Below are 60948 nucleotides of genomic sequence, written 5' to 3'. Positions count from 1 at the left end.
ATCACATGATGCTGAAAGATCCTGACAGAATGTAAAAGTTCACAGAAGCCCTGAAATTGGCAAAATAGATTTGGTCGCTAGCAGAACTAGCTTCACTGATTTAGAAAAATAGAGGTGCACAATGCTCTGGCCACTCCTTGAACTTGTGTGTCTGCCAATGTTTTGACCATTCCTTGAACCCATGTGTGTGCCCACTGATGAAGCCCATTGCCAGGTCTTTGTGATATTGTTTGCTGGGGAAGAGTCGGAAAATCTCCCCAGCAACCACAGCCTGGCCAATCCTGAGTTGCTACACCTGCACCAGACTCTTTCCTTGTACCCCTCTTATACCCATTTCTTGAGAATAGACATTGTTTAGATCTGGAAATCTCCTAGTCCCCCCACTTCTCCTTTCCCCCCTGTATTAGTCAGGGTTCTCTAGAGTCACAGAACTTATGGACAGTCTCTAGATAGTAAAGGAATGTATTGATGACTTACAGTTGGCAGCCCAATTCCCAACAATGGTTCAGTCGCAGCTGTGAATGGAAGTCCAAGGATCTAGCAGTTACTCAGTCTCACGCAGCAAGCAGGCGAAGGAGCAAGAGCTAGACTCCCTTCTTTCAATGTCCTTATATTGTCTCCAGCAGAAGGTGTAGTCCAGATTAAAGGTGTGTTCCACCACACCCTTAATCCCAGATGAAAGGCGTAGGCCAGATTAAAGGTGTGTTCCTTGAACTCGGAGATTCAATCTTCTGGAATCCATAGCCACTATGGCTCAAGATCTCCATACCAAGATCCAGATAAGGATCTCCAAGCCTCCAGATAAGGGTCACTGGTGAGCCTTCCAATTCTGGATTGTAGTTCATTCCAAATATAGTCAAGTTGACAACCAGGAATAACCACTACACCCCCTGAGGGCCTATAAAAACTGGGACCTCTTTCCCCTCGAGGTTGACTCCTCTAACCCTGTGTGGGATATGAGTCGTCCCCAGAGCTCTGGCTTTCCCCAAATAAAGCCTCATGTGGTTTGCATCAAGCTTGGTCTATAGTGAGTTCTTGGGTGTCCGCTATTGTCCTGAGGCCTGAACAAGGGGCTCCTCTCGGAGTCTTTCAATACCTCTTGGTATGTATGTTATTACAGATGGTTGTAATTGGTATCATGTGTGATATTCACTTGTTTTCCTTTATTTCAGAATATCCTGTCATTTTGGGGTGTGGTCAGTTGACCAAGCCAGCTCAGTCAGTCAACAGGTTCTCCAAAGCAGGAGTGAGAATTAAAGAGAAAAAAGGAAGGGCTGTAGAGAGAACAATATGTACCATCATGGGGCTGGAGAGGTGGCTCAGTGATTAAGAGCACTGATTGCTCTTCCAAAAGATCTTGAGTTCAATTCCCAGCAACCACATAGTGGCTCAAAACCATCTATAATGGGTTTGATGCACTTTTCTGGTGTGTGTGTCTGAAGACAGCTACAGTGTACTCATATAATAAATAAATAAATAAATAAATAAATAAATAAATAAATAAATAAATAAATAAATAAATAATATTTTAAAAAGAAAGAAAAAAGACAATTAGACAACATTGGAGCATGACCTCAGCCAGTTCTGAGGCTGAGGCAGGCTTATTTTTTCCCAATCTGCTTTTTTATACCATTTTAATGACATGCAAGTAATAAGGTCAGTTCCAGGTTAAGGAACAAGCAAGACAACAAACACAAATAGTCAAGGAACAAGTAAGGCAATAAACAAAGTCCTGTGATCACTGTTTCTAAGGGCTTATCAGGATGACCAAGATATCTGAGCCTACTTCCCTGTCCTAGCCCAAAATCAAACTCTTGCCTGAAGCCTACTTCGTTCTAGCCTAAAAATCAGATTCTTGCCTGAACTTACTTTTTTGTTCAAGGCTAAAAAGTTAAGAATAGAAACATAATATTGGAGGATTTTTTTTTAAACTTTGATAGATATGAAGTCTCCTTCCACATTTGGTTTGGTGTGTTTCACTGGCTGTGTGTTTTTGATTAATTTGGGCTTGAATTCTATTTTATTGGATATCACAATAACAACACCAGTTTATATCTTCGGTCCATATGCTTGGAAAAGCTTTTTCCAACCCTTCACTCTGAAGCAACGCTACCTTTGACTTTGAGTTTTGTTTTGTTGTTGTTGTTGTTTTGTTTTGTTTTGTTTTTAAACAAAAAATGGATCTTTTTCTCATCCATTCACTTAGTCTATGTATTTTTATGGGGGAATTGATTTTACTATTAAGTGTTTTTATTATGTAGTGAGGGGACTTCTTTTGTGGTCCAATCTATTTAGCCTCCTATATGGTTTTTATACCATTAAAGGCATCTCTTTTAAGTTAGAAAAGTTTTCTTCTATGATTTTGCTGAAAATATTTTCTGAACCTTTGAAGTGGATTCTTCCCTTGCTCTTTCTATAATTTATATGTTTGGTATTTCATGCAGTCCTAGAATTTCTACATGTGTCATATCCAGAATTTTTTTTAGATGCAACATTTTATTTGATGACTGAAGCTATTACTTCTGTCTTATTTTTAATGCCTGAGTTTTTATCTTTTATTTATTATATCCTTTTAGAGAAGTGTACACCTGTGGTTCTTGTTCACTTATCTGGAATTTTCATTTCCAGAACCCCCTCAATTTGTGCTTTCTTTATGACTTCTATTTCTGTTTTCGGGTCTTAAACAATTTTACTCATGTCCTTCAACTGTTTTCCCCCTTTGGCTTTCTTAGAGGGATTTATTCATTTCATAAAAATGTTTCATTTGTCTTTTCCATGATTTATTCAAATATTCATTTGCTTCCCCTTTAAGAACCTACATCAGGTTTATAAAGTTGGTTTTCATATTTTCTTCTGCTTCAGCTAGCATGCTGTAGTCAGTTAGCTAGTCTCTGGTGGTGACATATGGCCTTGGCTGTTGATGACTGTTCATATTTTTGCATGTAGGCATATAAATTTGGGGTGATTATAGGTCTAGGTGCTGCTGATTTCTGAGTTTGTCTTTGGTGGATGGGTGTGTTGTTTCATGGTTTCTGTTTTCACTCCAGTTTTCTAACAGGTATGCTCTGTGGTTTAGCAGGGGATCTCCAGCCATGTTAGAGCTATACTTCTGGTGGCTGGCATGGACTTCTGTCATGGAGTTTTGGAGGTGACTGGAAATAGGCTGGGGGCATCAAGAGAGTGGGAGAGGTCCATTTGCATGCAGCCTGCCTAGACTTCAGGTGGCAGATATGAACTCATGGTAGCAGACATGAACTCATACTGGCAGGAATTTGAGAGAGCTCATTACATTGAATTAACATTTTCTAGCACTTTTAAACTTTGCTAAATTGGTAAGAACCATCCAAAACCACAGCAGCAAAGTTGGTAGGTGGTGAAAAAAAGGGGCAGCCTCATCAAAAGCATAAAGAGATGATTTATGACTTTGTTCACTTAAAACCCAGGTTGGCTAAAGCCCTATTCCTCATTCCCTGATAGGTGTATCTTCCCTCCTCCAGCAACTGAAAACTCCCTAAATTCAACTTACAATTAACAAGGTGGATTGACAAATTGAGAGTGCATTAGTAAGTATTTGCTGACTTGAAAGAAGCTATGGAAATCTAGGTAGAGGAAACCTTGACTACATATGACCTCTAGCAAATTAGCCTGTTGTCAAATTAGTGAAGTAATTCCTTGACTAATGACTGCTTTGAGAGGCATCAGATCACTGATGGCCTTTCCATCACTGGGAAGGTGATCCCCAGCTGGATAAAGAGAAAACTGAGATAGCCATTGGTAGATGAGTCGAGGGAACAGAGACTGAAAGAACGTTATTGCTGGTTATTGCTTCTGTTATCTCCTTCAGTCATAAAGCCATGGAGACTGAGTAGACAGCTGGCAAGCAGCTGCTGATCCCAGTGCCTAGCCGGATCAAATGTGTTTCTACAATTACACCAAACATCCAGTTTAATACTTGATCTCTTGCTCTGTCTTCTTCTACTGATGGTCTGTCACATATAAACCCCTTAAACCATTTCCTTCCCCATGTTCCTTTTGGTCTGAGTGCTTTATCAGAACAAGAAAGGAGCCAACTAATAAAGAGTCGTGAATCAAAAAGGAACATATCTTTATTTTCTGAAGTAGATAATTTTCAAGGTACTTATTTTCCAAAAGAAATATAAGCCTGATAATAACCAAAAGTTTCTAGTAATTACTGACATTTGTCAACCCACAACCTAAGATGGGAGTTTTAGTTTTAATTTCTAATCTGTATCCTGTTTTGCTGATGTAGAATGATCACGGAATCCCATAAGTATGAAGACCCATGTAATTCTGTTCTTGAGAGTGGACAAGTGATATCTATATTGGATGCATAGATAGACAGACAGACAGACAGACAGACAGACAGACAGACAGACAGACAGACAGACAGACAGATAGATAGATAGATAGATAGATAGATAGATAGATCAGTTAAAAAAAGATAACAATAACCATAGAGGTATGACAAAAGACATGTTCAGAAAGGAAATGAGAACACTTCCCAATATGCACAAATGGATAGTAAAATCATTACTGTTGTGGTGAGAAATGAGGGAAGTATATTTATTATAAAGTCACAGAATGAAGTTCAATGATTAACCTTATATTAAGTCACCATCTGCTATATAACTTCTTGACGCAGCTCAGTATGTCTTCAGAGCAGGTATGGAACTATCCACACAACTCATTAAAAGCCTCCCTGCGAGGCTTTTCATATATGTGGGCAATTTGTACAGGCTCAGTGTGGTGGACAGAGGGGGTCTTGAGAACTGTACTAGCAAGAAATTTATTGAAATGATGCATCTTTTAAAATGGCAACTGGCAAGTGTTTTACCATTTGTTTTATTGTATATATTTAAAGAGCAAGTAAATAATATTATTTCCAAACATCAAAGTATGTTCTAAATGTAAACCTGAGTTTTCATCTTTTTGTTGCTGTTGCTCCAGACACAATTTCTCTATGTAGTGCCGTATTCCTGAAACTCACTCAGGCTGTCCTACATTTCAGAGATCCAACTCCCTCTGGTGCCTCGCTGCTGGTATTAAAGGTATACACCATCTTGGGCATTATAAACACTTTAAGTATATATTTCCATTTTTATTTCACTAGGAGTGTGTGTATGTGTCTGCCTGCCTGTCTGCATCCCTGTTCCCATGTTTTCTAAATGAGACTGATGATGTCAAAAGATGGAGTCTGATCCTCTAGAACTGCTGCTATGTGTGCTCGTGAGCCACCACGTGTATGTTAGGAAAGAAACTCATGCTCTGGAAGAATATTAACTACTCTCAACTATGGAACAATCTCCTTAGCTTACTGTAAGCATAGATTTTAAAGGTATCTGGGCAAACCTCACAGCTAATGCAGAATGTTTCTATGGGAGAAAGTTAAATGATCACTGGGGAACCTTGCTCCAATGATCAGAAATCCGCCTGCCTCTGCCTCCCAAGTGCTGGGATTAAAGGCGTGTGCCACCACGCCCGGCTGATGTATATTATTTCTCATTTCACTCTGCAATTCTCCCTGACTGATGCTGCCCTCTGGGGTTTATTTTACATTGGCATTTGTCTGCAACTTGGATGCCTTCCCTGGTCTTTACACCACAGGTTAAACTGTGTGTGGACTGTTTCTTTACATCTAACCAGAACAGAACTCCAGATCTACAAGTGGATAATGACAGATACATCATCTACCATTTTTCACATGTGTTATTGCCACATTAAGCCAGGAAACTAAACTTGAAGTGGATATTTTTGGATATGTCATGTGATGCAGACTCATGTTGTGTTTTGCTAATGCAAGTCCCATGGGAGAACATGTGATGTTTGGAGAGTAGAAATAGGACTCAATGGACAGTGATGGTGCACTGGCATAGCTACCTTTGCCAAGCTTCTTTGGTCTCGAGTTTTTGTCTTCACTGATCTTCACTTTGTGGAGAGAGGCACACCACAAAACTTCTCCTGGTGTACTGGCTGGTCCTGGTGGCTCCCGTTGACTCCTGCCAATTCAGTGAAGGCCTGCCTAGTGGTTTCTGCTGGATGTCAATTCAGTGAAGGCCTAGTGGTTTCTGCTGGATAGTGCCACCACTGTTGATTTATGTTTGGTATGCTGACACCATTGAACTAGACTGTTGCTATCTTGACAGAAATTGGAATCTCTCCAAAGAACTACCTTTAAACAGATCTATATCCCCTTGTCCGATTTATCATCTTTTCTCCCCTACCTTTGGATGGGCTGTGGGGACTGTGTGTGTGTGGGGGGGGGGAGGGTGTGGAGCATTTGAGAACCCTTATTAAAAGTAGGTTTAAAAAAATCTAAGCCTACATAAACTTCTATAGTGAGATTGTTCCTCTTCTTCAGCAAGGGGTCTAGTATCCTCTCCTGATGTCCTGTCCCACTCCTTTTCTTCAAGTATGTTTGATTTTATTCTAATGTTGCTTTGCATGACCATGAAATGGAAAGAACTGCTTATTATTATACACTCAAGTTGCTACCTTGTTATATTAGATATCATGTTCCTGGGAAATTCTGAATGGAAATTGTGCTGTATAATGACAGTCAGTTTCTGTTTAGAGAAAATATTTGAATATGAGTCAAACATAAACAGAAGAAATTAGAAGAAGCGTTTTCATCATTTTCATCTTTGGGTTGTAAGTATTTCTGTCTATAAGCCCCTCCACAGTTGTTTTCAAATGCAGTGGTATATCATGAGGAGAAATGTTAAGTCAGTTTGTGTAGCAGAGTCTTTCAAATACTTTATTCAATGTTTTCTTTGCATACAACACAAACATAACCCCAGCACTTGGGAGGCAGAGGCAGGTGGATTTCTGAGTTCGAGGCCAGCCTGGTCTACAGAGTGAGTTCCAGGACAGCCAGAGCTACACAGAGAAACCCTGAAAAAAAACCCCACAAATATAACTCACACAGATGAGAGTTTCAGTTCTAGCTATTTGCAGAATGAAATTCACTTAATATTTTATTAGAAGCAAGCTGCAGCTGTCTACTCAATATTTTAAAAAATCACAATTACATATAGGTATCCATCATACAAAGTGAGGCATTTTTTTTCAAGCTAGTGATCATCTAAATTTACATTCCATACTCAAATGAAGACATTACCTGTGGTCTCACCTGTCTTTTTTATTATTCTAATTATATATTTTGGGTCATAGAACTGAAAATTTGTTAAAATGAGAATTCATAATTGCCATGGGTCACTGTTATATGGATTAAAAAAACCTGTACAAGAGACCTTTGTGCTGGCTAGTCCACGATGTTTCTAGTGTGTTTGTATGGCACAAAGTTCTGTATTTGATAGATATTCTAAGGCTGACATGAAGGGTTACCAATGTTTGGGAGATTATCCCAATAATCTAGCCATTTCTTTGCATCTAGCTTTGATTTGTCCTGCAATGGCCTAGCAGTCAAGTTTTTCTGGGTTTTCTCACAAATATCTATAAGGGATGAAATCGGGAGATGCAAGAGTTTTGGTAATTTCTACTCTGTCCATTCAGTGGGCCAAAGTGTCTGAAAAGACCACTCACCTGAACCAGGAGTACTTTTCCCTCTCTTTTCATCCTGAGCAAAAGCCATAGTGACATCCACCAGTACACTATGCCTGATGGCATTTACATTGGTGTTCACATTACTATTGATGGTTTTAATAGATATGAATAGCAGTCATTCATTTATCTTTATTGCCAAAAATGCTGTCATTCAGGGATATGGCCATTGATTTTGCAGTATTAGGAAAGTTGAGAACCACTGAACTATTTGGTTAATTCTGTAGACTGTTTTTCAAGTCTCCAGTTCATGAATTCTAACTTGATTTAATTAACTAATTATTTGATTATTGGTTTGAATTCTCCTTGCTTTTCTCCAACTTTGAAATACATTGTTAGATGGAGGGGGTGGTTCTGATGCTAAAGTGTTGTTCTCCAATTGGTTCTTGATCTGTCTGTAAAGAAAGCCAGGCACTAATTACTGGATGGAACTTGTAGGCGGGACTTCCAGGTTCAAGGAGGAGGTGGGGGTTTTTTGGTCTTTTTTTTTCTTTTTTTGTTTTTGTTTTGTTTTGTTTGTTTGTTTGTTTTGTTTTGTTTTGCTGTGCTGTGGAGGGAGAATAAGCCAGCAGCCATATGAGGTCATAGGAGGAGGAGCTGGGGCCTGTGGCCACTACTACTGCTATGTGGTCATAGATGTTTGGCAGGGGCTAGCTGGGACTAGCCACTGAAGTTTTGGGCAGGTGGGAAGAGTGGAGATAAAAATATTATTAGTGTTTCTTTTAAAATTGGATATTTTCTTTACTTACATTTCAAGTGTTTTCCACTTTCCAGGTCTCCCCTTCAGAAGCCCTCTATACCATCCCCCCTCCCTTTGCCTCTATGAGGGTGCTCCCCCACCCACCCACCCACACGATAAAAATATGATTAAGGGCACACTTTTCCAAGCAGGAGATAGTAACGCCCAGCAATTGTGTTCTAAGGCAAGTTGAAAAGGAACAAACTGTGTATGTGTGTCTTTTGTCTGAACCGGGTGCGGACTGGTAGCATGTTGTTGCCTCCCAGAGCTAAAGGCGGGTAGAGCATAAAAATCAACTAGGGGTCTGGAGAGATGGCTCAGTGGTTAAGAGCACTGACTGCTCTTCCGAAGGTCCTGAGTTCAAATCCCAGCAACCACATGGTGGCTTACAACCATTCGTAATGAGATCTGATGCCCTCTTCTGGTGCATCTGAAGACAGCTACAGTGTACTTAGATATAATAGTAAATAACTCTTAAAAGAAAAAAAAAGTGTCCACACTTTGGTCTTCGTTCTTCTTGAATTTCATGCGTTTAGCAAATTGTATCTTATATCTTGGGTATCCTAAGTTTCTGGGCTAATATCCACTTATCAGTGAGTACATATTGTTCGAGTTCCTTTGTGATTGGGTTACCTCACTCAGGATGATGCCCTCCAGGTCCATCCATTTGCCTAGGAATTTCATAAATTCATTTTTTTAATAGCTGAGTAGTACTCCATTGTGTAAATGTACCACATTTTCTGTATCCATTCCTCTGCTGAGGGCATCTGGGTTCTTTCCAGCTTCTGGCTATTATAAATAAGGCTGCTATGAACATAGTGGAGCATGTGTCCTTCTTACCGGTTGGGACATCTTCTGGATATATGCCCAGGAGAAGTATTGCGGGATCCTCCGGTAGACCAAAGTGTGGACACTTTGCCCCTTCTTAGAAATGGGAACAAAACACCCATGGAAGGAGTTACAGAGACAAAATTTGGAGCTGTGACGAAAGGATGGACCATCTAGTGATTGCCATATGCAGGGATCCATCCCATAATCAGCTTCCAAACGCTGACACCATTGCATACACTAGCAAGATTTTGCTGAAAGGACCCAGATATAGCTCTCTCTTGTGAGACTATGCCGGGGCCTAGCAAACACAGAAGTGGATGATCACAGTCAGCTATTGGATGGATCACAGGGCCCCCAGTGGAGGAGCTAGAGAAATTACCCAAGGAGCTAAAGGGAACTGCAACCCTATAGGTGGAACAACAATATGAACTAACCAGTACCCCAGAGCTCTTGACTCTAGCTGGATATGTATCAAAAGATGGCCTAGTCGGCCATCACTGCAAAGAGAGGCCCATTGGACTTGCAAACTTTATATGCCCCAGTACAGGGGAACCCCAGGGCCAAAAAGGGGGAGTGGGTGGGTAGGGGGTTGGGGGGTGGGTATGGGGGACTTTTGGGATAGCATTGAAAATGTAAACGAGGAAAATATCTAATTAAAAAAAAAGAAAAAAAAAGGAAAGGAAAGAAACCCATTGTCCTCTTCTGTCACACTCACATGGCTCAGACACACTCAAACATGCACGGATAAGAAGTAAAACATGAGCAGGACAGTGGTGGTGCACACCCTTTAATCTCAGCACTTGGGAGGCAGAGGCAGGCGGATTTCTGAGTTTGAGGTCAGCCTGGTCTACAGAATGAGTTCAGAAACTGTCTCGAAAAACAAAAACAAATAAAAAAGTAAAAAAAAAAAAAAATCAACTAGCAACAGTTAGGTTATTTACTGAAGACCTCTCTGATATTTAAATTAAGAACTCAGTATGGGGCTGGAGAGATGGCTCAGCGGTTAAGAGCACTGACTGCTCTTCCAGAGGTCCTGAGTTCAAATCCCAGCAACCACATGGTGGGTCCACAACCATTTGAAATGGGATCTGATGCCCTCTTCTGGTGTGTCTGAAGACAGCTACAGTGTACTTCTCATACACACACACACACATACACACACACACACATATGTTTCTCATGTGTTGGTACAATGTTCATAGATATGGGTAAGTCAGGTCGATATATGGGGTATTTATTTACCTTTGGGGAATCTTTGTTTATTATTGTTTTGGAGGACCAATCTAGATATAAGAATGTGCTACTGAACTACCTTATTGTTTACAATAATATTTTTAATATTATTTTAAATATTTACAATCGTTATATCCACTTTGTCAATATGTAGTCCACAGAAACAGAGACCTATATTGAGAAGGGAGATGAGCCAAATGACCTCATTCAGAAGAATGGATCACATTAACTGCTGTTCTTACTTGAGTATTTGCACATATCCCAAAGGCCACCTCAAAACTGAGTTTATCTGAAAGCAAAAGATATAATATTTAAATGCTCATAGCTAATGATTTTTTCATTGAATCTTTTTGCTTTTTGAATTTGATTTAATTCATACCTCAGTTTTTAAAATAATTTTTCTTTTATGTGTGTGTGTTGCTTAAATGTATGTCTGTGCACAATGTGTGCACATATTCAAGAGAAGGAGATCCTCTGGAACCGAAGTTACAGATGCTTGTGAGACACCAGGTATGTGATGGAAACTGTCCTCTGCAAGAGCAATGAGTACCCTTAACTGTGGAGCCATCTTTCTAGCCCATAATTCATGCCTTTTTGTAAAGAACAGACAAGTACCATCCCTGCCCCTATCAATCATTAGTAGCATTTTCTATCCTGGATGTATGTTTAGAGTTCTTTTCTTCAAATATAATGAATGGTCATGGCAAACAATTATATATTATTATATTTGGTTTCACAAAAGGACCTTTCCAGCATGAATCCTAAGTGACAACAGTATAACTAGATGAAAGTCCACTAAAGACATAGCAGTATTTTTTGAAAGGATATGACATTGGCAGGCATTGAAGATAACTGTAAAGTCCATTAGCAGAGCAAATGATTAGGAGAGGATCTAGGATAAGAAAAAGGGAAGTTTTCCTTATGAACCAATATATAATAAGGCCCTTCACTCAGTACCCACACATTCACTTTTAAACCAGAGTTAAATGGCTTGAAATGCAGTTGGTACAATAAAGGTTACAGGTAGATGGAGTCTCATAACAGCCAACTCCCCATAGTTAGAGCCTTGGATGCAACATACACAATTTTTTTTGTATTATATGCCATGTAATGCACATCTTTCATTTTCCCTCCACATTAAAAAACATTTTGCTTGTTCCCAGTGCTGGCATTTGTCCACGTGGCACTAGAAATAAAGTAAAACATGTGAGATGTGGACCTGTTCAGAACAATTATGAACAGAAGTTCCCTGAAAGAGTAACACCTGCTCCTATATTAAATATTCAAGGCTGATTGGCGTATTGTGCAAGTCACTCTTCAAATTTTGAGAGGTGTCTTAGGCTGTCAATAGCCATTCAATACCTCAATTTTGTATGATATAACATGCATACGACTGCTAGGTACATTGTTTTGCAGTGTAGAAACAGATGCCTAACTCGACCAACACAAATGTCAGGAGTGTTATCCAAGAGGAATGCCAAGAAAACATCTGGTCCTACAGCAGGAGCCGAGTAAGTTGTAACATATCCCCACAGTTTCACCCAACATGTTTTCAAGACGTCTTGACTGACAAGTTTCTTTGTTCTGTAACTATAAATGTTTCATGAAACTGTAACTGTGTTGCTTAAGGTAATAAGATACTTGAGTCCTGGGCCACAGTATCAGATAGCAGTTTCCCCCATTTGGTTGCTTACACACTCTATAAGTAACCCCTTCTCAGGTCTATAAGAAACCTCAATCAATACACTTACAACTTGGACACTGGTACATTTCTATGCTGCCTATCTGGGTTTTCTAGGCATTTGTGTGTGTGTGTGTGTGTGTGTGTGTGTGTGTGTGTGTGTGTGTGTGTGTGTCTCCCTAGTGATACCTCACATAACACATTGTCACTCGTATTTGGCTTCAGAACAAACAATTCCTTATTCCCTTTCTGGTAAGAATGGTGTCTTAGCTAGGGTTTCTATTGCTGTGAAGGAGCGCCATGACCATGGCAACTCTTAGTAAGTGAAACATTGACTTGGGGATGACTTACAGTTTCAGAGGTATAGTTGACTATTGTCGTGACAGGAAGCTTGGCAGCACTCAGGGAGACACGGTGCTGGAGGAGAAATTTTTACATCTGGATCAGCAGGCAGCTGGAAAAGAAAGAGCAACACTTGGCCTGGCTTAAGCATTTGAAACCCCATAGCCCACCCACAGTGCCACACTCTTCCATCAAGGCCATACTTACCCCCACAAGTTGACACCTAATATTGCCACTCCCTATGGGCCCACGGGGGGCATTTTCATTCAATCCACTACAAATTATTTCCTTTCTTCATTCCTACATTATCCTAACTTTCAGATAAACAGACCTGTATTATCATAGGAACACAAGCTACATGAACTCATTTAGCATGTAGGATGAATACTGGAGTGTTAAAAGTTGTCAGGTATGAATCATTGTAACTGGTGTTCCTACTTGCATATCTATACACATCCAAGAAAGTGGTGGTTTAAATATGCTTAGCCCAGAAAGTGGCACTATTAGGAGGTGTGGCCTTGTTGGAGTAGGTGTGGCCTTGTTGGAGTAAGTGTGTCACCATGGGTGTGGGCTTTAAGATCCACATCCTAGCTGCCTGGAAGTTTGTCTTTGGAACAAGATGTTTAACTTTCAGCTCCTCCTTAGCTAGGCCTGCCTGGGAGCTTCCATGCTTCCTGCCTTAATGATAATGGACTGAACCTCTGCAACTGTAAGCCAGCTCCAATTAAATGTTGTTCTTATAAGAGTTGCCTTGGTCATGGTGTCTGTTCATAGCAGTAAAACCCTACTAAGATACCATCTCAAAATAGAGTTTATTTTTCAAACAACCCTGAGATTCCCCCTCACACCAGTCAGAGTGGCTAAGATCAAAAACTCAGATGACAGCAGATGCTGGCAAGGATGTGGAGGAAGAGGAACACTCTTCCACTGCTGGTAGTATTGCAAGCTGGTACAACCACTCTGGAAATCAGTCTGGCATTTCCTCAGAAAATTGAACATAGTACTACCAGAAGATCCAACAATACCTCTCCTGGGCATATACCCAGAAGATGCTCCAACATGTAATAAGGACACATGCTTCACTATGTTCCTGAACAGAACAGCAATGGCTTGTGCTGTAAGATCAAGAATCAATAAATGGGACCTCATAAAATTGCAAAGCTTCTGTAAGGCAAAGGACACTGTCAATAAGACAAAATGGCAACCAACAGATCTGATAGGGGGCTACTATCCATTATAATGTAAAGAATTCAAGAAGTTGGACGCCAGAAAACCAAATAACCCTATTTAAAAGTGGGGTACAGAGCTAAACAAAGAATTCTCAACTGAGGAATATTGAATGGCTGAGAAGCACCTAATAAAATGTTCAACATTCTTAATCATTAGGGAAATGCAAATCAAAACAACCCTGAGATTCCACCTCACACCAGTCAGAATGGCTAAGGGCAAAAACTCAGGTGACAGCAGATGCTGGCGAGGATGTGAAGAAAGAGGAACACTCCTCCATTGCTGGTGGGATTGCAAGCTGGTACAACCACTCTGGAAATCAGTTTGGCTTTTCCTCAGAAAATTGGACACAGTACTACCAGAAGATCCATCAATACCACTCCTGGGCATATACCCAGAAGATGCTTCAACATGTAATAAGGACACATGCTCCACTATGTTCATAGCAGCCATATTTATAGTAGACAGAATCTGGAAAGAACCCAGATGTCCCTCAACGGAGGAAGGGATACAGGAAATGTGGTACATTTACACAATGGAGTACTACTTAGCTATTAAAAACAATGAATTCATGAAATTCTTAGACAAATGGATGTATCTGAAGGCTATCATCCTGAGTGAGGTAACACAATCACAAAAGAACACACATGATATACACTCACTGATAAGTGGATATTAGCCCAGAAGCTCGGAATACCCAAGATACAATTCAAAAAACACATGAAATTCAAGAAGGAAGGCCAAAGTGTGAATACTTCAGTCCTTCTTAGAAAGAGGAACAAAATACCCATGGAAGGAGTTACAGAGACAAAGTGTGAAGCAGAGACTGAAGGAATGACCATCCAGAGACTGCCTCACCTGGAGATCCATCCCATAAACAACCACCAAAACCAGACACTATTGTAGATGCCAACAAGTGCTTGCTGACAGGAGCCTATATAGCTGTCTCCTGAGAGGCTCGGCTAGTGCCTAACAAACACAGAAGTGGATGCTCACAGCCATCCATTGAACTGAGCACAGGGTCCCCAATGAAGGAGCTAGAGAAAGTACCCAAGAAGCTGAACAGGTTTGGAGACCCATAAGAGGAACAACAATATGAACTAACCAGTATCTCCAGAGCTCACTGGGGCTAAACCACCAACCAAAGAAAATACATGGTTGGACTTATGGCTCTATCTGCATATGTAGTAGAGGATGGCCTAGTTGGTCATCAATGGGAGGAGAGGCCCTTGGTTCTGTGAAAGTTCTATGCCCCAGTATAGGGGACTGCCAGGGCCAGGAAGAAAGAGTTGGTGGGTTGGTGAGCAGGGGGAAGGGGAATGGGATAGGGGGTTTTCTGAGGGGAAACCAGGAAAGGGGATAACATTTGAAATGTAAATAAAATATCTAATAAAAATGAGCTTATTTGAAAGCAAAAGAGGTAATAGGGAAATATTCATTGCAACATGACTAAGAACATACCAGTTCTTCAGAATAGAAACAACACTGACAAGCACTGACAATGACTGTGAAGTGTTTAAGTCTAGCAAGTGAATTGGAAGGGGATCTAGGACAGTTTAAAAGGAAGTTCTCCATACTAACAAATCCATTAAAAGGTGCTGTGAGAAATTATTATCTTTCAAGCAATGCCCTCACTCTCGTCTGGTTTGAACCAGAGCTAAATAATTTCAAAAGTTATTGGTTCTAGAAAGTTCACAGGGAGAATGGGTCATAAATGGAATTTCTGGATTAGTTGGTGAACCTGTTTAACTAATTATCAGTGTTCATAAAACATCTGGAATAGATGGTAAGTAGTTTCTTAGCTTTTTAACCCCTTTTTCTCCACTAAATTCATTTCAATATTATGCTGATTTCCTAACTTTAAAAATGATCAGTAACAAGCAAGTAAACTGAGTTTAAAATGTATATAAAATGGAAGAAACATAGATTGGTAAGGCCGCTGTCCATAATTCCTCCCGTGCACTCACAGCAAACCTAAGTTGAAGATACAGAGAGAGTCTGGTCCCGTACCATCTACAGGGAGCCAACTCCTTCCTCTTCTCTGCAGTTCCACAGAAGAAGGTATCCATAGCCATTAGCAGCTCAGCATGCCTGCTTCAGAGAACCTTCTCTCTGCCCCGTTCTGCCTTCACAGTAAGATTGCATCTCTCTGAAAACTTTATAATATCTAGATTCATGGGGGCAATCACTAAACTGGCTAAACTTTGATGAATGAGCATCCGTATTTATATCTCTCCTGTTGTTTTTCCACAGGGGCAGGGGGCACAGAATTTTATTGTGCTCTATCATCCTTCCAGGCATTCCTTGCCATAATGTGCCCTACCTCCAAATTGTGAGATAAAATAAAACTTTTCTGTCCTTGAGGGTCTTGTGAGATACTTTCTGAGAGAAACAGAGAAAGTTATGATAGATAGCTATGATATTGCACAGTCTCAGAGAGGACAAGCAGGGATTGAATGAGTACAAGTTTTTCAGCTATGCAGTTTCAGATTTGCCTAGGCTATATGAAAACCTGTCTCAAATATAAAAATGGTTACAATTCTTGATAATTAAGGTACTGTACTGGCTGGTTTGGTGTGTCAATTTGACACAGGCTGGAGTTATCACAGAAAAAGAAACCTCCCTTGAGGGAATGCCTCCATGAGATCCAGCTGTAAGGCCTTTCTCAATTAGTGATCAAGGGCGGGAGAGCCCATTGTGGGTGATACCATGCCTGGGCTGGTAGTCTTGGGTTCTATAAGAAAGCAAGCTGAGCAAGCCAGGGGAAGCAAGCCAGTTCCATGGCCTCTGCATCAGCTCCTGCTTCCTGACCTGCTTGAGTTCCAGTCCTGACTTTCTTTGATGATGAACAGCAATGTGGAAGTGTAATCTTGGTGGTCATCTCGTGATACCGGCATCTCCAAAACACTGCTGTTTTCTGCTGCAACTAGGCTTCACCAATAGCCTCTCATAGGCTCTCTTTATGGTGCCAACCCTCAACTCCAACTTGCTTCATGGTCATGATGTTTTGAGCAGGAATACATACTCTGACTAAGACATACATCTGTTGAATTTTTAAATATTTTTCTATGGCAAAATTTCCAGTTCAAACTTACATAAAATGTGACTTACATCCTGGGTGGTATGTTTACTAATTCTATGTAAACATGAGAATATTGCAAAGTGAGACTGTCTGCTGCATGTATTCTGGATAAATGATTCTCTCAGAAAGTGGTCATTTGTGTGAAGGAGATGGGTGTTGTTTTTAGAAGTTATGTCCTTCTAAAATGAAAGCAAAAAGGACCAAATACCCTGTACCTGACTGTGTGCTTTCATCACTAAGGCCCAAATATTTGTAAACCCTGAGACTTCTTAATCACACTCTTCTCTCCAAATTGAATTCATATTTGCAGAGACTGTATTATTCATTCTTATCTATAGAAATATTGGCATTTGTGTCACCTAATAGTTATTTTTATTTTTTTCTATATGAGTACACCATAGCTGTCTTCAGACACACCAGAAGAGGGCACTGGATTGGGATCCACAGATAGTTGTAAGCTACCACGTGATTGCTGGAATTGACCTCAGGACCTCTGGAAGATCAGTCAGTGCTCTTAACCGCTGAGCCATCTCTCCAACCACCCTCCCCAACCAGTTATTAAAACTCCTTCTTAAACATTTCAGGGAAGAATAAAAAAGGACACAAGTAAGTTTCTTTCTTTCTTTCTTTCTTTCTTTCTTTCTTTCTTTCTTTTTTTTTTTTTTTTTTTTTTTTTTTTTTTTTTTTTTTTTGGTTTTTCGAGACAGGGTTTCTCTGTATAGCCCTGGCTGTCCTGGAACTCACTGTGTAGACCAGGCTGGCCTCCAACTCAGAAATCTGTCTGCCTTTGCCTCCCAAGTGCTGGGATAAAAGGCATGCGCCACCACTGCCCGGCAGGACACAAGTTTCTTATTAAAAAAAAAAAAAAAAAAAAAAGACTTTCCTTCTCAGCTGAGATTTAGCTTCCTTGTGAACCACTGTCCGTCACGAGTCCAGACTCTTCTTTCTAAAAAGGTTTGTTCTTTGGTCTTTGGCATGACCAGTACAGCACTAGATATTTACGAGGAGATAGGAGGTCCCAATGGTGCCAATCTATCTTTATTCATTCATTCATTATTTCTATGTTCCCAGTTAGATTCTCTGAGTTCTTTACAAGTGAATTCTAGAGAGCTGGGCTTTTAATTTTGTTCTATAATTTTAAATCATATCTGTGCACCTTGACCTGTGCACTACACTGTATGGATTCCAATGTTCACACTAAGACTTTTTTTCCAGCTGTGGCAAACTGGTTATTTTATTTAACTACAGGACGAGATTGTCTATTGTAGTGGTGTATTTATAACTAAAGCCTTCTTCATCCCAGGCAAGCAGGGACTTTACCCCTAAGATGCTCAGTAACCCTTTTTTGTAGTTTGTACCTTTTGCCCAGGTTATCCTTGGATTTGGCATCCTTCTGTCTTAAGCTCCTGAGCATCTGCGAAGACACGGAGTGACAAATAGGCTGATTGTAAAATCATCTTAACAGAAAGTGGTCATTTCCATACAATTTTTTGCTGATTTATTTTAAAGTTAAATTGAGTCAACGTGAATTTTACATATGGAATAAACCTCATAATAAGTAGACTTTGAGTTTTAAATCAGTACAGATTGACCAGAAATAATCAGCAAACATTAGAGTCAAAGGCTCGACTCACATTCAAACATCTCCGGTAGTGAACCCGGGATTTTAAAAGCAGCCCGACTCCCTATGGCTGTCCCAGTGCAAAAAATGCTCGCGTTCCCATCCATCCTCACCTGCAGAGGTGAAGAAACACAGGAAACACACACGTCACCAGCCTGTTTTCCTGGCGCCTCGTCGCACAGACTTGTGGGAAGTGTAGTCTTCCGTTGGATCGCTTCACAAGGAGCCATTGTGGAAACGGCACTTCCGCATTGCGACTGCACTAGTGCATTTTCTCTCAAAGTTGGGCGATTCTCTGGTCCTGCTCCGCGCTCGGCTTGCATCGCTGACATGGAGGTTGGTCCAGGGTGTCGCGTACCGCTGCAGGTCGGAGGGACCGAGGGCGGGTCCGGCCCGGAGGCGGCGGAGGAGGGGTGGCCCGGAGGCGGGAAGAACAGACTTGGTGGAGCCCTGCTGACCTAGGCTGGGCCACAGCGTCTGGAAGCCTGCTGGGGCCGGGGAGAGGGCATGCGGTTGGTGCTGGAAGTGAACGCTCTTGTGAGCTCAGAGTAGCTGCCTGGGTCTCTTATAGAGGCTGTATTGGTAAGAAAGGAATTGGGAATATGAAAATCCAGGATTGCTCGGACAGGCGGGTCTGCTCGTAACCTGTACCTGGAAGTGGTGGTGGTGGACTCATACATCTCAGATTGGCTATGGACCCACGCCTTCCCCGCGCTTGTCAGTTTTCTCAGGACACCTAGACCAAGTGGAGATCTGGCCCCTCCTGTACTTTATAGCCGGCCTAATACTTTTAGTTTGTATTGATAGAAGTTCATAGAGTTACTAGTTTCCAAGGACGGAGAGTTTTGCGAGAGAGATTGATGCATGGGATGTTAATCCCATTTTCATTGGAACAGAGATTTATGGACTGCCGTTTTAAATAGGAATACTTAATGATCACTGCTGTGACCTGAATCCTCAGACTAACACCCCCATGCAGAGCTAGAATGATCCCCTAAAGGAAAAGATTCTAGCTTTGCAAAACAAGAAATTACTGATCCTGCACTGTACTGGAGAAGAATAACTCATCCAATTCCATTGGGAATTATGATGCCATTAGTTTGTGGGAGATGAGTTGGCTAGAGGCTACAAGGGTGTCTAGGGATTGACTGTAAGGGGACAGAGGTGCTTGAGTTTCTCTGGGAAAGAGAAATAGTCCTGCCTACCTGACCGGATGCTTACAGTGCTCTCTGATCGATCCCATGGTTTTCTCCCGTCGTTGTCCACTGCATACTGTGTCTAAAACTGTCACTAGTTGTGGGATCTGTGTTCCACGAGTGCCCTTAAACAGTTCGTCCGGAACCGTTTCTCCCAAGTTTTTATACTGGGTCAAAAGAGTAAGAGATGACTTTAAGAGCTATGGTTCACTCGGGATCCTGTAGTTTTTTCACAGTGGGCTGCTCACATAGTCTTTTGTTTGTACAAGTGAAAATATGAGGGAAGGAATTACTCATTTTAGAAACTCACATATAGTGACGTTGTTGTATTACACATGTCGTCCTTACAAAGACTCTGATAGGAAAGTTTGCAGGATGGCGATGATGATGCTCACCATCCCCTGGTGATCTGTGTGACATCTGTTGGTTAACATGGAGAGAAGATACGGAAGGTATTTGTATAGATTTGGATGGGAGGAATAAAAAATGTGAAGCACGGATTTTTGTCATTTTTCTCCTTTTGGTTTATAAAGATTTCTGTTCTTGAGTCTGTCGGTAGTTGTTTTCAAATGCAAGTGATGTATTTTGAGTTGAAAAGTATGCGTCAGATTGTTTGGCAGACTTTTTCAAAGACACGCAGTTATTATCTTCTTTGAGGTGGCTTCATAAAAACAAATCAGTTGGATGAGAATCTGAGCCTCCACTGTTTACAGGATGGGCTGCGCTTAGTATTTCTTTAGGCACAAGTAGTAACATTGTACTGAATATTTAAGATCACTGTTAGATTTGTACAGATTTGAACAGATTAAAGCATGTGTTACTTACTTGGAATACATATTTAAAAAGCATATTAGTTTGCAAGTAAATAACACCTATGGTCTCCCATACCATGTTCAATGTTCCAAGTTGGCAAGATGTCAAGATGTGTTGGCTAAAACCAAGAATTAATGATGGCTGCATGTAAGGTACATGTGGGTGAAGAGCTGGGCCAGAGACCTATGAGTTGGCTACTTTATCATACTTTTGTTGAGGTTTTAAGGCAGCATGTTCTTTAATCCATAGGTAGTCTGTGTTCAAAATGGTGTCACTAGTAGCTAGAAGCTAATTGGAAATCCAGTCTTCTATTTGCAGCTAGCTTTTACTTCCCATAAGTTCCTGCTAATCAGGACTGTTTGGTTTCAATGAAGGAATATGTTTGAGGGGCACAGGCATGGTGTGCATGAGTTCTTGGACTTCTCCTTTCTCCATGCTGTTAGTCTAGGCTTGTGTCTAGGACCAGCCTCTATTCAAAAGACGGGAAGTTAAGTTTCATCACCTGGCGGTGCCATATCTCATAGGTAAAGAAAGTGGAAGATGTGTTTCTCATCTCTCACCTTGTGCTTTCAAGCTTTCATGCTTTCAGCAGAGTCTACTTTCTTAAGAGGTGACTGGGTCAGGTGACACAAGCCTTTAATCCCAGCACTTGGGTGGAAGAGGGGGGCCAACCTCATCCGCATGATGAGTTCTAAGACATCCAGAGCTACATTTTGAGACTTTGTCTTAAAAAAATGCAAAGGGGTGGGGGCTAGGTGGAGACTGGGTTTAGCCATCTTTCGTCATCCTGCTTGCGACTTAAGAGTCATCTGTTGCCATCCTCCTCATTGAGGTTTCCCTCTGCTGTTTTGATGGGAGGCTCTTTCCAATGCATAAGTTTCTCTCCATTGCAGTTCTCCCACAGGCTCCGGTTTCTGTCCTGTTGACTTCTCTGCTCTCCAGGTCTGTTAGAGGGCAGCTTTGTTTGTGTGTTCTTGCTTGTTCTTTTTCTTCTGTTGTATGTGACGTACATCCCTCAGCTTCCCCAGCTGTTATTTCTGCTGAGGTTAACTACTAAGGATTTTACAGAAGCACCTCCTGGGTTAGGGGTTCTCCTTACCTGCTCCTATCAGAATATTTGCTTACCTGGCTTGCTTAGCCTTCTTGAATTTCTTCAGTGTTGCCTAGACTGGCATTTGTTGGAAGTTTTAATTAGTTTCCATCACTATTTCACATAGTGTAAGTTTAAAAGCCACATTTCTTAAAATGTAATTTTTTCTTTTTTTTAATGTGGGTTTTGTTTTTTTGTTTTTTGTTTTCCTAAATAAGAGAGGTCTTCACATCTCACAGGCTAGCCTTAAACTCCCTGTGCAGATGAGCCTGGCCTTGAGCACCTGGTATTCCTGCCTGTACCATCCAAGAACTAAGATTATAAACACGTAAGGACATTCTGGTGTCCTTCTTTTCTTTTATTCTGTGTAGAGTGTTCCATAAATTCATTACACTCATGGCAGGTTTTTTGTCTCCCCCCCCCCCCAGTCCTTGCTTTTACTTTCTTCTTTATATTCTTTTTTTTTTTTTTTCCTTATTGAATCTGTTTTTGTGAAGGTAGGACCACATACCATGCTATGCCTATGTAGGAGCAGAATTTTGATGAAACACTGTGCCTTGGTGCCAGGGATCCACTTCATGTCATTACAGTGGGCTCCAAGTACCTTTACCTACTGAGTCTCCCCACAGGCCTTCAGTTGTGTGTGTGTGTGTGGTGTTTTGTTTTGTTTTGTTTTTTTGTTTTTTCAAGACAGGGTTTCTCTATATAGCCCTGGCTGTCCTGAAACTCACTTTGTAGACCAGGCTGGCCTTGAACTCAGAAATCTGCCTGCCTCTGCCTCCCAAGTGCTGGGTTTAAAGGCATGCACCACCACGCCCAGCTGCCTTAAGTGTTCTTACTGTCACTTTTTCATGCTCTTATAACCTCTGGCAGCTTTCTGTTTGAGGAGGCCTCCTTCCTTCTGCTGACTCTTTCTAGTGTTCACACCTTTGTTATTTCCATTCAGTAGGGCATTTTCAGCTCTGTCATTGTGCTTCTCATATTTTATTGCATGACTGATTTCTGATGTTCTTGTTTACATATGGCGTTATTATCTTAGCTCCTTATTTAGTTGTTTGAATCCTCCTTTAGATTTTTAACACAGGTTGGGTGTTCAGGGCATCTTTGAGATGTTTTGGTTTTCCTTTGTCTGATCCATGTTTCCTATTTGTATTCCTTACAGTGTTTATTGATATTTGGCCTTTGGGAATAACAGTGACCACCCATCATGAGCCTAGAATTTATAGAACCTTCAAATGTGTTGTAAGATATTAGATGCCTTTCTGTAGCGGGGAATTGTCAATCCACCCCCAGGGGATGATCACACTTTTTGTCACCTGCCCTACTCTCTGGATTTGAGAATAAAAGACACACATATACAGAGTTGTTTTTTTTTTTTTTTTTTTTTAATATGCCTTATTAGCTCAATGACTGGGCACTTCCAAATCTTTCCATGGCTAGCACACACTCCCCTCCGGTATTCCTTACTTAACATTTTTTAAAAATCTATATTTCATCTCTACTACCACAGACCTGATCTGGGGAGTGGCCTCTGGAGCCACTTTCCTGGATTCTTATATATCGGCGAACTCTTAATTTTAATCTCTCTGCTTCCTGGTCCTGGCATGGTACGTCCTACCTCCTCTCATAGCAGAATCCCTCTTCTCTCCTGCATTCTTGCCCAGGAATCCTAAAAGTCCTACCTCTTTCATCCTGCCCTGCCATTGGCCGTTGGCAACTTTATCCCCCAATCAGAGCCAACTGGGGCTTCCTTTAGCTTGCGTGTAGGGTGTTTTAAACAGGTTTTCTGGGTAGCATAATTAACATGCGTGTCTTTCTCTGGGGTGGCTGGAAGTGCCATCACCCACAGGGATTAACACCCTGGGAAAGGAGCTAGGAAATTGGAGGCTATCCTCCAAACTCTGACTTGCTGGCCCACCTATGAAAAGCAGAGTAACATGACTTTTCCTAAACCACTACGTGTAATTTGGCTTCATACATAGAATTCGTACAGGGAATTTATAAAGGAGAATTATTAAGAGACTGTTGACAAGTTAATAAAGATTGTAAAACAAATCTCAAAAGAAAGGTCAATGACTGGAAATGATACAGGAACCAACAACTATCTCATTCTTATTCTTAAACACATGTCTAAGTGGTGTCATTTCATTAAATGAATGTCATTAAAAAAGAGTGAAAGTGCCATTCTCATTGTGGTGCAGGCTCTGCACAGCTGCACATTTTCCTGTTGTCAGAGCCAGACACACTTTTTGATGCTTTTCTGTGGTTCCTTTCTACTTTCACTATTGCTGAGGCAAGGGTAAATATTATGTGACTGGAATCGCTTTTCTGACCCTTGAAGTTCCCTCTACTCATTTCAGTTACAAAAACTAAGAATTCCTGGGTCATGAGTGTTTAAATTTTACCGTATATTTCTTTTTCTATAATTTTGAGGTCATCCAGATGTGGCTGAAATCTAAGTTATAATTTACTTGATTTTTGACAATGACATTGTGGTGCACATGTTTATAATGAACTGTTCAGTCACACAAAACAATGGAATTCTGTAATTTGCGTCAATATAGAAGAGACTGAAAAATATTATTTCTGATACAGAAAGACAAGTAATCACATGACCTCAAACACAGGTTGAGTCTTAAGAATATTAACTTACAGAAGTTGGAGAAATAATGATTTTGCCCATCAGGAAAGGGAGGCATTGAAAAATATTGATCAGTCAGTGCTCTCATACAGATAAATAGAAGGAAGAAGCTTAATAGTCAGTGTTGTCCAGGATAGTGACTGTAAGTCATAGAAGATCAGAAAACATAATTTGTTTTGTTTTGTTTGAGACAGTGATATAGTGCTGGCTACCCTAGAACTTGCTGTGTAAATCAGGTTGGTCTGGAACTCATAGCGATTACCTGCCTCTGCCTCCCAAGTTCTGAAATTAAAGACATGCATTATAACACCTGGCCTAAGAACTTTGGAATTTTTAAACTTAGTAACATTAACTGTTAAAAGGAATGATCATTTTAAAATTGATAAAAAAGACAATGATGAGTCTACCTATAGCAAAACACCCCTTTGAACATATAAATCTATGATTTTCTATTATCTAGTCATAGAACAGGAGAAATAATGTACTGCTGTCATTGACCATTTGAGAACGTTACGCAATGAAATAAAAGCATCCCAACACTAAAATGTAAAAATAATTAAATAAGGGAAAGTAATAATTAGAATCACAAATTATAATTCTTAAGCCCAGCAGATTAAGATAAAGTTGCCATGATTTCAAAGGTGGCATTATGAGCATGATAAATACATGAATACATGTTTAAGAAAGATAAACACACGGGAGAAAAGGAGAAAGTGAAAGAATATTAGAGTGATGTCTAGTTATTTTAAATATTAACAAAGTGTTGTTAATTGCTCTACTTCCTCAGAATGTATTCATAAGCATAGGATGCTTATTGGTGTTTATATTATTGGTTATTATTATATCTGATATTGACTGACTTGTCTTTATTTCAGGAAATGCTGTCATTCAGGGATGTGGCCGTTGATTTCTCTGCAGAGGAGTGGGAGTGCCTGGAGCCTGCTCAGTGGAATCTGTACAGGGACGTGATGCTGGAGAATTACAGCCACCTTGTGTTCCTGGGTGAGAATCAGTTCCATCAGTAAATTCCTTTTTGTGTATGTGTGTTGCATAAAGTATTTAAAAATCTCGACCCGGGGTTTCTACCCTACCTTTGGGTATTGAGTTCCCAAATGAAAGACATGCTTATAGCCTTTATATTTATAATAAGCTCTGAATAGCATACTAGCTGGGCAGCTGCCTCTCCTCCATGCTGCTAGAATCTACTTTCCTATCACTAACCCTGAGTTATCGCTGACTATTTACTATGTTCTATCTGGGCTGCTCTTAACTCTTAATTGGGCAGCCCTCAGGACCACACTCTCATGACCTTTAACCCATGGTGGCTTCTGCTTCCACCTCTCCTACAAGTTGTTCTTCCTCATGGTCCTCCTCTCCCCACAAGCCTGAGAAACTTAAACCCCACCTATGTCTCTTCTACCCAGCTATTGGCTGTCAGCATCTTTATTTACCAATTAGAAGTAACTTGGGGGCAGGGTCACTCAGCATCTTATGTGCAGACTCCCCGGGGAGCCCAAATTAACATTAAAATACAAACAACAGTGGGCTAACCCACTGCATATGTGTGTGGGTTTGTTATTGCTATTTATTTGTACTTTGAGCCAGGGTCTTTCTCTGTCATCTTGACTGTCCTGAAACTCTTTGTAGACCAGACTAGCTTGAAATCAGAAATCCTCCTGCCTCTCCCTCTCAAATGATGGTATTGAGTACCACCAGGCCTGGCTCACAGTGAATTCTTAATTAAAGGTGAATATTAAATTTATTTTATTGAACATCTCATGGGAGCTTGTATTTTCCAACAGTGAGGTTTATGGTCCTTCATCCAAGGAAGAACTGGGGAGATTGTTGATGCAACTAAGATAATTTTTTTTTCCATTTTATGTTTCTAACTTGGCTGTTTCTTAGAAGTTTTGTCTCGATGGGTGGTGGTGGCCTTTAATCCCAGCCCTCGGGAGGCCAAGGCAGGCGGATTTCTGAGTTCGAGGCCAGCCTGGTCTACAAAGTGAGTTCCAGGACAGCTAGGGCTATACAGAGAAACCCTGTCTCAAAAAAAAAAAAAAAAAAAAAAAAGTATTGTCTCTTGTAAGTGAAGGAATTAATGTTCAGTAGATCCTCTCCATGCCTGCAATAGCAGAGTCCTGGAATAAGCATGTTATTTTCTAGATGAATAACACTTAAACAGTTGTATTCTTTTTTTCCACAAACAGGTCTTGCTTTCTCTAAGCCATACCTGGTCACGTTTCTGGAGCAAAGACAAGAGCCTTTGAATGAGAAGAGACAAGTGGCCACCACCATGCACCCAGGTGTGTGGGAATGAGGGCGTCAGAGGACAGAGTGTGAGATCAGAAATCCAATGGAAAGCCAGACTTTACTATATGCATTGAGATGGTATATTGTAATGGGAATCAATTTTTAGATATCCTTATTCATTCATTCATTCATTTCTATCAGAAGACATCTCTCTTATGATGCCTTAAGTCTCTAAGCTTTATTTTCCACTCCAGAGGATTCTGCTTAGGTTTACAGTGACTGACAAAGTTTGTCATTTTGCTGAGAGTCTGCCTTTCAATGGAATTTTGACTGTTTCCTATACTTTTGAAAATTTGTACATTTAAATATGTATGTGTGAAGCCATTATAATACAGTATAGACACAAATAAATTTCTTTCACATCACTTACATGCATGGCAATTAAAATCTTTATAAATGCTGTGAATGAGTATAATTTACTCTCATATAGTCTTTTTTTTCTCTTATACACTCAGTGTTACTGATTTAAAATACACACCCTTTGTAGAGAGCTATTTCATAGATTGAAACTTTATATGTCTAAAAGAATGTTTTTAATAGTTTACCAGTTGTCTTTCAGAATTTAATGGGTTCAAAATTCTCTTTTTATTATTCTACAAGTTTATTTTTGCATTATTGAAGTCTAGGTTGTCTAAAATAATTTGTTTATATGTAAGCTCTATGTTTTTGTGGATAGAGTATACAATACTAAACACTGTAGCACAGTGTAAGATTAAAGATCAGTGAGCTCTGGTTCTGTGAACATCAGAACTGTGTATGTCTGCTTCACGTGCTAGCATGAGTCTTGTATATAGTTTCTGCCTTCTTATTGTAAGCTTGTGTATCTTTTAAGCAAATCTTCTTAGAATTTAGGCTAATTTTTTATCATCTAGCCTTTGATTGATATGGCCCTTAGGCAGGCGTTCTATCATTATAATGAACGAGAGTTCTTTTCACTTTCCCTTTCCCTTTCCCTTTCCCTTTCCCTTTCCCTTTCCCTTTCCCTTTCCCTTTCCCTTTTCCTTTTCTTTTTCTTTTCACAATATGATTCGGACGCTTCTTTTCTTTTTGCTAGCCAGAGATACCTGGCATGGAAGATACTTATTTTCTTGTGAAAATGCAACATAAGCTTCCTGACTTCTTGAAATATAATACTTAATGATATTATGGAGAGTCTAGTTATTATGTAGTAAAATATTTTTTATCTTCTAAATTAAAACTATACTTACGATATAAACTGTGTATGTCTGCATTCTTTCAACCTCAGAAATCACCGCTAGCATAACATTTTTCATATTTAGCTATTTATATTTTTATGTAGATATTGTCATAAATTTATGTATTTTTTTAAAGACTTATTTATTTTATGTATGTGGGTATACTGTAGCTGTACAGATGGTTGTGAGCCTTCATGTGGTTGCTGGGAATTGAATTTTTAGGACCTCTGCTTGCTCTGTCGGCCCCACTAGCTCCAGTCAACTCTGCTCACACAGTCCCTCTTGCTCTGGCCCAAAGATTTATTTAGTATTCTATATAAGTACACTGTAGCTTACTTCAGATGCACCAGAAGAGGGCCTCAGATCCTATTACGGGTGGTTGTAAGCCACCATGTGGTTTCTGGGATTTGAACTCATGACCTTTGGAAGAGCAGTCAGTGCTCTTACCCAATGAGCCATCTCTCCAGCCCAATTTCTGTTTTGTTTGTTTGTTTGGTTGGTTGGTTTTTGAGACAGGGTTCCTCTGTGTAGCCCTGACTGACCTGGAACTCACTTTGTAGACCAGGCTGGTCTCGAACTCAGAAATCCACCTGCTTCTGCCTCCCAAGTGCTGGGATTAAAGGCGTGTGCCACCACGCCCGGCTCAATTTCTGTATTTTTAATGAACCCATTTCTGTTAACATAATGTCCTTCAGAATTTCCATTGTGGGGGCTGGCGAGATGGCTCAGTGGCTAAGAGAGCCTACTGCTTTTCCGAAGGTCTGGAGTTCAAATCCCAGCAACCACATGGTGGCTTACAACCATCCGTAACGAAATCTGATTCCCTCTTCTAGAGTATCTGAGGACAGCTACAGTGTACTTACATATAATAAATACAGAAATCTTAAAAAAAAAAAGAATTTCCATTGTTATGAATGGTGCAGCTTTCTTTGCTACTTAACTGTTAGTAATATTTCATTATTACTTTGATCTTCCTCTTATTTCAGTGGAAATTTAGAATGTTTCCATTTAATGCATTTTCAAATTACTCCATAGTGAATATAGGTGTGGAAACTTGTAATTTCTCATTTATCTGTGAAAATATGAGTAGTGGTCTGAATATTAAAGATAAGCATTATAAATTTTATGACATTACAAAAGCAATATAAATATGTATAAATATAAAGAATTTTATTGACTATTTATTCATATCTCAATTTTTACTCACCAGATATAAAACCATATAAATGTAAAGAATGTGGCAAAGCCTGTGATTGGAACTCACTCCTTCTCGAACACCAGAGAACCAATCCAGGAGAGAATGCCTACAAGTGTGAAGAATGTGGTCAGGCTTCTGGCTCTTACTCAGTAATTCCTGAACACCATATAAACGATACGGAAGAGAAAGCCTGCAAGTGTGAAGAATGTGGTAAAGTCATTTGTACTTGCTCAGAAAATTCTAGCTACCAGAGAATTTGCATTGGAGAAAACCCCTACAAGTGTGAAGAATGTGGAAAAGCCTTTTCTTCTCATTCATGTCTTGCTCAACATGAGGTAGAACACACTGGACAGCAATTTTATAACTGTGAAGAATGTGGGAAACTGTTTTATTGTCCTTCTCACCTTACAGAACATCAAAAAATTCATTCTCAAGAGAATCTCTTTAAGATTGAGGTATGTAGCGAGGTCTTTTGTGCTCCCATAGAACTTTCTAAAGACCAGAACTTTTGTACTGAAGAAAAACCCTACAGGTATGAAGACTATGTTAAGGCCTTTAGCGCTTGCTCAGTTCTTTCTGAACACCCGACAATTCATCCAGGAGAGAAAGCATTCAAGTGTGAAGAATGTGGCAATGCCTTTTGTACACTCCATTCAGTCTCTAAAATGAAAATTCATTATGAAGTGAAATCCTACAAGTGTGAAGAGTGTGGGAAAGCCTTTGCTACTCATCTTTCCCTGATTCAGCATAAGATAGGTCATACTCGAGAGAAACCTTATCAATGTGAAGAATGTGGCAAAATGTTTTACTGTTCTTCAAACCTTAAGCAACATCAAATAACTCATTCTCAAGAGAAACCCTACAAGTGTGAAGTATGTGGCAAGGTCTTTAGAACTTGCTGGCAACTTTCTAAACACCTGAGAATCCATTCTGGAGAGAAACCATACAAGTGTGAGGAATGTGGCAAAGCCTTTTATACTCTCTCCTACCTTACTCAGCACAAATTAGGTCACACTGGGGAGAAACCTTACAAATGTGAGGAATGTGGCAAAACCTTTTACTACCCTTCAGTCCTTAAGGAACACCTAGCAATTCATTCTGGAGAGAAACCGTACAGGTGTGATGAATGTGGCAAGGACTTTTGTACTCGCTCAGGACGTTCCAGACACCAGAGAATCCATACTGGAGAGAAACCGTACAAGTGTGAGCAATGTGGAAAGGCCTTCAGTACCCATTCATACCTTTCTCATCACAAGATAGTTCACACTGGACATAAACCCTACAAGTGTGAAGAGTGTGGCAAAAAATTTTATTATCCTTCTCGACTTAAGGAGCATCAAAGGATTCATTCTCAAGAGAATCCCTACAAGTGTGAAATATGTGGCAAAGCCTTTTATACTCACTCATACTTTACCCAGCACAAATTAGGTCACACTGGGGAGAAACCTTACAAATGTGAGGAATGTGGCAAAACCTTTTACTACCCTTCAATCCTTAAGGAACACCTAGCAATTCATTCTGGAAAGAAACCGTACAGGTGTGAAGAATGTGGCAAGGACTTTTGTACTCGCTCAGGACGTTCCAGACACCAAAGAATCCATACTGGAGAGAAACCCCACAAGTGTGAAGAATGCGGAAAAGTCTTTTCTACTCATTCATATCTTACTCAGCACAAAGTAGTCCACTCTGGAGAGAAGCCCTACAAGTGTGAAGAGTGTGGCAAAAAGTTTTACTATCCTTCTCGCCTTAAGGAGCATCAAAGGATTCATTCTCAAGAGAATCCTTACAAGTGTGAAATATGTGGCAATGTATTTTGTACTCCCAAAGGACTTTCGAAACACCAGAGATTTCATACTGGAGAGAAACCCTACAAGTGTGAAGAATGCGGGAAAATGTTTTATTATCCTTCTCGACTTAAGGAACATCAAAGAATTCATTCTCAAGAGAATCCTTACAAGTGTGAAATATGTGGCAAAGCCTTTTATACTCACTCCTACCTTACTCAGCACAAATTAGGTCATACTGGGGAGAAACCTTACAAATGTGAGGAATGTGGCAAAACCTTTTACTACCCTTCAATCCTTAAGGAACACCTAGCAATTCATTCTGGAAAGAAACCGTACAGGTGTGAAGAATGTGGCAAGGACTTTTGTACTCGCTCAGGACGTTCCAGACACCAGAGAATCCATACTGGAGAGAAACCCTACAAGTGTGAGCAATGTGGAAAGGCCTTCAGTACTCACTCATACCTTTCTCAACACAAGGTAGTCCACTCTGGAGAGAAGCCCTACAAGTGTGAAGAGTGTGGCAAAATGTTTTACTATTCTTCTCGACTTAAGGAGCATCAAAGGATTCATTCTCAAGAGAATCCCTACAAGTGTGAAGTGTGTGGCAAAGTCTTTAGTGCTCACTTAGAACTTGCTACCCACCTAAGTATTCATTCCGGATAAAACCGTACAAGTGGGAAGGATATGGAAATGCTTTTTAACTCATCCATCCTTACCTCAGAACAGATTCCTGAACAGAATTCTTAACAATGTGAAGAATGGCAAAATGTTTTCTATCCTCCAAACCTTAAGCCTTTGGAGGGAAACCATTCTCACGTGTGGACTGTAGCAAGGTCTTTTGTACTCACTTAGGACTTTCTAAACATCAAAAGAACCATACTGGTAAGAAAGACCACAAATGTAGGAAAGCTACTAAACTTTTTAACCTTACTCACCACGAGGTAGTTCTTTCTGTTCAGAAACACTATAGAAGAGGAAATGCTGGAAAATTCTTTACTCTTTTTCAATCCTTAAAGAATATCACAGAGGTCATTCTCAGGAGAGACCCTACAAGTATGAGGATTGTACTTTTGGTTATTCAGATCTTATCCAACACAATTGGATCCATACTAAAAAGAAACCAAACCTTTGTGAAGAATGTGACAAGTGCTTTACTAATCAACACTTTCTAACCTTAAAATTTATTCTGGGGAGAAACACTACAAATGTGAACAAATTGACAAGGCTTTTAAATGTTCTTCATAGATTAACACAAAAGTATTGGTACTGGTAAAATGTATTATGAAGATTTCATTCATCATTCAGTATTTGCTGAATGTCAGAATATTCACACTTGGGAGAATCTCTATAAATGTGCAAAATATAGCCAGGTGTTTAGCTGTAATTTGTCACTGCATTAGCATGAGAGAATTAATACTCCAAAAATACAAAGAATATAGCAAGGCCTTTACCCGTTTTTTCATACTTTATCCTCAGAAACTTCATACTGTAGAGAAACTGCACATACAAATAACATGTCAAACTTTTAATAATATTTCAAATCTCAGTCAACACCAAAGAATGAATTCAGTAAGCTTCACTGTTTGACTTTACATCTCGGCATCTAAGGAAAGCTCAACCGTATGCTTGTTTGAATCGGACTAACTTACAGATGTGTCTATAGGACATTTTTCTTGGATGTTGATTGATGCCCAGTCTCACCCCTGGACTGGTGGTCCTGAGTGAATGAGAATTCTGGCCACCAAAAATCAGAGGGAGCAAGCCAGTAAGCAGAATTCCTCAATGGTTTCTACTTTAGTTCCTGTCTCAAGGTTTTTCCCTTGAGTTCTCATCCTGGCTGAACTGGTTGACTAACTGTAATTCCTAAACTGAAATAAACCCTTTCCTCTTTTAAGTTATTTCTTAGTCATGGCATTTATCACAGCAACAGAAATCAAACTCAGGCAGCAAAGAATATGGGAAAGCTTTTTACTTTTCTTTATATCTTAGTTATTATCAGAGTCTTCATACTGAGAATGTCACAGTGTTGGTTTGGTTTTTTGTTTTTGAAATGGAAAATTAGACTGCTAGTGTCAGCTAAGAACATATGAGTCCTTTAGCAGAGACTTCTGTTTGCCATAATCTACCAATCTATTCTTTCAGACAATGTGTTTTTCAAGAGTCATTGATTGTTCTTTGAACTATAAATTTTTCCTGAAACTGTAGCCATGTTGTCAGACTGTACCTGAGTACTCTCAATCTGGATTTCTGAGCCATGACTTATATGGCAGATTTTGCCCTTTGGGTCCCCCAATTGTAAGTAACTCTTACCCTTTGGTCTGTAAGAAAACCCAATACATTCACTTTTCTCATCAACTTGGGCTGTAGTGAAATCCTAAGATGGTGTGTTGTGGGGTCCCTTTGTAGTGACTAGACATTTATTTGTGTCTATAGATAGCTAACAACACATGTCATTCATATTTGGCTCCAAAATAAACAAAGTCTTATTTCTCTGTCAGGTGAGAACTGTAGTTTTTGTCTAATGACATAATCCCTGTTTTAATGAGAACAGAGCCATAGTAAAGTAGGGACACAATCCACACATACTCATTCAAAGATAGGATTAGTTACTGGACACGTCCTTAAGTATTAATCATTGTAATTGCAGTTCTTACTTGATTGTTTGCATATATCCAGAAAAAGCATATAAATAATGAGTTTATTTAAAAGAAAAAGGTAATATCAAAACTTTCATAGAGACATAATTTACAATTGTTCCTTTTGTTTGAGCTATCGTCAGCCTTTATGGAAAAAAATATATAAGTACCACCTTTACCACATTATTCTGATCACAGGTTGTATTTTCTGTCCTGAGTGAAGTTAAAAGCTGTTTTTTCATGTTATAATTGTCATAGGAAACAGTTATATTCAGCTTTACAAGAGAATCTTAAAAAAAAGATTTGTTTATTTATTTATGTATATGAGTACACTGTCACTATACTGATGGTTGTGAGCCATCATTTGGTTTCTGGGAATTGTTCAGGGCCTCTGCTAGCTCCGATCAACACACTAAACCACCCCCCACCCCCACCCCTACCCCACTCACCCCACCTTAAAGATTTATTTATTATTATATCTAAGTATACTGTAGCTGTCTTCAGATGCACCAGAAGAGGGTGTCAGATCCCATTACGGGTGTTTGTGAGCCACCATGTGGTTTCTGGAATTTGAACTCATGACCTTTGGAAGAGCAGTCAGTGCTCTTACCGGCTGAGCCATCTCTCCAGACCCTCACAAGAGAATCTTGACAGTCTAACTTTCTAAGTTATGATAGTACAAATAGACAAAAACCAAAAAACCCTCCTTTGAAGATACACCAGTAAATTTTGAAAAAAGGAAGCCCTGAGAACCATCGGGGGTTATTGTAAAGTGTTTTAACCACAGCAGGTGAATTAGTAGGGGATATAGGAGAGTTTAGAATTTATCCTTACCTATCAGTGAAAAAGTTCTTTACTGGGGTCTGGAGAAGTGGGTCACTGGTTCCACTCTTACGTGGAACTCATGCCTGCTCCCGGCTATCAGTAACACCAGCAGGAGTGCATAGGACTCCCTTTCTGGGTTCCATGGGCACTGCACATCTTTAGTGCATAGACATCTGTTCTCAAAAGTTACATTGACACAGACACTGGTGGCTTTCAGAACCAGAACAAACACCAATATACATGGGAACAACAACAAAACTTTAAAGCAAAGAGCCCTTTGAGATTGCTACCTGTCCCTCACTTAGTGTTCTCACCTTATGTTTAAAACAAGGCTTAAAGGTCTTGGAAAGCACTTGGTACAATAATGTTCACAAGGAGACAGGGTAAGGAATGGGATTTCAGATTGGTTGATGATCTGTAACTATCGGTGTTCAGCAAAAATATCTAATGTAGATGGCTGTGGTTTCTTGTTTAAACTTTTTGTCCAAGTACATTGATTTACAAGTTTAATAATGATTGCTAACAACTAAACTGACAGTATTTCAAAATGTATGAAAAAGGAGAAGAATGGAAGGTTGGAAAAGCCGTTGTTCATAATTCCTCTTTAGTATTCATGGCAAAGACAAATGGAAGATTCAGGGTTAGTTTTATCCCATATAATCTCCAGAGAGCATCTCCTTTCTGTTCCCTGAGGATATAATGATGCAGACCTCTGTGGCTTTTAGAGTCAGACCTTTGAGTACCGTTCTGTCCAGTCTTTGTTCTCTGGCTGGTGCTGGCAATGGCCGTCTCACCCAGTTCTCTTTATCACTGTGGAAGGAAAACACTACAGAGACTTTTATATTTTAAAACCAACTAGAAAAAAGGCTGGGTGAAGAATATCCTGCCCCATCCTCCTTGGCCTCTGCAGCTGCCAGCAGAGGCTACAAACTATCAGTGCCCCGAGAGACCTACATGGTTGTAGCTTTCTGCTTCACCACTGGGTCCAACTCTAATCTTCTCCATCCCCCTCTTCCTCTGTGAGACTTGGAAAACACACCTTCATATCTTTGCCTAATAATTAGCTTCTGCCATCTTTATTTAGCCAATCAAGCAATTAGGGAAACAACCCCCTACAACTTCTAACAACGGAAGATTATGCCCATAGACGAAGGCATTTCCTCTCTCCTCAATGAAACTTTTCAGTGCTGTAGATCATGACCAGCACAGACCCCTAATGGCCAGCATGCATAGAATAAGTGATTGTATAATTTCCAATACTAAATTGAACATACATATCCTATCCCCTCCTCCAAAGGTTTAGGGAACATTGGAGAGGAGAGGGTGGAGAGAATGTAAGAGCCTGAGTCAGTGAATGGTTACAGTGAAACAATATCTTCTGAACACACAGGAACAACTGCACATATAAACTCGAAGGGGCCGGGCGGTGGTGCACGCCTTTAATCCCAGCACTTGGGAGGCAGAGGCAAGTGGATTTCTGAGTTCAAGGCCAGCCTGGTCTACAGAGTGAGTTCCAGGACAGCCAGGCTATACAGAGAAACCCTGTCTCGAGGAAAAAAAAAAAAAAAAAAAAAAAAAAAAAACCTCGAAGGGGTTTTGGTGTCATGCTTAAGACTTGTGCAGCAGCAGTAAACCAGACTAAATGCCAGCACACAGAGGGCATTTAGCCACAAATTTCCACCACTTTCAAAGGTCTTATGGGAAATGCAAAACTACTGAGTGGGAAGGTTCAAGGTTCTCAAAGTATTGTCAATAAGTTGATCACTCTCCAGTGAAAAGCCACACATATGAGAAAATTAGAAAGGACAAATTGGCATTTGTGGGGAGGTAGGATATAATCATGAGTGGACTGTGAAGGCAATCGAATCTGGGAAGACTTGGATGAAGAAGGGTAAATAAAAGTAAAGCGTGTGCAAAATTCTTAATTAAAAATGGTAAATGCTTGTGCTTACTTACATAAGTCCCATGTCATGGAAGAGTACCACCCACAGAGGGTAGCTTTGCCAACCCTTACTAGCCTTCCTTAGCTAGAACTTTGTTGTGACCAAATTACCGGTACTTTAAGATGTACTTTAAAATTGATAGGGGGATATATTCTTCAATGTATTCAACTTTATTTGGGTTTTTCAACTCATGAAATTGGTAATAAAGCATCTCACAAGTTGGCCACAATGTTGGTAGATGGGGGAAATAATGGAATGTTACAAAAAGCACAGAAAAAGTAATTTATTGACCCACCCTTGCAACATTCCTAAGGACCATATGTCTTATACCTGACTTCCCATTCTCTAGCCCTCCTTTTTAGACAGGAAATCCCAGATTGTTATTGACAATTCCACTAGCACCCATTATCTGAGGAAACTCCGAGAACACTTCCCGCAGACCCCTGAGGTTGTCCAATCCTCAAACTCTGCATAAGGTCTGCTTTGGGGTTTAGAAACCTCACTTAGCTTAATCTAGACCATGGTTACTTTCTGCAACCCTAGTCAGACAATTGAGATTTTAATTGCCCAGATAGACCTTAAGCCCAAGATAGATAGTTCAAGCCCAGTTTAACTGGTTTAAGGTTTGAGTAAACCTTAAGCTGGATACAACAGACAAGGATCGTTTACTAGGAAACAAAGTTTCAAATACCCATTCAACAGAACAACATCTTAATATCAGGCACATTACCATGTTTCATTACAAATACAGGAATAACCCAAACAAATGTGTTTAATAATGTTGTCTATAGGCTTTATTTGAGTTCTTATTCATGCAGGAGTGGAACTCTAACAGGATTAGGAGGTGTGGCTTCGTTGGAGTAAGTGTGGTCTTGTAATAGGTGTGGCCTTGGAGGAAGTGTGTCACTGGGAGTGAGCTTTGAGGTTTCAAAAACCCACTCTGCAGGTTGGGATGTAGCTCTCGGATACTGCTCAAGCATCATGAGTGCTGCCATGATGATAATGAACTAAGCCTCTGAAACTATACATAAGCTCCAAATTAAATGTGTTAATAATTGCCTTGGTTATGGTGTCTCTTCACAGCAGTGGAACATTGACTAGGACAAGAAATCTGCACCAAAAAATCAGTATTCTCAAAGAAAAGTGATTTAGATCATGGACAAGACAGTGCTTTCAAAAAGGCAATTATAAACATGACCAAAGAACCAAAGAGTTTGAATAAAAACTCAAAAAGTTTTGAATAAATACCAGAATAAAGACCACAAAAACAAACTGGAATTAAATAATGAAAGCAATTCAAGATATGAAAAAAGAATTTATTCTAGGGATAGGGTCACTGAAAAACAAGCCCAAAGTAGAATAAATCTTGAAATATAAAATTAAAAAACTCAAAACAAAAAATTCAGAGAAAAGCCTCATTAACAGATTAGATGAAGTGAAAAAAAGATCAGGTCTTGATGCCAAGGTGGACGAATTTGGTACTTAGAGAAAATATCAAATCTGAAAACATGGAAGAATGGAGTATGCAGGAACTCTAGGATAGTGCAAAGTAACTGAATATATAAATAAAATGTATGTTTTTAAATTTCCGAGACAGAGGCACAGAAAGCATTTTTAACAAGATCATGGACAAAAACTCCCCTAATTTATGGAAAGAGTTGCCTGTGAAGATTCAAGACTCACACTGAGCAACCAATGTAACCTGAGAAAATTTCACATTATATAATAACTAAAGCATGGAATGTACAGAACAAAGCAAAGAGAAGCCTTTGAAATCAGCAAGAGGGAAAGAGTAAGTCACAGACAATAGCAAGCCCATTAGAATCATAGCACATTTCTCTGTGGAGTCATGGTAGGGGACATGAACTGATGTTCTAAAACTTTGAAAGACCACAGTTTCCAGTCCCAACTACTATTCTCAGCAAAACTGTCTGAAGTGAAGGAGAAAGGAAAAATGTTTATGATGAAATGGATTGAAAGAATTACATCCAGTAAGCCAACTCTACAGAAAAATGAGAAGATCAGAAGATTAAACTGGGCAAAAAAGGCACAAGGAACAAACAAGCAATTCTACAATACTGCATTCAAGGAAGTATAATAGAATACTACATATGTCACAAACTCACAAGAATGAATTAGTAATCATAAATTGTTGAACCATAACCTTACTGGTCTCACTTCCACAACAGAGACACAAATGAACAGATTGCATCATGAAATAGCATGCCTCTTTGCTAGGCTTGGTCTCCAGCTGTTGGTGCAGACTGCCTGAATACCTCCTCACCCATGTGAACGTGAACCTGACATTTCTCTGACTCAGCTTTTTCTTTCTACATTAGCTGGACGCAGTGTTAAAGCTTTGCTCTCCTCCTTGACTCTCCCTTAACCACAGGAGCAGCTGAGTTTGATCAATTTCTGTCATCTCATTCTGAAACCTCTTAAAGTCTGTTTTAGCCTCTTTTCCTCTTATAATTCTTTAAAATACACATATACATAAATACTGATATACTGAATGTGTTCTATGGAGTGTGGAATATGAGTTAAAATTAGTAATTAAGATTAGAATAAAAGAACCTATATTTACCTCAGGCACACTGCCAAGGTAATGTGCATTATCTGGCAAATTGCTTTTTTTGAAAGTGTTACCCCTTGTGAATTTACTGTTTAATAAATTCTGACATAGAATGACAGAAACACATTCACATATATTTCTTGCATGGTGTGTTCACAACACTCCTTTTTGTGTGTGCTTCTATGCCTTTGAACAATGTGATTCTCACTACTTAAAATTGCAGTCCAAGTATCAGAACACTGAAAATCCACTTAACAACATTATAGTGCCAGGTAACACCTTCTTATCACCACTGTCCCAGAAATGCTGGGAAGCCCACAGTAGAAATAAGAAGTCTCACTAGGCTTGAAGGTTTGCAATGGCCCTTTGAACTAAAGCATTCCACATCAGTAGCTCCATCCAAGCTATAAAGTGAGGAACACAACTGCTCTATGAGTTCAAGATTCCCATCTTCTCTGTGGAAGTAACCAGATCATTTATGATGAAAAAGAAGAAGTACCATGGATAGGACCAACTCATTCAATTACAGAACTATCAAGTGTTGGGAACCTTCAAGGTCATTAAAGAGATTGATATGAAAAGTCAATTGACAGACCTCTTCAACTACCAGAAATGCAAGACAGGCAGTACAATTGCTCCTAAAACAAAAAATATTAAATGCCATCATCCATGCCCTTCAAAGTAGAATCCCACTTCATTGAATGGGCTCTGTGAAGAGCTGGTCAAATCTTTCCTCTGACCTCCCTATATCATACCATCACCCACCCTTCCTCATACAGAATAATGTTTATTGACAACAGGGATTTCCTTCTCCCTACCTGAGATTCACATGTGTCCCTCTGAGTGACTTCGCTCAGAGCACTACCATCTGCTGAGCAGACACACAGTTTTCACTTTCTCATTCCTTGATTGACATAAATGCTGCTCTGAAAATTGAGGACTCTGACTAGCCAAGCACATGACACTCATCCCCCATCCCTCTCTTTGCATCCACAGCATCAACAGGCCATCACAGAACTGGTGATAAACTGTACTGACTGAATAGCTTGTCTCCTACCTATGAAGGCAGGGTACAAGCTGAAGAAAACAGGGCAGCTTCAGTGTTCTCTCTTTTTCCACTACTTTAAGGGAACTAGACACACAGTACAGATCTAACAAATCCTTGTGGGAAACAATTAAAAAACTAGTCATCTTTATGTGGCAATAAAATCTGTCACCAGGGTTTTTAAAAACAAAACAAAACAAAACAAAACAAAATATAATGATATTCATGAGAGGTAATAAAACATGGGGGGGTGAGTAGGAATTTTCTTGGATGAGTTTCAGAGGGATGGGAGTCATTTCAGTTAAAGGGGTTAAAGTAAGAGAGAGGGCAGCAGAATTCTGAGGAAGCATGAGTATTGAAAGGGGAACCAAGAGCCAGATATCAATACTCTCTGGTTTATGAAAAATTAATAAAAAGATGTAACATTCTATTCTGTTACAAACAGAAGTCCATTTGTTATGTGATATATAACCCTGTGACCACTGGCTTTTCCTTCCATCTTCTTTGTTCCTAGTAATAATGCCTCAGACTGAATTATTGTTAATAAATGCGTAGGTCATAAGCTTTGCCTTGTTCCCTGACTATTATTATTTATATAACCTGTTTAGCTATATATGGCTTTATATGGCTGTCTCCTTCAGCATTCTGCGGTGAGTCTCCTGCACCTGACTCTTTTCCAGAATTCCTCTCTCTCTCTCTCTCTCTCTCTCTCTCTCCCTACTGGGTGTCCCACCTTCTTTCTAATTCCGCCTCAATGTTACCCCGCAATATTGATAGTTTTTTCTTACTTTTGCATAAAAAATGAATATATTGTCTTTAAGACGACTAAAACCTTCCATGATGGTAAAGAAGTTCAAGGCACTGCATCAGCTTTCAAGATGACATATAACCTTAACCAAATTAAAATGGTTTAATTATGAACCCAGAAATTATGTATATTATGCAGAGTGTGAAACAATCTTGACACTAAACATTACATTATAATAGTGTGATCACACTTCAAAACATACAAAGTCAAATGAAAACAAGATAGCTGGGAACAGTGGATGACTTGATAGGAAAAGGTGCTAGCCACAAAAGCTTTCAAACATAGGTCTGAACCACGAAGTCCACATACATTTAGGAAGAAATAACTCCACAAAGACGTTCTTTGCTTTTTACATATGTATCGTTGCATAGCCATACCCATATACAACCACGCACACCAATATACCTTTTAAAAAATCAAAACAATGTCCTAAAATTAGGAAGAAATAGTAATTATGATATACTTCACTAGTTTCAGAAAAGATACACTCAAACCTTGGAATGGAAAGTGAACATTTAGTAAAATAAATTTGTTCACTGGGCACAATTTGGATTAAATTTTGTAGAATCCTGCACATTCCTGTCCAGTGTGGTCACGTAAAGACCATCTTCTAAGTTGAGGCACTGTAACAAATATAAGGTGTATTGCCAGAACTAGTTACCAGGACACCTCACAGAGGAGTCAAATTTCTGGGAATGACTGGTTCCTTAACTTGGGTTTTATTGCTGTGAAGAGACACCATGACCAAGGCAACTCTTATAATGGCAAAGATGTTCAAAGATTCAGTACATTATCATCGTGGTGGGAAGCATGCCAGAAATTTGTTTCCTCTGTGGTTCTAGTTCTCATCAAGTGAACAGTCATGCACTCTGTGCTATTTAGTTTGAAAGTCACACTAAAACAGGGATGGCCACATCAGCTTCAGTTTGCCCTAGATTTCCTCAGTGATTAACTATTACCTGGGAATGCTAAGATGAAACAGACCTTTTTCTCTCGTGTTGGGTCATGGTGTTTATCTCAGCTATAGAAAGCAAAGCAATACAGAAACTTTAGTATGCAACGGACCCTGTTGTAAATTAAAAATTGGATGGAGCCTAACACAAGCTTCCATTGCTCCCTTCATTGCTACAGGGAATGCAATGTGAGCAATATTTTCTGCTCTATTTTTTTAAAAAAGATTTATTTTACATATGTGAGTACACTGACACTTTCTGCAGACACACCAGAAGAGGGCATTGTATCCCACTGCAGATGATTGTGAACTGCCATGTGGTTGCTGGGAATTGAACTCAGGACCTCTGGAAGAGTAGTTAAGTGGTTCTTAACTACTGAGCCATCTCTCCAACCCCATTTTCTGCTCTTGCCATCTATGCTTTCCTCATACTGGAAGGCTGTGTCCTCAAGTTATGCTCCAAAAGGAATAAACTTGTCCTAAATATACTTTAGTAAGATACTTTATCACAGAAACAAGGAAAGCAAAATATGAGAGAAGTTGATTCCTAGAAGGTAGGGCATTGAGCAGGTAGGTAGGCCATGAGCAGACCTTGAAGTAGTCTTCAGGATTTTGATCATTAACATTGACAATCTATAGAGCTCAGAAAGCATTACTTAGTGATACATTCATCTGGAAGTTTCAAAGATAGGACTGCCTTGAAAAAGATGGACATTGGCAGCTGACTAAAGAGGTTTCAGAAGGAAAAAAGGGATCTATCTGAAATTTCAGTCATGCTCATTGATATATTCAGGCAAGGAATCTGCATTCATTCTGCCCAAGTTTTGAATACTAAGTGAGGCTGAATTCAAAGGTGCGAGGCTGATTAGTTTGGCAGAGAAATTTCAATACAGAAAAGTCTTAGTAGGCCATCACATGGCTCTCACTTCACTCAAACGTCTACAGTGAGAAGCAGCAAAAAGCTAAGAAGAAAAGTATGAAAATGTGCTGGTGGGCTGTTTCAGTGAGTTTTTGCTTCACCGCTTTGTGCTCCTGGCAGATCACATGTGCGCACCCCACCCCTACCCCCACCCACCCACACACACTAGCTTATTTTTAACATGCCTTACTAGCTCAGTGGCTGGGCACTAGCCTCCCATGGCTAGCATGCTCTTCCCTCTGGTACTCCTGGCTCAACACCTTCTAAATCTACTTGTGGGCCTGGGTGCCAGAGTTTTTTCACGGAGATCTCTGTCCAGGCCGGGTGGAAAGGTTCCAGCAAAGGGAATCTAATGCAGGCAGGAAGACGAAGTCTGCCGTGCCTTCCAGGTCACTGTGTAACTCTGAGCTCCTCTGAACTGAGTCAGGTCAGGCTAGGCCAACAGTCCAGTGAGGAGTGCGGCGGGTGGCTCTTCAAGGTCTCTAAGTGTTACAGCTCTTGGAACAAAAGACTCAGACAAAGGAATAGTTCTCGTGTACCTTTAATTCTCTGCATGGGTTTACATACAGTTCTGGGGGTGATTCAGGGTTTGACAGCACGTACCTCTCATTGGCTTGGACTGAGAGTTTGGGGGAAACCTTATTTACATGTGGGAAGGCTTGGTGCTGTTCCTGCGTGGCTGATAGCCATGCCTCCCCTGTGGGGGCTGTGCGGGCAGTAACTTTAACAGGAACCAGGGGTCCAGGAGACATGGTCGAACCCTACCGTCCCATGTAGGTGGGAATTACCACCCATCGGGTTCTCCGGAGAAACCAGGCTATGTGTGCGTAGCCTGTTGCCCCCACATCTACTTTTAACTTTGCTGCCCCGTTTCCTCCTGTGAAGCCCATTGGTCTTTGCTGCCCAACATGATTCTGGGCAGCCCTTCCAGAGGCCACTTTCCCTTTTCTCCTACATTTCGGATGATCTTCAGGCTGTAGCTCTAAATCTGTTCCTTCTGTCTTCCTGGGGTCTTAGTGATTCTGCCCCATTCCTCTCGGCATCCTACCCACAGAATTCTAAGTGTCCCGCCCTGTGCCCAGCCATTGGCCATTGACATCTTTGATAGATCAAAAACCAGCTGGGGACAAGGACCCTCAGCATCTGGACACGCAGATTCAAAGCTTTAGAACCAATGTCCAACAGTGCGCAGGATGAATTTGAGTGCTTGTGTGGCACTTCCTTTTGAACCCGAAGTTTCACTCCTAAAAGGAGGCTCATTAAGACTCAGGAAATGAGCAAGCGCTGATAGGCATCTTGAATTACGAGATATTTACAAAATCCACAGGTCTGCCCCGCCCAGGTTATACATGAGGTAAAGAGTATAGGTGAGGAGTCTCCCTCCCCTGTGGAGCTGCCTGCAAGTCAGTGCTGCAGAGATGCAGCTATCCTGAGTTCTTTCCTAAGATCAGTAGGTGTCTTCCTGCTGCTGTTATCTTTCATTCATCATGTTCAAACTACAGAAAAGGCCATTTGAAATTCTAGGTAATTATTGAAAGAATGGCTCTAAACGGGGAACCCTAATTCTCCATATTGAGGCAACAGGAAAGGTGCCCTAAGCCTAGACCCCCGTCCATGAAAGACTCTATTCTTCCAAAAGTGTGAATTCATCTGAAAGGAGAAAGTCCAGTGGGAAAATAGCATTTAAGGAGAGCTTGACCTCTGTTTACTTTTTTTTCCCCATGGTCTCCCTTGAGCTTGTTATTTCTCTAAGGTCTCAAGGACAGGCACCTGGAGTTCTGCAGTTCCTCAGCAGGAGTGTTGGTTTTTAGAGACACAAAGGCAGGGAGGATGTCTCCTCAGAATGTCCTCATTAAGGGGGAGTTTTATGGGTAGTGCCATTCTAATGCTAGAGGTGGGGGGAGGGAGTTTCAGGCTGCTGCAGGAGGACACAGCACAGAAACCAGCTGTCTGTGTAGCATACTTGTCTAGGGCTAGAGGGAAGATGGGAGCTTCTGGCCAGGGGGGTGGGGGGTGGGAGCAAAAAATGCAGAGACAAACTGTGCACAACACTAAAGTATCTCTCTAGTATCAGCAATTCGGAGGTTACAACACATGCTTAATCACTGCAAGGAGAACTAAGTAGGAAAAGAGAAGTTGAGTTCTCCACAGTGATAAAAATACCATGGATAGTGGTAGCACATGCCTTTAATCCCCGCACTTGGGAAGCAGAATCAGGGGGATCTTTGAGTCCAATGCAAGCCTGGTCTACAGAGCAAGATACCCCATGCCTAATGCAGAGAGAAATTCTACAATGGATGATGGACCAGAAGTCCGTACAATGCTAAGAACTGTGCCCTCCTTGGGAGAGAAGCAGAAGAGATACTCACAGGCTCAGAGACCACCTGCTGTTAAACACTTCTCTGTTTGTGGTGAACCAGGGAGACGTGGGTGATGTTCTGGTATAGTTCTCATAAAATTAAAGTTCTTATGCAGATTAATGAATGAAAGTGTAAGCAAGGGACAAATGGAGAGATCAAGGATCCACCAATGGATTCTGGAAAGTCTTCACATGTAAATGTGAGGGTAGTACTTATAACCTCGTTCAGAGATTTTTTTTTTTTAACGTCTATGTCTCTGACCTACCTCCTTCACTGTATGGATTCCAGTGCTCACAGGAAAGTGTTTTTGTTTGTTTTCCCAGCTGTGGAGTCTAATGCATGTATGCTCACAGGCTTGTCAGCACACATGGAAAAATGGAGTATGTACAAGTTGAGCATTAAATTAAGTCTTCCTTCATTCTAGGCACGTAGTCTACCCCCTTTGCTAGTTTTGTACTTTGTATTTTGAGACAAGGTCTCTGTAAAGTGCCTAGAACGCTTTGGATTTGTAATCCTTTCATTTTAAACACCGAAGTTGATGTCAAAAAGCATCTCTAAGTAATAGCACTCACTCCACTTTAGCCTCTTGTTTCCTTATTTTAAAGTACAATTAAATGATTGTCAACTTTTGGTGCAGGTTCCAATTTTATAATTAGTAGACGAGTTTTTAAACTACAGTTTGACCAGATACAACTAATAACCCCTCCTATCAAAGCCTCAACGGATGTTCTAGCACGTCCGTTTTACAACCGGAACTTTTAAAGCAGCCTGACTGTGGGCTTTTGTCCCAGTGCTGACACCTCTCCTTTCTTTCCACCCTCCTCCGCTGTCAGTAGGGAGAACACAGAACTCTGGGAAATGTAGTCGTGCCCTCTGTGACGTCACAAGCAGCCGCTCTGCGAACCGCACTTCCGCATCCCGTCTGCAGACGTTTGTCTTCCCCTAAGTTAGCGGTGCTGTGTCCTGCTCCTCGCTCTCGATCGGATCTCTGACATGGAGGTTGGTCCAGGGAGCAGTGCAGCCTGAGGGAATGTGCAGGGGAGTGGTCCAGCTTGGAGGGAGCGGAGCCGAGGTGGACCAGAGGCAGGGAGAAGCCGAGTTGGTGATGCTGTGCTGCTGACCTAAGCTGGGCCAACTGAGCCTGGATGCAAATCTGGGTGGGGAGAGCAGTATGGGGGTGGCGCTGTGAGTGAAAGCTTTGTTAGGACGCGGCTGTATACGCTTCTGGGGTGGGAGAGCTGGCTCTGTAGCACAGAAATGTGGAATGGTGGAAGGTTCAGTATTGCCCCCCCGCAGGGTGGGCCGGCCCTCTCCTTGCGCCAGAGGTGTAAATGGGAGCCCACATTCCTGCTTGCCTTAGGAAGTCTGTTGGCTGTGATCACTTGGCCACTTGACTGTGGTCAGATTTCTCAGAACTTCTAGATCGAGTGGAGATCTGGCACCTCCTATTTATGGCCAGCCTAATATTCTTGGTTTGAGTTAATAGCTGCTCCTCGTTTCCAGGGACAGAGTTCTGCTAAGGAGGTTGGTGTATAGGATGTTAGTACCATTCTCTTTGGAATAAATTGTTAGGTTTTTTTTGGTGTGTTGTTTTGAATGAGAATATTTCATGGCCACCTCCGTGATCTATATCTTCACACTTAACACTCACATGTAGAGACAGTCTAATGTTCTAAAGGAGAAGGCTTATTCAGGATATTATTGATCCTACATTGTAGAGTAAAATACTAGAAAATACCGTATCCACTTATGTCAGAGATTGTGTAATGTCAGAAGCTTGGACTCCTTTTCTGAAACAAATGAGGGGGTGATGGGAGCAGAGAGATGGCCTGGAGATTATTAGTGACTTCGGGGAAAGGACTTGAGTGTCCCTGGGGAGGAGAAGTGACCTTGAATACCTAACAGTGTTTACGTTGCTCTTCAATTGTGAGCTTCTCTTCTATCTCTGGACACTGCACATCTAAACCTCCCTTAACAACTACTCTATCACTGCCCCGACTGTGGCACTCAGGTTCCCTGTTGCTCCCTGAACATTTGCCAGTTTATCCACGTCAGAAAGATTGAAAGGTGAATTTGAAGAGCTTTTGCTCAGTTAGGGTCCCTTGCCCATAATAGACTCCTTGGCCTGTCTCTTGTATAGTTTTGTAGTTCACAACACTTTAAGTCAAATCAAGTGTTTGTGTGGCATTAAAGCCTATTATTCATAAGGAACATGGGTTTTAAGCCACCTTCAGTATGAATATTTCTGTGGACTATGTAACTGTTATGTAAAAGACAGAGACTTCCTAGTTAATGTCACTGGCCTACAGGACAAGAACAGCATTGTGTTTTCCATTATCTAAAGTGGGAAGAGTACACTACCTTGTGAACCAAAAGTGGTTTCCTAAGAAGTAGGCATGAAGCAGAGGCATGCTGTCCTGTAACTTACAGACCTTTCCAGTATATATACTTTAAACACACCTGTGATTGAAAGAAACCAAACCAAACCAAAACTGAAGCCTCTTCTTGGAGCATCCTTGTTATCTCTGCATTGTGAAGTGAAGGCGGGGGATTAGGACTTCAAGGTCATCTTCCATATTATAGATTACTCAAGATGAACTTAAGCTAAGTACGATTCTGTGTAAAAATTATTAAAGGTTTTAAAAAACAGTTCATGGATACACTATTTCTGATGGCTTCTGTCACTTGGCTTAGTACCAGCCTGACAGAATTCCGTCTAACTGACATGGCTCACATTTAAAACATATACTTGAGAAGGTTTATTGACTGTATTTGATGTGTACTTTAAAAATCTCCTGCTCACATGCTTCTGTTAAAGGCGTTAAATTTTGGTGATCAGATAGATAGTCCTCTGCATTACTGTGTGTGTAGGGACTTTACGCTTTGTCTTGCTTGAAGATTCCTCCACATTTGCAGGGAATGTTTATTTTCTCTGATTGTTCATTTGTATTAGTTTCTGTTGGGACCTCTTGATGTGTCTTCTGGTTTTCCTGGAATTCTTCCCATTTGTGCTTCTTAAACATTCAGTCTGGGACTTGAGTCATTCATTCCCCATTTCCCTCTTTAATCCTTGACTGGTGCAGCCTCCATGATATACACTTCCCTCTTAGTCCTCACTGCACAGGTTCAGCTATGTGAGGGATGTTTCTTTACCTTTAGCCTGAACGGAATTCCAGTCCCACACACGGATAATGGCAACCGCATCCTCCACTGCCCTTCACAGGTGTGCCATCCAGCCACGAAACCAAACTGCTAAATTGAGACTTCTTCCTCCTCATTGGGGAGGAGTCTAATATTTCATGGTTTCCATTCCTGACCCCTTTCTTTTTATTTTTGTTTTTGTTTTTCTGAGTGACCATCTGAGGGAAGGAATTAATGGGTTTTTGGTTTGGTTTGGTTTGGTTTTTGGTTTTTTTTCTCATGTAGTAACCTTGTATTAGGCATGTCATTCTTGAAAAATGCTGAAGGGAAGTTATGCTGAGTGATGACATTCATTTCCTGGTGGTCGTTCTGATATATGTCAGAAGCTATGGAGAGAAGCAATAGAAAAAGAAATTTGAGTCTTGAGAAAGATATAAATAGGAGGTAAAAATATATTCAAGGAATAAGAATGAGAAGTACAGGTTTTCATCATTGTCTCCATTTCTGTTGTAAATATTTCTGTCAATGAGCCCTTCCATAGTTGTATTCAAATACAGTGGTGTATTGTGAGTTGAGACATTATGTGTGTCTAGAAGACTCTTTCAAAGACTATATTTAACTGTTCTCTTTTAGGTACATAAAATTTTTGTATGAAGGTTTATGTACATAAAAATCATGGGTAGGAGTTTGAGTCCCAACTGTTTACATGATCGACTGTACTTAATATTTCATTAGGAGCATGCATTAACAGTGTACTGAATATTTTAAACATATATAAATATACTTAGACATCTATCATATAGAATAAGGCATCTGACATTGATATTAGAAGTAATAGTCCAAATAAATTTACAGTCTGTGTTTCTCATGGAAATCTGACACATGGTCTGCCGTATCCTTTTCAGGATTCTAGTTCCATACTCGGAGTCGTAGTATTCCAGAATATGTTGACTAAAACCAAAAATGGTTGCTGTGTGACACACTTAATGTGGGTCAGTGTCAGTTGGAAGAGAAGCCTGAGGAGACACTGGTGAATGTATGCTCTAGTGAAGTTAGACAGGAGGAGGAAGCTAGTGGAACGGTAACCCAGAATGGTGGCTGTCGGTGACCCTAATGGAGTGCATTCCAGGTGCTGGATAACATGATTTCGGACATTGTAAGCTATGGTGCAGGGTGGAGGGTGGGAAGATGTCTGACCAGATGAGCATATGAAACTAGTATGAAGACTGCAAAGTATACCTGTAACAATAATTACAAAATAATCTATTAAAATGTACACTTCTCATATTTTTGATATTTAATTATAGAAAAGCAAATTGTTATCATTGATGTCATAGGTCATTTTGAGAATTGTATGTGATAAGAAGAAAAATAACACTAAAGCATAGAAAATGTTGAAATAAGGGAAAATAGCAAGTCGCATCACAAATTCTAATTCTTGAGCACAGGTTACCAAGGAACAGGTATCATGAGCTCAGAGCCTGCTGTAGGATTGTAGCAAATGTGCAGATAGCTTCCTACAAAGGAAAACATACGGAAGAAGGAAAAGGGAGGTGTGTTGTAAAAAAAAAAAGTTTAATCCCAATCTAGGGTTTCTACCCCACCTTTGACTATTTAGTTCCAGAATAAAAGACATACACAACCTTTATATTTATAATAACCTTAATCAGCACAAGAGCTGGGCAGGTATCTATCCTCTATGCTATTTTGTCTATTTTCCAGCCAATAATCCTATAATATAATTTGCTTTGTTTTATCTGGGCTGCTCACAACTCCACTTAGCCAAACCACGTGGCCATTATTTTAAGATTCTTACCCCATGATGCCTTCTCCTCTATTCACCTTCTTCTCTCTGCCCTCATGGTTCTCCTCCCCAAGCCCAGGAACTCGAAACCACGCCTGTCTTCTCTGCCCAGCTATTGGCTGCAACACCATTCGCCATTACAATATATAACAGCAGACCAAACCTCAACAGCGGTGAAAAGAGTTAGTGTGTCTAGTGTATTTTAAATCTCCAAGTGTTCTCGCAACACTTACTAATTTGTGATTTGTTAAAATCCTTGTTATTCGCTTTAGTCTGCGAGTTCTTTTTTACTGCTCTACCTCTTGGCTGCTCCATGTCCTGTTTCTTGGTGCACTGGCATTAGCATCATTATTGAACTCTGTACACATTCAGAAATGTAGACCTCTGCCAGAGCGGATACATCAGAATCTACATTTTCATTGCATTTCACATGCATGACTGTGCATATTAAATGTTGCTAAGTACCTTCTCTCTCGTCCTAACTTTCTCCTGTGAGAAATGTAGGATGTGGGGTGTATAAAATCAGCGTAAGACAAATGTGTATGTTCCCGTGAATGCATTCATTGCCTTTTTATCTTTCTTAAAAGTCAAATAGGAGTGGTAGTAGGATCTCTCCATTCTCTTTTCATGGAGACGGGTCAGGGATGAGGTCATGGACCATATCAGAAATATCTTAGGGGTGCTACTCACCTGTGGCGGAAGTATTCTAGCTCTCCTCTTACCCTGTACAAAGCTTGGAATTGTGTTCCTGCAGTTTATGTTGTTATATTATGACTTTAATTGATATGTATTTCATTTATTTTTATTTCAGGAAATGCTGTCATTCAGGGATGTGGCCATTGATTTCTCTGCAGAGGAGTGGGAATGCCTGGAGCCTGCTCAGTGGAATCTGTACAGGGACGTGATGCTGGAGAATTACAGCCACCTTGTGTTCCTGGGTGAGGTTCACGTCCATAAATGAATTCGTATTTCACCACCAACATGTAATTGTCCCCACTTGTGGAACATTCCATTGGGGCTTTGTGCCATGCAGCAGTGACTTATGTACCTGCTTTTGCTGATATTCTAATAAATATTGTATTTCTTCTTTTAATATGGCTATTTGGTTTGTTTTTTGGAATATGCATCCATTATCCTGGTTGTAATTCTATAAACCCAGTAGCCTGAGGTATGGGGCACACATGTTAAAGTAATGTTTCACCCTTCAGCTTTTGTGTTTACTGTGTAATGGAGCTAAGGATCTTCAGATTAGAGATTCCACCTACATATTCCACATGTGCTTCTCAGGAAACATTTAATGAAGTAATTTTCTACAGTTCTTCACCTTCTCTCAGAAGATCAATAGCGGAGTAGGATGTTAATTCCCAGGAGAACACACAGACATTGTTGTTTCCTTTTCCCACAAACAGGTCTTGCATCCTGTAAGCCATACCTGGTCACATTTCTGGAGCAAAGACAAGAGCCTTCAGTTGTGAAGAGACCAGCAGCTGCCACCGTGCACCCAGGTGTGTAGGAATTGCAGGGTCAGAGGGTAGAATGGGAGATTAGAGATCCAACAGAAAGCCAGGCTTTCTCCCAAGATAACCTGCTCTGGTGGACGTCGTATGTCAAGATCTCCTTTTATGCCCTTTACTGTCACAGAAGGACATCTGCCAGGTCTCTATGGTACTTTAAGTCTCTAAGCTTGGTTGGCCCCCTTCAGTGAGCTCTGCTTATGTTTGCCATGAGTCGAGAGAGTTCTTCACTTTGCTGAGTCTACATTGTCGCTGACTTTTTACTGTTGCCTACACTTCTGGAAATTCCCACACATTTCTAAAGATCTATAAGTGCAGTAACTTTAAACTCTTCCGTGTCATGTACATCCTTGTAAATTGCACATTTTTCACCAAGCTATGAATGCTTGTGCTATATTCTAATCACTTTTTTTCTACAACATACTCAGTGGTGATTTAAAATACATTCCTTTTGTGGCTAAAACATCCTAAGCCAAAATTGCACATCTAGAAGCATATTTTTTAATAGATCGCCGGAGTAGGTCTTCAGAATTTTGTGGATTCATGAATCCCTTTCTTATTTTACAGTTCTATGTACTGCATTCCTATTTTGCACTCTAGGTTGCCTGAAATTATTTTCACACATGCAACCTACATATTTTTGTGAATGTCCAATAATAAACCCTTCAGGACAATGTAAGATTTTTTTTTAAATTTAATTAATTAATTATTTTACACTCCATATTTTATCACCTCCCCATGTCCACCTCTGACTGTTCCACATCCCACATCTCTTCCCCCTCCCCCGACTCTCCCCACACTCCCCACCTCCATCTCCACTAGGATGTCCCCACCCCCAACCCCCCACCCAACCAGATCTATAAACTCCCTGGTGCCTCCAGTCTCTTGAGGGTTAGGTGCATCTTCTCTGACTGAACCCAGACCTGGCAGTCCTCTGCTGTATGTGTGTTGGGGGCCTCACATCAGCTGGTGTATGCTGCCTGGTTAGTGGTCCAGTGTCTGAGAGATCTTGAGGGTTCAGATTAATTGAGACTGCTGGTCCTCCTACAGGGTTGCCCTCCTCCTCAGCTTCCTCCAGGTCTTCCCCAGTTCAGCCACAGGGGTGAGCAGCTTCTGTCCATTGGTTGGGTGTAAATAACTGCATCTGACTCTTTCAGCTGCTTGTTGGGTCCCTCGGAGGGCAGTCATGCTAGGTCCCTTTTTGTGAGCACTCCATAGCCTCAGTAACAGTGTCAGGCCTTGGGGCCTCCCCTTGAGCTAGATCCCACTTTGGGCGGTCACTGGATCTTCTTTCCCTCCTGCTGCTCTCCATTTCCATCCCTGTTGTTCTTTGAGACAGGAACAAAGATGGGTCAGAGTTTTGACTGTGAGAAAGATTTTTTTTTTTTTTTTACAGAAATGTATGAGCTTTAGTTCTGAACATCAGGACTGTATGTCCTTTATAAGCAAATGTGAGTCTCATAGTTCATGTCTTACATATCTTGTTATTCAATTGTTTATCTCATGAATGAGTATTCTTATAAATAGGCTAACTTTATGATACACTCATTGACAGAAATGTTGCCTTTAGAAAAACTCTATCCTTTATACATGAACTTGAAAGTTTCTCATAAGTCTGTATTTTCCAGGAGTCTTATTTTCTTGTTATGAAAATGTAATACAAAATACTGTCTTCAACTCTTGAAACGAGTTATGAAGCAAATATTTTCAAACCTCCAAAACTGAAACTCTATTCTTAATATAAATCTATGTATCTCTACATCCATTTAATTTAAGGCAAATAAAGTTAACTCCCAGATATCCAGGTTTGGCTCCTGAATAAGCAAGTCTTTCGGTGGATCCTGTATTTGATTACTTGGTTTCCATTTGGTGGTCTCCCTTGCTGCAGGCAGCACACAACTGGGGTCAGGCTTTCAGAGTTCAAATCCTGCCTGCACTGTTTGTTTGGTTCTCTGCTTCACGGTTTGCATTCACAAAACGAGCCTCAGCTTCTGCTCTAGCCATCACTCCTGCTCATAGCTTTCATTCGGTCCTCCATGATGGATTCAGAACGTTTTGGAACCATAAGCCTAACTTAAGTCTTTCTTCTGTAAATTGCTTTAGTCATGATATTTTACCACAGCAACAGAAAAGTACCCAATTTAGATATATTTTACTTTTTATCTATGTCTGATGATCAGACAGTTTGTCTAGTGGGCTTATTTCTGTTAGCATAAGAGTTTCTGTTATTTTTGATGGTATTATTGATCTCTTAGCCATTTAACTTTGGATATGGCTTCAGTGTTTCTATATTCTACTTTTGTCTTCACCTTTCAGTAGAAGTTTATGTTATTTCGATCTACAGTATTTTCTGAATTTCACTACAGTTAGTATAGGTATGGAAATATATTGTAGTTTCCCATTTGTCTATAAAAATATGAGTAACTCCTCATATTAAAGATAAGCATTGTAAACATGAAGAATGTCGCTTGGAGCTCATTCATATCTCAGCTTTTCCTCACCAGGGGGGAAGCCCTATAAATGTCAAGAATTTGACAAGACCTTTGATTGGAACTCACTCCTTCTTCAGCGCCAGAGAGTTCATCCTGTGGAGAAGCCCTACAAATGTGAAGAATGTGGGAAGGTCTTTAGTGCTCACTCGGCACTTTCTATTCACCAGCGAATCCACACCGGAGAGAAACCCTACAAGTGTGAAGAGTGTGGCAAGGCCTTCAGTACTCGCTCAGCACTTTATATACACAAGAAAATCCACTCTGGAGACAAACCCTACAAGTGTGAGGAGTGTGCCAAAGCCTTTTATTTCCCTTCATTGCTTAAGCAACATCAACGAACTCATTCTGCAGAGAATCTCTGCAAGTGTGAGGAGTGTGGCAAAGCCTTTTATTTACCTTCATTCCTTAAGCAACATCAAAGAATTCATTCTGCAGAGAATCCTTACAGGTGTGAAGAATGTGGGAAAGCCTTTTCCTATCCCTCAACCCTAAAGCAGCATCAAAGAATTCATTCTGGAGAGAAACCATACCGTTGTGAAGAATGTGGCAAAGCCTTCCGTAGGTCAACATACTTTCACCAACACCAAAGAATTCATACTGGAGAGAAACCCTACCAGTGTGAAGAGTGTGGGAAAACATTCTACTATCGTTCAAACCTGAAGGGACATCAGATTATTCATTCTGGAGTGAAACCCTACAAGTGTGAAGTATGTGGGAGCATGTTTAGAACTAGCTCAGACCTTTCTAAGCACCAGAGGATCCATGCGGAAGTGAAGCTGTACAGTTGTGAGGAGTGCGGGAAAGCCTTTTCTACTCATTCGTACCTCATTCGGCACAAATTGGGCCACTCTAGAGAGAAACCATACAAATGCGAAGAGTGTGGCAAAACATTTTGTTATCCTTCAATCCTTAAGGAACATCAACGAATTCATTCTGGAGTGAAACCTTACAATTGTGAAATATGTGGCAGCATGTTTAGAACTCGCTCCGAACTTTCTAAGCACCAGAGAATCCATGCTGAAGTGAAGCTCTACAACTGTGAGGAGTGCGGGAAAGCCTTTTCTACTCACTCCTACCTTATGAGGCATAGACTTGGTCACTCTGGAGAGAAGCCCTACAAATGTGAAGAGTGTGGGAAATCCTATAGCTACCCTTCACTCCTTAAGGAACATCAAAGAATTCATTCTCAGAATCCCTATAAGTGTGACGTGTGTGGGAAGGTTTTTTGTACTCGCTCAGGACGTTCTAAACACCAGAGAATTCACACCGGAGAGAAACCTTACAAGTGTGAAGACTGTGGGAAGGGATTCTCGACTCACTCATACCTTACTCTGCACAAATTACTTCATACCGGAGAGAAACCTTTCAAATGGGAAGAATGTGGTGAGGTTTTCTATACCTGCTGAAGACTTACTAAACATCAGGAAATTCACATTGGCGAAAACCCTACAAAGGTAAAGAATGTGTCAAAACTCTTTACTGTACTTCAGACTTTAAATAATACCATAAAAACTCATACTGAAGAGAAACCATACTTTAATTAGGGCTTCGTTAGATACAAGGTACGTCCTACTGTAGAGAAACTTTACAGATGTGGAGAATGTGGACAAATATTTTACCGTACTTCACAACTTTAACAGCCAGCAAAAGGGCTCATTCTCAGAAGAATCCCTTCAAGTGTGAAGTATGGGACAAGGTATTATGTGCTACCTTGAGCTTTCTGTCTACCAGAACATGTATCCTGGAGAGAAACTCTGCAAGTGTGAAAAATTTGGAAAGTTTTTTAACTCATTCCTCCCTGATTCTGATCAGACTTGGCAAAGTTTGGGGCGGGCGTTGTGTTTTTGTTTTAGGATAATTGTGCTCAGGCCTGTTGATTGTGGGAGGAACCAACCCATCTCTGTTGAGCAAGGATCCTGGATTGTATAAAAGGAGAAAGGGAACTGAGAAGAAGCGCTCCTCTCTCTTCCTCTGCCCTCTGACTGTCGAGGCAATAGGAACTTCTCTTTCAGCTCCCGCTGCCCTAAAATGTCTCACGACGTTCACAGGGTCGTGATTCGAATGAGAAATGTTAACCCTGTAGTCTTAAGCATTTGAACATTTGTGCCCCGAGTTGTTGGCTCTATTTGGAGAGATTTAGAAGTAGGTCACTAGAGGTGAACTTTGTGAATAAAGAGCTCCCTCTACATCCAGTTCTCTCACTCTGCTTCCTGAGTACCATTGAGGATGTGAACTCTCAGCTTCCGGCTTCGGCCACCATGCAGCTTATTCCCATGCCCACCCTCTGTCGTGAACTTCGATCCCTTCTGTACCGCAAACTGAAGTAAAGTCATTCCTCCATAAATTGCCTGGTCATAGTGTTTAATCACAAGAGAAAAGAAACTAGTAAAAGCATTGCCCTTGTACCAGGAACAGTACTAAACTGTTTCTACTACATTCCGTGTGTAAGGATAGTTTATCATAGCAAGAGGGAAAGAAAGTAAGGCTGCAAGCCAAAGAAAAGTAAAAGTTTGTTATTTAATAGTGTACACTGTGATCTTTTGTTCCTATTTCTTGTATTGTCCGCCCTCCCTTTTGTCTGTCTTAACATGTTCTTTTCCAAAACTACTTCCTTTCTTTACACACACACACACACACACACACACACACACACACTCACGAACATCACAAATATAGTAATTTAATTACTGTGGTATTCTTTTTCTGCAAAATTTTGAGACCATGTGTGCTACATTCATGTTGGTGCAAATGTAATGTTAGTTTTATAACACCTTTGCTTTTTGTTATTTGTTTTTTTTTTTTTTTTTAAAGACAGGATTTCTCTATGTAGTCCTGGCTGTCCTAGAACTCTCGCTTTGTAGACCAGGCTGGACTTAAACTCAGAGATCTGCCTGCATCTGGATCCCAAATAATTAAAGGCATGTACCAGCACTGCCAGGCACCTTTTTGCATTTTTTAATATTAAATTATTGTCCCTTATCCAGTTGAAATTGATTTTTCTATAGGATGAAAGACAAAGACCTAATTTCATCTTCTCACCAGTACATATCTAGTTATGCCCCTGTAATTGTTGAAAAGGCCATCCGTTTCCCTACATGGTTTTCACCATGTAGGTTGTTGCCATATTGGTTCAAGTCTGCATTTTACTTTACATTACATTGGCCTATATGGTTTTTTATTTTTTTATGTTTTGCTTTGTTTTATTTTGTTTTTTATGAGTGCCTTGTAGCTCTTTTCATTATGGCTACGTTGTATAATTTGAAGTCTGGTATAAATTGTATTGTCTGTGGTCTTTTGTGTTCCCAAGTAAGTTCTTTTTTGTTTTTCTTTTTTTCTTTTTTTTTTTTCTTAGTTCTATGATGAATGTCATTGAAAGTTTGCCCTGGATTGCATTGACTATATAGATGTCTTTTATCAGTATTGCCATTTTCATAGTGTGAGCTCTGCCAATTCATGAAATGTAGTATCTTTCTATCATCTAATGTCTTCCTTTGGAAAATGTTTTCAGTATTTAAAAATTTTGCTAATAGGAGTTCCAGGCTTGGCAGAGCTACATAGTGAGAGTATCTCAAAAGCAAACAGAAAGGAAATTTTCACCACATTGGTTAGTGTTACCCCTATATGAATCTCCTCCTCTTCCTCACCCTCCCTCTCCTCCTCTTCCTCTTCTTCCTTCTCCCCCCCTTCCCTTCTCCTCCCCCCTCCTCCTCCTTTTCTTTTTCATTCTCTCATTGTGAATGGGCATTTTTTCCCCCTGATTTCTTAGAATGTGTTATTGGTATATATAAAATCTAGTGATTTTTGCATGTTGATTTTATAAGCTGCTATTTTATTAAAAGTATCAGATTCACATACTGATATGCTAGAGGTCTTTTCAATAAAGAATCGAATCATGCCATCGGAATATAGGGATACTTTAACTTCAGATTGAATTTTTGTACTTTTGCTCTATCTATATTGTCTTAATTCTGTAGTTAACAATTAGAGCACAGTATTCAATAAGAATCAAAATAGGTAGCCCTTGTCTCTTTCAGATTTTACAGGAAATGTTTTCATTAGATAATGAAATCGTTCTCTACTTACTAAAGGTTGGCTATCCGTTTGTCATGCACTCACTTTATTTTGGAGAGAGATGTTCCATCCATTCCTAGCTTCTTCCTCCATTGCACAACCTGATGAGTTGTGCAGCTCATCCTGTACCTTTTCTGCATCCACTGAAATGCTAATGTGATTTCTGTTTTTATGTCCACTACTGTGTAGCATTATATATTGATTTACAAATGTTGAGCCAATCCTAGGAGATAAAATCCAATTAGTTGTGATGTATAATAACTTAATATATCTCAGAAGTTTTTAGGTTTGGGTTTTTGTTTGTTTGTTTGGAAGGGTATCTAAACATTCATTATGGATAGTGGTGTGGTATGGTATGGGTGTGTGTGTGTGTGTGTGTGTGTGTGTGTATCTAGTTTTGTTATTATCTTTATACTAGCTCCTTAGAATTAGCTTGGTAGTTTCCTTCTGTTTCTATTTTTTGAAAGAATGTTCATAGTGCTGTTAGATCTTAAAAGCGTTAGAATCTTGCAGTACATCTTCCTGGTCCTGTACTCTGCTTCATATTCAGACTTGTAGTTCCTGCTTCAGGCTCCTTACTGTTATAAGACTGGTTAGGATGTCTTTATCTTCTGGCTTCATGCTTACTCAGTTGTAAATATTTAGAACTGTATTAATTTCTTCTAACATTTCTAAATTGTCTCCTATTTATTTCTTAGTCTCCCCCCTCCCACCTTCCCTTTTTCCTTTTTTTCCCCCCTCTCTGTTCTTCCCCCTCCTCTACCATCACCCCCCTGCCTACCTCTGTTTGTTTTGCTAGGATTTGGTGAATCTTGTCTATCTTATGAAATAACCCAGTATTTGCTTAGTTCTGTATATTTTTTTTATCATGTCTCTACTTCATGAATTTTAGTACTTGTTTTTATTATTTTTAGTATAACGTATACTTTGTGTCAATTTCTGTATTTTGATTTGGCTCCTTTTCTCCAACTTTGAGGTGGATCCTTATGTTATGTGAGATCTCTCTGATATTTCAGTTAAGAATTTTAGTGGAACCTTTCTTTTTAGGACTTCCGTCCTCTTGGATTTATTCACTGAGCCATGGTTCAATTAAACATATATATCTTTTTAGTCACCAATTAGTTGTCCACTTTCTGAGGTTAGTGTTTCTGTTTCTACTTTTAGTACGATATGCTCTGATAGGATTACAGGATTGCTTCTTTTCTGTTTTCATAAATGCTTGGTTGTGGCCTGTAATTTGGTTCATTTTAGAGATTGTTCCTTGTGCCCCTATCAGAATGCATAGTCTTCGTCTGCTCTTTGTAATGTTCTAGAGATATCATTTAAGTCCAGCAGATATTTTGAACATTTATTTTTGGAGTTTCTTAAATATGGATTTGGAGGTCCAGAAATCTGACTCAAGACAAATATTGCTACATCTGTCTTTGAGTCACTAGACATATTTATCTTCCTCTACTCTACATTTTTATTGTCTTTTACGTGGCTCTCTTACTTTATGGACATTGTTTACATATTTGCCTAAATCAGTTAGTTCTGTCAAAGCCTTTCTACTTTATGATCTTGCCCAACCAAAGGGCTCAGCAAAGCCACTAAAGCTGCACGCGAGTCTTCAGGTGCCTGAAGAATCAACCTCTCACATTAAGTTCTCTAAAAGCATAGTTCTCCTTATGTTCCCAATGAACTGGAGTTCAGATGCAGCCTTTGTTATTACTGGGTCCTTCAATAATGTCCATCACTCTGATCCTCTGGCACCTCAGATAAAGATAGCCAGGTGTTTGGCTATCTGGATAGCCAGGTGTTTGGCTAACTGGCTCTGGAAAGCCAGTTCATCAGGGACAGTTTCTCTCATCTTGGATCAGCGTCTGAAGCCTTTGCTTTCAGGAGAGATGGTGGGTGTATTTCCGTTTCAATGCCTCCACAGCAGGGAGGCCAATCCCATCTACTCAGGTGTCCCTCCTCTCCCTTAGCCAGGCTGTAGCAGGCGCTTTCAATTCTAGTTTAAAAGTCTTTGCGGATTCCAGTTCAAGTGCTGAGTATTTCCTGATTGCACTACGACTTTTTATTGGCCATTGCTACACCTCTGCCTGCATGTTAGAACACAGACTTTGCTCTTTTGTTTTTGTTTTGTTTTTATACAAGGCAGGACTTGAGGAATGTCATCTCTCACTTTTACCGTGTTCTCCTGAGGGATGTTCGCTATGACTTTTACTATGGTATTCTTTTGGCTGCTAAGATGAAAGAAAGGGCAAGCCAAGGCACTTCTCCTATCCTCTCTTTTCTCTAGCTTCACTTATCAGATCAGTGGAGAATGTTATCCCTAACTTCCTTTCTTCTTGCAATTCTTCCTTTACACAAAGAAATGAATGGCACTCTTGGACCCATTTCTTATTACACACTACAGAGGCCAGGCAACCTCTGTAGCTGTCTGCCAACAATCTCAACCCTGGATTTTACCATCAGAGGCTGCAAACATTGTCTCTAGACCTTTAACTTTTTTCAAGATATCCCCATAGCCAAATGGTGGACCACACTCATCAAGTAGGCGTGCCACCCCATAGCACATAGACAAAGATTGCCCTTCTGGAATTCTTCCCCTAGGCACATCTGATCCTGATTGCTCAACATTAGTTGCATGTCTCACTTAAACTGTAGCAAGAGCCATGCAGCCACTGTCAACACAGGAAAATCTGGCTGTATTAAATTTTGTTCTTGAATGCTCAACCTGATCAGCCTTAGTTGCATGCCTTGCTTCCTATAGCCAGTACAATGCACACTTTTTCTCCCCAAATTATTGGTTTTGTTGTGTCCCCTTTCAGGCATCAATTATGTGTGTGACAGACATTTCATGGAGAGATGCAAAAGGTCAACACATATATGCACGCACGCGCACACACACACAGACAAAAACAAACATTTACAACACAGCCTGACTGAGGCTTAGTATTGGGTGGGGCAGCAGGAAGTGTGCCGTTAGGTTGTCCTAGAAATGACAGGGTAACGGCGCCCATGGTACATGCAACAGTATGGCTGCCTTTAAAAAAGCCTGAACACTGATAACAGCAATGGACATGCTAAAATGAGAGAGGGAAATCTTACCGAGAGAGAACTAGAAGCAACTAATGAGTGCTATAAGAGGGAGAATTAATCTTCCTCAGAGAGGTGTCTGCTAACTGGTTATCCAAGGCCAAGTGATCAATCCTGAATATAAAAGTAACCCTGAATGGACTCAGCAGGTTGCATTTGCATATTCATTCACTTACATATATGTAACAATAATAAAGAGACTATGAATTTGAGG

The 60948-nt window shown here is 40.3% G+C and overlaps 2 protein-coding genes and 1 long non-coding RNA gene across 5 annotated transcripts; 2 read left to right on the top strand and 1 right to left on the bottom strand.

The window, feature by feature from the left end:
- Positions 1-811: 811 nt before the first annotated feature.
- On the bottom strand, positions 812-18502 carry 9430065F17Rik (RIKEN cDNA 9430065F17 gene). Of its 3 annotated transcripts, NR_131100.1 has the most exons (5): positions 18451-18502; positions 18075-18130; positions 12417-12519; positions 11213-11276; positions 812-839 (listed from the first exon to the last, which is right to left on the bottom strand). It is a non-coding gene; the product is annotated as an RIKEN cDNA 9430065F17 gene (long non-coding RNA). The 3 variants fall into 3 exon arrangements; NR_131099.1 differs by lacking the exons at positions 812-839; positions 11213-11276 and adding an exon at positions 7695-7976 and having other exon boundaries at positions 18351-18470; NR_131098.1 differs by lacking the exon at positions 812-839 and having other exon boundaries at positions 10474-11276; positions 18351-18470.
- A 49-nt stretch (positions 18503-18551) lies between these two features.
- Positions 18552-33063, top strand: Zfp748 (zinc finger protein 748). Its single transcript, NM_001035231.3, has 4 exons — positions 18552-18673; positions 24953-25079; positions 26285-26380; positions 28794-33063. The coding sequence occupies exons 1-4, from the start codon at positions 18668-18670 to the stop codon at positions 31229-31231; spliced, it is 2667 nt and encodes an 888-aa protein (NP_001030308.1). The 5' UTR covers positions 18552-18667; the 3' UTR covers positions 31232-33063.
- A 12409-nt stretch (positions 33064-45472) lies between these two features.
- On the top strand, positions 45473-55923 carry Zfp87 (zinc finger protein 87). The gene is made up of 4 exons (NM_133228.3): positions 45473-45627; positions 50385-50511; positions 50983-51078; positions 53592-55923. The coding sequence occupies exons 1-4, from the start codon at positions 45622-45624 to the stop codon at positions 54983-54985; spliced, it is 1623 nt and encodes a 540-aa protein (NP_573491.2). The 5' UTR covers positions 45473-45621; the 3' UTR covers positions 54986-55923.
- The last annotated feature ends 5025 nt before the right edge of the window (positions 55924-60948 follow it).

The sequence above is a fragment of the Mus musculus genome, chromosome 13 (genome assembly GCF_000001635.26).
Source record: "Mus musculus strain C57BL/6J chromosome 13, GRCm38.p6 C57BL/6J".
NCBI lineage: Eukaryota > Metazoa > Chordata > Mammalia > Rodentia > Muridae > Mus > Mus musculus.
This window is presented reverse-complemented; position numbering and strand designations above follow the sequence as displayed.

Excerpts from the sequence above, each read along its gene's own strand:
- Zfp748 (NM_001035231.3), top strand. Across the intron at positions 25,080-26,284 it reads CAGCCACCTTGTGTTCCTGG|GTCTTGCTTTCTCTAAGCCA; the intron begins GTGAGAATCAGT and ends TTCCACAAACAG. Across the intron at positions 26,381-28,793 it reads GGCCACCACCATGCACCCAG|ATATAAAACCATATAAATGT; the intron begins GTGTGTGGGAAT and ends TTTACTCACCAG.
- Zfp87 (NM_133228.3), top strand. Across the intron at positions 50,512-50,982 it reads CAGCCACCTTGTGTTCCTGG|GTCTTGCATCCTGTAAGCCA; the intron begins GTGAGGTTCACG and ends TCCCACAAACAG. Across the intron at positions 51,079-53,591 it reads AGCTGCCACCGTGCACCCAG|GGGGGAAGCCCTATAAATGT; the intron begins GTGTGTAGGAAT and ends TTTCCTCACCAG.